Source organism: Ailuropoda melanoleuca, chromosome 1, assembly GCF_002007445.2.
Source record: "Ailuropoda melanoleuca isolate Jingjing chromosome 1, ASM200744v2, whole genome shotgun sequence".
Taxonomy (NCBI): domain Eukaryota; kingdom Metazoa; phylum Chordata; class Mammalia; order Carnivora; family Ursidae; genus Ailuropoda; species Ailuropoda melanoleuca.
In genome coordinates, this window is record NC_048218.1 from 3,733,381 (window position 1) to 3,804,168 (window position 70,788).

Genomic DNA, 70,788 nt, shown 5'->3' on the forward strand with positions numbered 1-70,788 from the left:
CTGCAGGAGCCCCCCCCCGCCGCAACGGGCGCTGAGGTGGGGGGTGACCAGCATCGCTCTGGACAAAGAATTATTCAGTTGTGGGAAGACAGGCTGACCCAGTCCAACCTGACTTTAGTTTAGCTGGGAAGCTTTCATTCTTTCACAACAAGGGCAAGATTTGTAATTAAATTCACAATCGAGAGGCGCCTGGGAGGCACAGCGGTTGGGCGTCTGCCTTCGGCTCAGGGCGTGATCCCGACGTTCTGGGATCGAGCCCCACATCAGGCTCCTCCGCTATGAGCCTGCTTCTTCCTTCTCCCACGCCCCCTGCTTGTGTTCCCTCTCTCGCTGGCTGTCTCTATCTCTGTCAAATAAATAAATAAAATCTTTAAAAAAAAAAATTCACAATCGAAGAGCCTGGCCAGAAACTTGCCTTTTAACACATGAGCAGAGTCCGAAACCAGATTCAGGAGTGGAGAATGGGGCGCCGCTGTCTGAATAAGAGACCAGGGCAGGCTGGGGTCAGGACCACGGCGTTTTGTAAGGGCAGACCCGAAAACAGGCTCTTGGAGCCCACCCCCCATCCCCACCCTGACGCCAGCCACAGGCCATCTGCCCAGGTCGGTTGGGTTTGGATTTTGTTTGCTGAGCGGTAGAAAGGAGCTGCGGATTCCAAGTCTGTAAATGTTCACGCCAGTGGTTGGGTCTGGTTTTATATTTCACTAAAGAAAGCGAAAAGTATGCCTTCCCTCCATATCACTGTGGTCGTGACAGCTGAATGCCGTGTTCCTGGAAAGGGTCCTGGACTACAAAACAAGGTGACCATAAAGGGCATTATTCTAGAAAGGACAAGAAAGTTCTGCTCATTTGAGGGGCTTTATTTTTGGACTCATCATCAGTGGCTGCATCTTCCCCCAAAAACGCGTCCTTCTGTTCCCCAAAGGAAGTAATTTCTGGACAAGTAATTATTTCACAGCTTTTCAAACCTTTCAGACCTTTGCGACGGAGGAGACACAGGCAAAGAGCCTCCCATATTCGTCCCGGGAAGAGAATTCGAGAGGACAGTGACAACAGACCGCACATCTGGCAGCCACTGATGCGCTAGGAAGGGTCGCAGCGAACCCGGCCCACGTTGTGTCCTCCTGTTCATGGGGCTCTCCGCCATCATTTGTATTTGAGCAAACGTACTGATGGTGGAAGTGCTAACTGGACCGTGTCAGAGAGACGCACTAAGCGTTAAGCACGTCCACCTGGTTTAGCTTTAAAAGGGGCATGAAATTCCAATATGGACAGTAGATTGGAGATGAGGTGGCAGTAATGTTAAGTCTCCTGATTTTGAATATATGATGGTGAATAAGAGAATGAGAACATAGAGATACACAGACAGACATATCACATGTTCAGGTGAAGATGTGTACATAGAGAGAGACACGCACAGACACATATGAAGGTCATGGAGATGGAGTGTCTTAGCCCATCCAGGCTGATATCATAGACAAGAGAACGGAACTCTCACCCTTCTGGAGGCTGTGAGTCCAGACCAAGGTGCCCATGCGTTGGATATCCGGTGAGAGTGGGCTTCCTGGTCCAGCGGCGCCGTCCCCTCACCGTGTCCTCACATGCGGCCAGGGAGCTCCGTGAGATCTCTTTCATTCGGGTGCTAATCCCACTCAGGGGGGCTCCATCCTGCTGACCTACTCACCTCCCAATGGCCCCCCTCCAAACCCCATTACGTGGGGCATTAGGTTTCAACATAGGAATTTGAGGAGGACAGAAACATTCAAGCCATAGCACAGAGGTCGTACTATACATATGAAAAGATATAAAGACATACTATTCTCTCTTTCTCTCTCTCTCTCTCTCTATGGATATATATTAGGGATTATACTGTAAATATATAATATATACATAGAAATACGTAGAAAGACAGTTTATATACATATCTAAGAAAAGGCTTATATGCATAGACGGAGATTATACCATATATATAAACACACACACACACGTGAAGAGATAAATAGAGGTTATTCCATATCTATAAGGTACAAAGATAGGTATTTTATGAAATATATACCAAAAAAATACATACATAGAGATTATGTATAGAGAGATTATGCCAGAGAGAAAAGGTGTTAGGCGAATGGGACAGAATTCTAACAATCGGTGAGGCATTTGAAGGGTACCAGAATTTCTTTGTGCTGTTCTTTGTACTTCTTCCTGAGGCTGAAATTAGATACCGCAATAAAACCTTCCCACATCCTCGTGGTGGTGCTAGGGTTTATGAAGTTTCCAGGGGACTCAGTGCCCTGGCTCCCCCGAGCAGCAGCTCAGACCGAGGATCTGGGGTCGCACACCCAGGCGGGGCCGGCCACCCGCTTCAGAGCCCGGTGCAGTCCACCCCCCAAAGCCATGCTAAGTCCCCTGGGTTCCACAGTGATAACCCCAGTGCCTGCACCAGGCCCCCACGATTGCTCCCCCAGAGAATCAGACTCTGAGCCCATTTTCCACGGTCCTTCTCCCCACCAGGCCTCCTACAGGTGCCCTGCTCGGGAGCAGAACTCCAGCATGAGGAAGCAGTCATGAGGCCCACCTGCATACACAGGCAGCCTCTCACCATCCAGGGTTCTGAGCTCCTGTCGTATTCCCACCCTGTTTCCACTCCATTCATTCAGGATGCCGTGACTGAGACCCTGCCTCGTGCCATCAGCCCCTGGGTCATACTCCCAGCTCAGATTGGGAGTCCCCAGGGTCCCCAAGGAAGGAGGGTCTTCTCTGTTTGGTGCTCCGGGGCTCAGCTTTGAGTTGGTCCAGGCCCCACTCAGCTCCCCAGGCATCCTTCCGCCTCCCCTTCCAAGCTGGACCCTGCTGTCCTCCACCTTCTGTGCTCAGAGCCCCTCACTCTGCCTCCTGCGTCTCAGTTCCCCTCCACGGCTTCTCTCCTCCGGATGCCTCAGTCTCCTATCCCGTCTTCCCAGCTGAGGGGTCAGTTGATCTTTCCTTCCCTTCTTGCAAATGGAACCTTGCTGTCCATCCATGTTTCCGCTGAGATAGGGAAGCTGAAAGACTCCATTACAAGTCTGCTTTTTGCTCTTTTTCCTGCTTCTGTTCTTGCGCGGACCTGCAGCCCCACTTTACACAGGCCTAATACAATGTATGTCCTTCTTGTAAGCGACGGAGAGCGACTGATCTCTTTAGAGTCTTCTCACACAGCAGACAGCTAGGGAAGGACCGGGGGAGAACAAGCAGACGAAGCCATCACAGGCTCATTCCAGATCACCGGCGCTATATGCCTCTATGCCAAGACCCCTGGCTCCAAGGAATAATTGACTTGTGAAGGATGCCTGGACCTTGTCCCTGTTCTACCCGGTTCCTGGATGTCCAAGAGGACACACACAGCAGACCCCAGCTGCAATAAAAACCCCAGACCCCAAAGGGGAGACTCTCTCCTTTTCCTTTCTGAGTTTCCCAGACCCTCTGTATCTACTCTCTCTCCATAGCTTCAATAGCCTCTGCCCTCATTCCCTCCCAGCTTCAGTTTGGCTGGTCCTGTGGGGACCCCTCTCGGCCCTCGGACCTGGCCTTCCTGCATCACTGCCGTTCCCTGGGCCAGAGTGTTGATGTCTATACGCTGACCTGTCGGAGTGTGGGAAGAGTTTCCCAGCACCCAGCGTGGGTGCAGCACAGGGCTACAGAGGAAACGGTCTCAGGAGCCTGTTCTAGAAGTCTCCTGCAGTCAAGGGAGGTGTAGGGCCTGGCTATGCAGAGTGTGTCCCCGGACCGACAGCAGCAGCCCCCAGAGATCTCAACAGTCGCTCAGACTCCTGGGCCTGCTGTGGTTTCAGAAGACCTCCAGGGCTCTCACATGCTCGGGAGTGTTAGAGAAGCAATGGTTTAGGGCATGCTTGCGACGGGGAGGCGAGGGAATGAGGGAATGCAAGTTATAATCAGGGATGCCGGCCTGGGAGCAAGGAGAAGGTCACACTCAAGTCTGAACGCCGAGGTTCCTACCCAAACTCCCACCGCTGCCCCTCGGACACGGGACATCCATCAAGCAGCCAGCAGGTGGGTGGGATGCCATCCAGCAAGTTGCCAGAGCAGCCCGACCCCCCAGTGTCACTGTGGGAGAAAGAAAGCAATGAGGCTGTTTTTCTGAGTGGCCTTTCTTCTCGAGTGGCCCTACCTGGCTGAGACTTTCACGGCTCCAACCCCCGGACCTCACCTGACTCCTCACAGCCCAGCACCTGGTGCACGGAGAGTATCGGCCTGAGATCAAGAAGCCGGGTAATGCAGCCGGTGACAGATCTGGATTATAAATCTGCCCCGGGCAGTGGCCGGCCAGTGACCTCACACCTGGCTCTCGTCTGGGCTTTGCGGTGGCGGTGGGAGCTGCCGCGAGCTGTCTCTGTCTCCAAGACGGAAAGCAAAGGCCAGTGCTGGTAAATTCAGAGGCTTAAAACACATTCTGTTCAACCACAGTAAATTTCCTCTAGTCTGGTAGTGCACCTCGATCCCTACCTCCTACATTCTAAGTTGCACAGTGGGTATCTTCCCTGGGGATGAAGAAATGGTGACCCTCGGCCCCCCTGCTGCAGGTCACACTGCATCTAGCCGGTGAGGTCACGCAGTCCCCGACAGACACCCACACCAATGGCTCCCCAACAGTTTGGACTAGAGATGCCTTAACCCAGCTTTGGTTTCCCAGAATTCTCCCTCCCCCAGCACAGCCCCTGCTAAACCAAATTGATTTTTTTTTTTCACCGAGACAGGTTTTAAAGAAATTCTGCATTAAAGATTCCACCACGCTTCAAAGAAACATGGAATGGTCAGCTGCCAATCCCCAAATCCAGCCTCATTGTTTGAAAAACAAATGTTCAAGACTGTGATTTCCACCCACCCCACCCCCAGCCCCGGCCTTTGCCCAGAGTCCGCCGAGATGGCCAGCCCTCTTCCTCTGCGCTTCAAGACCCAGAAAGAGGAAGAGTCATAGGTGATGATCTTTGTCCTAAAATGGGGCTAAAATCAAGGAAGCACGACTTCTTCCTGAGTCACCCATCCGGCCACCAGGGGGAAGAAGGGCTGGACGCTGGGCAGAGGTCCGCACTGGGTTCTAGGGGGACGAGCAGGGGACGAAGATAACGTCTCAGACTGGCTGGGCAGCCGGCCTCGTGTGGTGTCGGCAAAGGCGGATCTGGAGGCTACAGTCACAGATGAGAAGGCCCCCACGCCTCCCCAAGGTCACCTGCCGGGTCCGGTGACCTTGCAAATGGAGTCACCCGGAGCCCTCTGTGGAACTAGGGCAGTAACAGGGAATATTCCCTAAATACAATCAAGTTCTGCAGAGAAAGCAAACTTGGTATACCAATGCTACTTGGTACTTTTTAGCTCACTTATGTCCACCAGCTTCCCTACCTCCCTTGTGGGAAGGGCCACTTCTGATCCTTACGGGAACCAGCGGTTGTCCTATCTGCTCAACCATAACCCGTTGGTGGTAGCTCTCCCCGTCTGCTTCCGAGTCAGCTGGCTCTGCCCCGTGCCCCATGTCACGGGCTGAACTGACAACCTCCCCCCCTCCCTCTCCCTCGTTACGCCTCCGCCTTCTGACCGTGTCTTCCTGCGGGTGTCCTGGCAGCCAGACGGGCCCATCTCAGCCCAGGTCAGATGGAGTCAGCAACGTGGGGCCACTAGGGGGGAAAGGCTGCAGGCCAACAGACGGTTACCTCCCTGTGCTCTACTCTCTGCCATCAATTCCGATAACAGAGAAGAGCGGGCTAAATTTGAATTCCATTCTCAACGTCAACAAAGCTGACTTTGCGTTCCTAGCCATTCCACCTCTCCGGGCCTGGGTTCCTACCAGGCCCTAGGGCTCTTTTTGCTTCCTGGCAGATGGCCAGCTCTTGTGGGCAGATTCCAGGGACCACAGGGATTTCGAGGTTCTGAAGCAGACATGCGGGAAAGAGGGGTCTCCCGAGGTGGGCACAGGGGTCGGAGAGGGGAGAATGGTCAAGGCCAGGAGTCTTGGGATCTGTCAGTCTTGAAGTCTCGCGGTGGGAAAATGCATGGTATTGGCCCTGCCCATGCACACAGCATTTAAGGTGCTCTCCTTCTCGAGAAGCTGCAGGAGCTAAAAGTGGTGGGTGTGTATCTGGCGGGCCAGTCCCAGGGCCTGGAGGACTAAGGGGTCAGGACAGACACTCTGCCTCCTGGGTGTGTCCTTTACCCTGTGCATAGCCACCTCCCCCCGCCCCTGCCCAGCCAGCTCCCGAGGGCCTGTCTGCACCTGCAAATCTTAACACAGGCAGGAACAAGCCCTCAGAGGGCCCAGGGAAGCGTGGAGACTGCCCAAGGTGGACAACAGAGGGTCTCCGGTGGTCCCCAGCTGATGAGACAGAGACAGGAGCAGAGTGGAAACAGAGGCGGGGGTGGGGCCCTGAGCCAGCAAGGAGGTTCAAGAGGGCAGATGAGGACAGAGAGAGGCCAGGCCTGCGCGTGTTTGCATAAATTCCAGACCTTGTGGCCAAGAAAGAGCCCCTCCATATTCAGAAGAGGGAAATAGCACCATTTTATGCAGGGTTATCAACTGGTGAGGTCAATTTCTTTGTCCCCCCCACCCCCTGCCAAGTGGGGCCCCAGGATGAAAATATAAGCAGGTACTCTCTTAGTCTGTTCAGGCCACTCTAACAAAACACCGCAGACTGGAGAGCTTTTGTCTACACACGGGTATGTCTACGGTTCTGGAGCCTGGGCGTCCAAGATCCAGCCAGAGACGGCAGTTCGGTGTCCGTGAGACCCTGCTTCCTGGCTCCTCACAGAGGCCGCCTTCCCGCTGGGCCCCCAGGAGGTGGCCTTGAGAAACAACCACCTCCCAGAGGCCCCGCCTCCAAACACTACCCCAACAGGCACGGGATTGCAACATATGAGTCTGGGGGGGACACAAACATTCAGACGACCGTAGGTACATGGAATCTGTATGATGGCAGAATTTGGGAGGGCCAGCTTCTTCAGAACACCCCGATGCTGGGGAATGCCAGCTCCCAAGGAAACCTATTCCAGGGGTCAAAGCCACGGCACAAGTTCCCCTAGAGGGAGCCAAGGCTGCAAGAAGATGACCAGAAGACCCCCGAGCTGAGGCAGCTGCATAGGAAGGAGAATGAGATGGGACACACGGGCGGCTGGAGTCCCCTGCCGAAAGCAAGGAGGACACGGGGCTTCTGTGAGTCTTTAACGAAATGGCAAAGGGGTCCCCAGGCTCCACATCAGCCGCCCGACAAGGGCGGCCCAGTTCGCGGGGAGCGGACAAGAACTCGGGGCTGGAGCCGCAGGGCCAGCCCCCGTGCCTCCTGTCCCTTGCATGCAGGACAGTAGGGAGAGGAGCCCCTATCAATGCCCTGAGCCGGAGCCAGGCCTGGAGGCTCAGAGGGCCAACAGAGCCCAGCCTCATCGCTTACTATCGGGTTCGCTTCCAGGGGCGTCAGCCGCATTGCGGGCGAAACGAGGAGGCAGGATGATACCCGGCTGCTGCGCCATCCTCAGCGTCCAGTGGCCCGCGGCCGTGAGAAGACTTCATAAATGCATCGCTCTTACTGTGGTTGGCTATGCCGCTAATGGTGCAACTGGATACGTCGGTGCCAGCCCGTTGCCGGGAAATCAGAACAAGGATGAGCGGCCCGCAGGGACCCGCCCGCAGCCTGCCGGAGCCAGCCAGGCAAGCCAGAGCCCCTCAATACCTACGTGGGGCGATACAGTGAATTATGTCGTGTCCAGCTACCTATGGTTCCTTCTGCTTTGGGGCTACAGTTCGTCACAACCTGGAACATCAGCAGGAATGCAGGCTAAGAACAGAGCCTTTGCCCGTCCTTGGCTCAGCTGGGTCACAGCAAAACACCTGCCTTCTTGCTTCCTCACCGCTATGGGTTTAGAAATCTCGGAGGCCCGACATGCACCGACTGCCAGCCCCGGCTCTGGCGTAGAGGGTCCCGCGGGCACCTGCTTTCCCTCAGCAGCAGCTCCCTGCATGTCTTAACCAGTTTCGGATCTCTAACACCAGCGGGGTGTTACAGAGGGAAGGGTCATGCTCCTGCCCGAGATCAGAGCTGTTTCTGCTGCACACACAGCCGGCCGGCACCTCCCCGCCGTGATTCGAACGCGCCAGGAAGGTTAGATAGGTCGGGGCTGGGCTGATCCCTCCTCTCCCCACACTCCATCAGATTGGATGGCAATATGTGTTTGCATTCATTTCATGGGGAAATTAATTTAGAAACGAGTTTTTAAGCATCAGAAAAACCTAGCTCCAGATGTAGTATTGTCATCCAAAGACCACGACAAATAAACTGGACTCTTGATGACGGAATGAATGCATCACACGCGAGACTGCTGGGATAGCATCTTCTCATTCTAAAACATACCGTGCCCTCATTAATTTTTCAGTTAAAAGGACATAACACATATACTAATGTGCCCTTATCCATTTTCCCAGTGGACGTAACTGACCTTAGTACCCTGAGACGAGGTTCTGCGTGCTAACGGGTGGTTTGGGCAGCGGTCGCAGGAAGCCCAGGGGAGGAGTGAGGACAGGGACTTTAACGGGAGGTCAGTCCTCTCAGGCCCCACTGAGGGACCAAGCAGGACACAAGTCAGAACTGTCTCAACCAGACAAGAGGGAGCTGAGGCCTTTCTCCAACAACAACTGTCCCCAAAGTTTGGGGGTCACTCCCGGGGCTTCAGTTCACCGTCCTCAGCCTGTCCTGTGAGCAGGACAGACTCACGCCCCACACCAGAGAATGCGCTTGTGGGCAGACACACCCAAGCAGGACCCTGCTGGCGTGCACGGGAGCTCCCCCCGCCCTCCGACCAGCGGCAGCCAGGCACCTCTGGGGGAGGGACCTGGGATGTGACTGGGCACCGACAGCCTCCCAGGGAGGAACGTGCTCGGGTCTGCCCTCCGCAGACCTAGAACTTTCATTTGTGTGTAGGTTTAAGAACTTCACTGCTGCCAAACGATCCCATCAAGATTCTCCAGAGAGGCCTGTCTCCTCTCTGCTGCGTCCCCCCACCCCAGGCACTCTCATCCCCACTCTGGGGCCTGGCTCATGGACAGGTGTGTGTGTCCGAAGAGGAACCACAGCTGCCTCCCGCCCCCCCACCGACAACGTCCTCTCTGTGCCCACTGCTCTCCTTGGAGGACCCCGCCATGCACTGGTTGTTCATGGCGGGGACAGGGGTCACCACGACCCACCCCAGGCCCTCGCCCCTCATTTTCCATCAACCCCCAGTCCTGGGAATGTGGCCTCCCGAACCCTCTTCTGACCAGTCTCTGTTCTTCTTGCTGCCAGTCTGGCCCAAGCCACTGCCCTCCCTCCAGTCTGGACGTGAGCGGCCACTTGCCAGCGTTGCAGCCCCCATGGTCCCTGCCACACGCGGAGTTCCATGCACGCAACACTCCATCCTCTGGCCGGAGGTCTGGGCGCTCTGTACATAATTCCCAAGTGAATAAATGAATGCGTGAATGACTGCCATTCCTTTCAAACCCATCTGAGATCCACCATGCACACACTCCACGTGTGCGCCATGTGCGTGCACACGCTCCCACACACACAGCCCTTCACTGCCACTCGGCTTGGACGCCCAGCCTGAACGTCCTTACACAGATGCGTCCTCTGGCTCTGACACAGAGGAGATCTTGTCGACACGCCTGGACTCGTTCATCGTGGCCCCATCACAACGGAATTCACGATTTGTAGTTTCGTATGTGGCGAGCGTCTGTCTTCTCCGTGAGACCGGAAACTCCCTGCAGGCTGGAAGAGCCAGACTCCCCAGACTCTGGTACCCAGGAGTAGTCGACAAAGCCTGTGGTAAGCGGTCCGAGGACGGGTCGGACGGGATTTGCAGAGGTCAGGGCTGCCACCCCTCTGAGCTGGGAGCGCCCCGTCCGGCTCTCATCGGACTTGGGTGTTCACAGGAGGTGAGAACCCACAGCACCCGACAAGTGTGGAGCACAAACCCAGACACGTCGGCTCCGGGCAAGAGGGGACACGAGTCTGCGGGGGTGGCCGGACGGGCTTCCGGGCAGCTGGACACGGGAGCTTGGCTCCTGCTCTCTCTCCCGGGGGCCAGGGAGGGTGGTTTTGCCAAAACATCAGCTTAGGACAGACGACAGAGCTGAGCCTTGGCTAAGGAAATGGCCAGTCTCCTTCTGCAGCTGATAAGCAAACTCAAACAAACAGAAGCAGGCAGAGGAAGGGACATCTTGGAGGCCAGAGCCACAGGTCATGGCAGAGCAGCCTGAAACCAGCACAAGAGGAAAGGCAGGGGGCCAGGTGGGCCTCCGGCAGCCGGAGCCATGACGCCCTGGGAAGGCGTGGGGGGATCCCGGGGTCTCAGGACAGGGCTTGGGGGTCATGCTCCGGACAGGTCATGGCAAGTGTGAGAATTCCCCTCGGAGGAAGCCGTGAGGCGACTCCAGCTTGGGCCTCACTGCAGCCAACCCGGGGTCACCTGGCCCCAGCTCTGACCTGGGTGGGGTTTGGCAAGGCAGGCCCGTCAGCAGGAGTCAAGAACTCCTGGATGGGCTGTGGCACAGAGTCAGAGAAGAAGCCATGGGCAGCAAATCATGGCCTGCTGCTCCTGGGGAAGGCCAGCGTCCACTAGACCCATAACAGGATTTCTGACAGCAACCCCTCTTGCCCACTTCCTGCCGCAGCCTATGGCAAACCGGGTATCAGTTTCCGGTCACTTCTGCAACAATTATTCCAAACTTCATGGATTCAAACAGCACTGATTTATTACCTCGAAGTTCTGGAGGTCTGAAGTTTAAAATCAGAGTGTCGGTGGGGCTGCCTTCCTCCCAGAAGCTCCAGGGGACACCCTCTTTCCTCGCCCTCTCCAGCATCTGAAGGCGCCTGCCCTCCATGGCTCGTGGGCTTCCCTCTTTCAAGGCCCATGGTGCAGGACCTTTTCTCTTCTCTGACCTCTGTCATCACAGCTCCATCTCTGACCCCCCCTTCCTCCCTCTCTCCTTGCCCGGACCCTCGTGATCACCTGTAGGGCTCGCCTGGACAGTCCAGAATAGTCTTCTCCTCTGAAGATCCTTAGCTCAATCAAGTAATGCAAAGTCCCTTTCACCATGTAAGGGAACTTACTCACGGGCTCCGGGTATTAGGACCTCTCTGGGAGGACATGATTCTGTCTACCACAGCCCTTGAGCATGGAAAGGCGCTATGTCCCTGTTGTCAAGAGAGCGGAACGGAGAAAGCATCGAGAGCTTGCATCAGCTCCAATACAGGGGAGCTGAGAGCAGACTCGGCAGGCAAACCCAAGGGGACGCCAGTCATCGCGGCCGGAGCAGAGCCCCGAGGGAGGACGGCCTCAGACTGAAGGCACGGAAGGGGAAGCAGGCGGGAGCTCTGCAGAACTGAGAACTGGCTTGGGGTTTAGCCAGCAAGGAGCCTCTGTTTTCCAACCTTTCCAATTTGGGAAGCACATTCTGGAAGGTCGTCTCAAGCCACCGGGCCATGGTCTCTCCAAATGTCATTGTGAAAGGAGTAATATCCTGTTTGAGGAGGAGGTGTGAATCCTCCCAGCACTGAGAGCCGTCGTGCCTGTTTCCATTCTCCGAGATCCCAAATACGAGGCTCCAAACAGAAAGAATGCGACTCGTGCCAAGAGTTGCCATGATCCAGCAAAGCTGAACGTCAGTTCGGGATGAGCTCAGGGCCATGTGCATCCACTGTCCTGAGCAGCCATGATGCGGAGATATGGCTCCTGTCTATACTCCTGCTGCTCGACTGTTCCGTTGTGCAGTAGGCGAGGACAGGCAGACATTAGATCTGGCCCCCGTCATTCGGGGCCTCTCCTCCCATCACTTCCACCAAGGAGAACTGTTGCGATCGGGCGTCGCAACAGCTGCCCCAGGAGCAAAGCACAGCACAAGAACGTACCCAGTAGGGCCAACCTGTCTACAGTAGAACAGAGGCGGGGTGAGAAGGCCGTGCCGGCAGGTTCAGGAAGCAAGGGGGCTCCCAGCTCAGCCTTGGTGACACTCAGCCAGGCCACCTGAGCCAGCCCACTTTGGTCGTTGTTGCAATAGCTTTGCTGGGATATCACTCACATGCCATACGATTCACCCGTTTGAAGTGTGAAGTTCAATCCTTCCCGGTACACTCGCGGAGCTGGACAACCATCCCCACAGTCATACCTAGAACATTTTCATCAGCCCGCACCCCCCGCCATCTCCCCCATGCCCTCCAGCCCTGGGCCACGCGAATCCACTTTCTGTCTCTATGGATTTGTTTCTTCTGGACATTCCATATAAACGGAACCTCACAGCATGTGGCCTTTGTGTCTGGCTTCTTTGACTTAAGGGAGTTTTTCAAGGCTCTTCCGTGTTGTCGCAGGTACGTGTCATTCCTTCCACAGCTGAATGATATTCTGTGCGAGAGAGCACAGTGCGCCTCCCATCCATCTGGGGATGGCCACGCGGTGTCTCCTCCTCTCGGCTGTTGTGAAGAGTGCTACGGCCCCCACTTCTTGAGTTCTGCTTTCTCACCAAGGAATGGTGTTTGGTTGCGGCGGGGAAAGCATGTTTGCCTCACCTACAACCAGCTCCGGGGTGGTGCCATTGGGGATCCCTCCCCTGTCTCCCCCGGCAGGAGCTGCAGGGAGCACCCCAGTTCCCAGAGAAGCACCCCAAGGCTTGTGTCTCTTGGAAACCATCCATTCTTGCCCTCCTGGTGTATGGACAGAGGACACGCGGGCCTGTGCATCCGTCCAAATCCTGGGCACACCCGCTCTTCCCAGGGGGCTAACCCTGAACCCTATCTCGCTGGCCCAGAGGGCCCTCAGGTAAGTGCACCCAGCCCACCCCACCACCAGCTACCAGCCCAGGGCCCTGCAGGATGGAGTTTTTAGTGTCTGTAAACTCAAGAACTGGTTTTGTAAGCCCCGGTCAAAACATCATGGTTTATGCTGCTGGGTGCAATGCCCACACCAAACACTATCATTATCAAATCCTTGGAGTAAATCTCTCCCTCCCTTGGAGCAGAGTAATGTAAAATTCTCATTTGTACTTTCTTTCCTTGGACCAAATCCACTGAAATCAAGGTATTACTTTTTCTGTTCGCTTGCTGGGAAATCAGTGGGAGTCTGAACCCACGTCCGTGCCATAGCCAGCCCGCCGGGAACAGACGCTGGCAGGTGAAAGGGGAGAAGCGAGTCATGGTGTGCAAATTACAGACTGCAACACACATGTCCATACACGTATGCACACAGGCATGCACACGCACAGAAGTGCACACTCACACAGCACATACACAGGCACACACACACAGAGGCATGCACACACACACAGCATACACACACAGGCATGCACGCACACACAGGCACGCACACGCACACAAGTATGCATGCACAGGCATGCACACACAAGCACACACAGGCATGCATGCACACAGGCATGCAGAAGGCACATAGGCATGCACGTGCATGGCATGGACTTGTCTGTCTGGGCCCTCAAAGGTCCCCTGGTGTAATGACAGAAGGGAGGGATGATGGGCAGGGTGTCCTGAGGACCACTCCATGAAATGACACACCAGGTCAGGGCCACGATCATGTATCAGACCCATGGATGGAACCATGCAGGAAGAAAACCAAAGTCATGTGAGCCAGAGGTTTGGAAGTGGGGGAGGACAAGGTCTAGTGAGCAAAGAACAATCTAGAAGGAAACAGTGAGAAAGCAGGGATAATTAAATGAGCCAGCGGCTACAGCAGAACAGGGGCACAGACCAGGGAAAGGCTCTGCAAGGAAGCAGAAAATCCAAGTTCTCGAAATGTGAAAGGTCAGCGGGGAGAAAAGGCAGAGAAGGGGAAAGCTGGAGACACCTGCCACCACATATCGGGGGGCGCGCTGGGAGGCGACCATGCCTGCAGGGATGAGCACTGCCTTCGGAGACAGTGACCCGACAGAGGAAACAGTGCTGCCAGGAGCCAGGAAACCCACGGAAAGACCAGAAGATGGGGCCTGGAGGGGGCCTGGGGATCTTTGACCTCGAAGAGCAGCTGCTGTTCACCCAGAAGCCAGAGCTGACCGTACTGCAGAAGCGGGTCTGCATGTCCACAGGGGGTGCTCTCACCCACGGCCTTCACCGTAAGCCTTTGAGGAGCCCGTCCTATCCTCAGGGGGACAGGTGAGGACCCCAGCTCAGAACAAGGACTTGCCCAGGCTTGCTCATAAGTGGAGACCCCAGATTGGCCCGGCTCTCCCGGCTGCAGAGCCCGGCCCCACAGACTGGGCGGCTCAAAGTGGGGAAGAGGCTGGGAGCTGCCAGCAAGGCGGCTCCCCAACGCCCACCTGCCCCTGGCTGTGCCCTGTCCCTCTGTCCCAGCCCCGGGGTCGCCGGGAGCTGCAGCCCACAGTGAAGACTGGTCTCAGGTGAGGGCTGGCCTTCGGGTTTCCGGAAAGTTCCCTGGGCCATTCCGCCCTCTGCCAGGATGAGGCTAGGAACCGCTGTCTTCAGGGCACCACTCCCACGTTTGTAGGGCAGGGCGGGTTCTTTTTCAAATATTTGAACTCTGCAAACCCACTGGTCATCTATGGGACTCTGTGTTTTCAAAGGAGCTTTGAAACAGAAGGTGCAGGTGCTTGGTCTGAAGCTAGGTGGGTTAGCACATAGAAACAGGGTGGGGGGGGTGGGGAGGCCGGGGAGAGGCCCATGCCCATCACCCTGCGGAGACAAGGCAGGTCCGGGTGAGCCGCGCCCGCCTGTGAAGGCAGGGCACCTGCCTGTCAGGTTCTGCCGGTCCTAGGAATGCCCCAGAGCAGAGGGCCTCTCACCTGGGGCCGTGCTGGGCAGGCGGTGAGATCTCATTTGTTCTGGGCTGGATGGGCTGGCTGGACATGGAGCCAGCCCCCCAGTGTGGACCGCAACCAGGATGAGGATCCCCAGAGGAAAGCCTGAGGCCAGGGGCTCCCACTCTGGACCTCCCCTCTTCAATCCCCGCCCCTGGGGTCATGGCCAGACCAGAGCAGCCCCTGGAAACCCCCGGATGAACTCAGCCTCCATTTCCCTAGGATCTGTAAGAAGTTTAACCCCTCGGAGAGGGGGACGGAGAGCCTTTCTGAGGATGACAAGCCCAGCAGTGCCTGTCAGGTTGCTGTTTTGAAATACGTCATCCAGTTTGCCCACAAACACCATCAGTCAATCAACAGCACCACCCTGAGCGCTCACAGGGCTCCCGGCTCTGGCCCTGTCTTTATTTGTAGGCAAGAAGCCCCTCCTACTTGTAAGTGGGCCAGATTTCCTGTTTTTACCCTCAGGGAGTGGAACTGCCAACCCTCTGGATGCCCTTGGGGTCTCTCTGCCCCGCCCCTCACCCCAGGGCTTGCATGTGCCTGGGGGCAGGAGTCAGTCCTGAAGAGCCCAGCCCGGGACCACTCACAGGTCTGGTGTGAGCCCCTGCTCACCTCTCCTTCGTCCCACTTCTCCAAACTGCCAAGCCGCAACTGACTTCCAAAGTCTGTTATTTTACAGAGAAAACACATGGAAATGCCAGCCTGGATGAGGGTGGAGAGAAAGCCAAGAAAAGACAACGCAAAGAAAGGAAAAGTTGCTTGTCATGTCCCTGGAAACAGCAGTTCTCTTACTGCTTCAGGGGAATGCAGGGCTGCCTGGGACTCAAGGGACTTCTCTGCGTGGCAACTGGGGGTGCTCATTCAGGGCCTCCCTTCACATCAGGGACCGAGAAAAAGTCCAGTCATGAACGTGGAAGCCGGAAGGGCACCCCACTGATCCAAGTTCACGGGACCTGTATAATTCAGTGGTCCTCGGGTCCCACAGTGCTAGCAGAAGAGGAGAAGATATTTCTTTTTTTTTTTTTTTAAAGATTTTATTTATTTATTCGACAGAGATAGAGACAGCCAGCGAGAGAGGGAACACAAGCAGGGGGAGTGGGAAAGGAAGAAGCAGGCTCATACCGGAAGAGCCTGACGTGGGGCTCGATCCCATAATGCTGGGATCACGCCCTGAGCCGAAGGCAGACGCTTAACCGCTGTGCCACCCAGGCACCCCAAGGAGAAGATATTTCTAGTCACCAAATGTACACCCATGTACTCTTTGCAACCTCTGTATCAAGGTGCTTCATTTGATCTTGAACCACAGAAAATTTTAGGATTAGGTTCAGCTGAATCTAACAAAGATCTGACAACAGACAAGTTTAATTCTCGTGCCCGAAAGAAGTCTGAACGTGAACCTTCCAGGGCAGATATGGGCACTTCGTGAGGTCATCTGAACACCATGCTTCTGTTTTTCTGTTTGGCCACATGTGGCTTCTCTTCTCAGAGTCAACTCTTGGAGCATGATGGCTGCCAGGGCTCCAGCCCCAACATCTACATTCCAGGCAATGAAAAGAAAGAGGCAAGGGGACGTGAGAGAAGTGCCCCCTCCCTTCGATGGAGACTTCCCAGAATTCCAGAAACCTATTTCCATGGATATCCCTTGGCAGAGCACCACATGAGAGCCAGGAGAGTCAAGAGGCTGGAAAAGGCAGTCCTTTAACGGGGTACCCTGCCACCCCAGATAGAATCAGACTTCCGTTCCTCAGAAGGGAGGGAAGGGTGGAGGTTGGGTGGGTTCGAGCAGTCTCTCGCAGGCACTTACTGTCCTGTAGAAAAGAAAGTCCTTCTAGACGGTCCAGTGTGTTTCTCCTCTGCTTGCATAGCTATCCTAGGGGGAGAGTCCAGGGGCGTTAGTGGCGTTGGTGATGTTGGTGACATTGGTGACGACAGCACCATTTCTGAGGGAGGTGAGGGCATCGATAAGAGCAAGAGCAGGTGGGAAGGAGCCTTGAGAGCTGACTTGCCTTTCTGCTTCTCTGTCTCTGCATCCATGGCCCCGTCTGTTGACCAGTCAGTAGGGAGCCCGTATTTGGCGGTGCCTACTTGGGGCCTGCAGCCCTGGGCTCAAAGCTCACAGCACTGCCAGGACTTTTCATTGAAGTCAAATGTTCGGGGCCGGGTGGCCCCGAGACCAGTGTCTGCAGAGATATCCGGGGCAGGGGAAGGAAAAGCCAAGTTCAGGATGAGGTCAGCCCACGCCCTGAGACGGGGCATCGCAACCTCTCGTTCTGAATCACCTTCCTGCGAGAAGGCCCTGCTTCAAACCTGTCACAAACGGCCTCACGCAGGGCAGAGAGGGCTCTTCCCAGAAGACCAGAGGTGGGCAGCGCTCTCTCCCCACCCTTGGACCAGACAGTCTTGGAGGCAAAGGCCTGACAGCTGCTTCTCACGGCTGCCCCATCTGAAGTGTGAGCAAATTGCAATGGAAGGACACAAGCACTCCCCATCTCCAAAGTCCTATGGCTTTTCCCCCCAGATTTGCTAACCGGCCTTGCAGGGTGCAACTGCCTTCATCCCGGAGTCCCACAGCCGCCACGCTCCGCCCAGGGCTCTGTCCCCACCACAAGGGGCCGCCGCAGGAGGACACGCAGCTCAGGTCCTGACCCGAGCGGGGGCAGCACAGCGCCTCGTCTTTCTCAGCCCTCTGCAGACCGTTAGGTAGCGAAACGTGAGCTGCAGTGCGAGGGTGAGGGGAGGGCTCTCTTCTTTCCTCTTCTTAAAATGTGTATGAATACACACACTTAAAAAAAAAATCTTCATCTTGCTTGGGAAGAGGCTAAGACATACATGTGCCCTGCAGTTTCTGGTTGATTAAAGAACAGCTTGACCCGATCCATGGAAATTTTAAAGCACATACAGGGCCTGGAAAGAAATGCAGGAGCCAATTTGAGCGCAGAATAAAAATACGATCTGGGTTTCGGTGGCAATGAGTAACACCACTGACTCTTCTGAGCTCAGACAATTATGACATGAAAAAGGATTTTAAGTCTGCACAGTTAAAATGGTAAAAGATGTTTAACAATGAATAAGGAGACAAAAATAACCTAGGTAGTCATGTTCTCCACACCCTTGTGCACGGGGCACTTGTCGTGTCTGGAAACAGAGAGGGAGAAGAGAAGATGTCGCCAAGGACACCTTCAACCTGTAAAAGGATGAGCCCAGAGTTTACGGTCACCCCAGATGCCCAGCAAAGAGGTAAGGGCGGGGGTGGAGACGGGGAGGAAGTCCATGTTCTGCAAACTTCGGGCGCCTTCTCAAAATATTTAAATTCTCAACTCAAACCACCACGCATCTGCGGGGCACCCGCGTCTCTTGGACTCCGTGGCCCAGTCTTCTCAGAAGGCTGCCAGCTAAGGACAGCCCGAGTCCTCAGGGCGTCCCCCTCTGCCAGGTCTGGCACCTCACCTTCCCTCAACCCATACCTAGGCCAGCCCTGAAGAGCAAAGGTTTCTCTCCTCAACGCTAAAAGCCACATGCCGTGGCTGTCGGCCAAAGGAAAGATCGCCTGGCCACCGGCCACGCCACCGTCGTTAACGAGCGAGAGAGGGGGAGCGCTGGGGAGCGCCTCCGGATCTCTGCGGCGTGTAGGCAAGAAGGAGCCGCCCACGTTTCTGCTGCTGTGCTTGTAATATTAGTAGCTCATGTTAACGAGCCTTTACATGTGCCAAGCACGGTGCTAAGTGCTTTCCCGTGTGCTGTTGTTAAAATATTAAAAATAATCCCCCGGAGCACCTGGGTGGTTCAGTCGGTCAAGCGTCCGACTTTGGCTCAGGTCGTGATCTCAGAGTCCTGGAATTGAGTCCTGTGTTGGGCTCCCGCTGAGCAGGCAGTCTGCTTCTCCCTCTGCCTTGGCACCTCCCCCCTGCTTGTGATCAAGCTCTCCATCTCTCTCTTAAATAAATAAAATCTTTAAAAAATTAAATAGATAAAAGATGAAAATAAAAATAATCACCCAACAGTTAGACTCTTCCCCTGTGTAAAACCACAAAACCCTTGACCTTCAAATACCGTCTGGACACCGTCCTGCCTTCTCTGTTCACCAGCCACACACACCCCCCACATACACACACATGCCCTCTTGCTGTCCTACTTTCTTTCCTTGAATTCTTGAACCAATCTTGATGAGGCTGCCACCTCCATCACTGCCCCAAAACAAATCTTAAGATCACCAATGACAACCCCGAGATCAAGAGTCACGTACTCTACTGACTGAGCCAGCCAGGCGCCGCAGCTGGCCTCTTTCTGGACTCTGCAGCATGGGACACTGTGGGTCACTCCCACCTTCTGGAAAACTTGGTTACTGATCACTTCTGGCTTATAGGATGACTTACTGTGGATTAGGGAAACCCACCGCTCTGGGCAGAGGCAGCTCCATGAGCATCCAGCCGCAGAGCAGAGGGAGGCAGGCGCCTTCACCTGGAGCCTTTATGCAGTGCGCAGACCACACAACAGTACAGGGCTGTTCTGCAGGGCTAGAGGCTGAGGAACCACATGACCATGAGAATTCAGAGGCACAGAACAGGGAACTGCAGCAGACCCCAGAAAAGCTGGCTGGGAATGGGACAAGGTCCCTGGAGGAAAGGAGCCGAATGGAGGAGAGGGGTGTGCCCTGCCCTGGGGTAGAAGCTTTCCACTGATCTCTCACCGGGAATCTCACCCAGTGCTTACGGGAGAGCGTATGCTTAGTTTTAGGAAATACGCGCTGAGGTATTTTGGCCTCATGAGGCTCATGATGTACGCGAGTTACTCTCAAATGATTCAGATCCGTGTACATGTGTATACGTAGGCCAGGAGGGTGAGAGCACGGGGGGCAAGCCGGACGGCGGGTGGTCTGGGGTCTGAGCTACGCGGGTAGCATTGTCCTCTTCCTGTCACTTGCAAGTTTCCTCTTCAGTTCAAGTGATTTCCATCGAAAATGCTATTTTAAAGTGAAGCTAAAGGCAAAACCATGGAGACAGTAAAAAATCTGTGGTTGCTAGGATTTGGGGAGAAGGGAGGGAAGAACAGGAGGGTTTAGGGCAGTGAAGCTACCCTGTGATACCGTAGTGATGGCTGCATGACCTTGCACACTCAGCCAGACCCACAGAGTGAGTGACACCGAATGAATCCCACCGTCAGCCGTGGGCTCCGTGTGCCGATGGCCGTCAAGGCAGGTTCTCGCCCTGCAACAGGTGCACGGCTCCGGTGGGGGTGCTGACAGTGGGGGAGGCTGTGTGCGGGGGGGAGGGAGAAGCAAGGGTGTATGGGAGCTCTCTGAACATTCCCCTCAATTGTGCTGTGATCCTGAAACTGTCCTAAAAAATCATCTTTAAAATAAGAGAGCAGCTGCCGCTGAGCCGGTACGACATCCAGCTGACAATCTGAAAAGCCCATCCTCATGAAACCCGGGGCAGTGGTCCAGCACTTGCTCTCGCCCTCCCACACCAGCAGATCAGCTTCTCGGTGGCCCAGGTGCTCCCTGACAAACTGCACTGGGGGCCTCCCCCAGCGTGGGGGTCCCCAGGCTGGGGTTGTGTGGTGGGGAGACACTGTGATGGGCAGGAACGCCTAGGCAGGTGGGAGCTGTGTGCAGGGAGTCAAAGCCGGCTGTGCTGTGCCCACATCACATTGGGAAAGCTGCTGTTGCACACGGGGTGCTCCAGAAAAACCGGGTTCTGAGCCCCGACGGAGACCCCCACCCCCTCCCAGATCCAAACCTCGGACTTGCTTACTCTCAGGGAACTGCGGATCAAGCCGACCAGCCCCCAGGACAGCATCTCCTGACCTGAGCAAGGACAGCCTGGCTCCACCTCCCAAAGAAAGATCCAGAAGGTGGCAGGAGGGGTGTCTGGGCCAGGACAAGGGGCAAGCCCATGTCACGTGAGCTGTGCCCAGAGCAGGCTCAAGGCTCCCAGACTGCCCTTCAGAACCAGTGCCCTGCCCCCTGGTAGGCTGTGCTGGTGACCCCGATGGGCCGTTCTTCCCAGGTGTGGGGGGCCTGGGCAGTCTCGAGGCGCTCGGGCAAAGACACAAACCCACGGGGAAAAGCAACAGGTGCAGGACCCGCCCTGCCCCACACACAATCACAACCACCTCGCTTCCCTCCGCCCCCCAGTTCCGAGGGCTCCATGTTGAACAGGGACTCCCAAAGGATGTAGTTTTCCAACTAACATTTTATTTCAAGGTGTATAAATATCACGGCATTGGCCAAAGTTTGGACTCTGCGCTTCAAATATATTCACCGAAACGATCGCCTGATTTCACCATTCACATTTCTGCTTAGAGAAATATTCCAAAGAGAACAAGCCTCCATAAGCAATGCTTGCCAAAAAATATTGTTTCCTGATATCTTTGTTTATAGGAAAATAAAGTGTCCTGCACTATAGGCTCGGCACAGAGCCGGTGGAAGGATCTTTGCGCGAGAGATGGCCAGGCCCAGCAAGCTTTAGGGCCTCTTATTTTTACAGAGAGCACGTGAGTGATGCCCCAAGCCTAAACCCAGAAATGAAATATTCAGAAGGGATTGCTCTGAGGTTCTGTCCTCCTTCGGGCTTTCCCGGGAAGCACAGCAAGTTTTCAGAGACGTTAGGACTGTAAACCTGAGCTTTCAACCCTTTAGAAGGAGACCTTGTTTTGCATTGTCTGGTTTTCTCTTAAGATGGTTTATGAGAAACATGTACGTACGATGAAATTCACCCTCATCTGGCAACACCAACAACTATCAAATCATTGTTGTACACCTGAAATTAATACAACGTCCGGTGTCAATTACACCTCCAAAAATGTCATCCTTTTAGGTGTGCAGCCCCTGAGTGCTGGCAATGCAGGCAGCCCGTTACCAGCAGCACCCTTCTCCCCGAAAGCTCCCACGTGTCCCTGTGCTGCCGATCGCCTCCCCCGACCCTCGGAGCCCCTGACTTCTGTGCCTTTCGTTCCGCGTCCTCCAGAATGCCATCTGAGCAGTGTCACACAGTGCGGCGCGTTCAGCGTCTGGCTTCTCGCGCTTAGCCTAACGCTTTCGCGGTGAGCCACTGTTTATTTGCCGAGCAGTGTTCCATTGCACGGGTGTGTCACTCCTTCATCCACGCGCCCGCTGATGGCCATTTGGGTTGTGTCCAGTCTGGGCGACAAAGCTGCTAGACGTGTTCTTTCCTCTTGGGCGAATACTTAGCTGTGACACTTCGGGTGGCAGCAGAGTGGTCTGTCCTCCCTGTGGCTGCACCATCCCACAGCGGGGGCACAGGAGCCCCCGAGCTCCGCACCCCAGCCGGCGTTCGCTATGGTTGGTAGGTTGAGTGTCAGCCGTTGTAACAGGTGGGTGCCGGAATCTCACCACCGTTTTAATATCCGTCTCCCTAGTGACTAGCGGTGTTACGCACTGTTTCGTGTGTTTACTGGGGTCTGCGTCGCTCCTTTGGTGAAGGCTCTGTTCAGCCCATGTTTAGAAACGGGGGCGCTGCGTTTCCTTATCCCAGCTGCTACTGTGTGGCGGGTCAGGGCACGACAGACAGGGGAGGCATCTCAACGTATGGGTCTTGGCCATTTTCCTTCACGGGACCTCTCATGATGCCCTGGAGGGCCCTGCATTCTCAGGACACACACGGCGTCCTGAGAAGTCATCCTCAAGGACAAGATTCCCCGCACTCAGAACATGTGGGTGAGGTGGGAGGTAGGTGACATCTTCTCTTCGACACTGTGGGGAAGGTTTGGTACAGCCTCTCCGATTCTGTATTTGCAAGCTCTCCTGAGTGGACGAGAAGATGTGGTGACCGTGCACCCGACACATTTAGAATCTTCCAGAAGCTGAAGCCTGCCTGGTGCTGGGCCCTCGGGGTGGCCGGATTTTCGTTGGTCTTAACCAAGTTCTTACAGCCATGAAGGCAACTGGGGCCATGTGGCAAGGCCACCCTTAGGCACTGGGTGTGAGGGGCAGGGCTGGAGCCAGAATGGACTGTGGCAGGCCTCTGGAACCACCTATAGGCTCTCAGCATGAAAGCAAGCCACCTCACAGCTCCTGGGCTCCCATCCACATTCGCTGCACCTGCCACCCTCTGCCAAGAGGTCTTTTCTCCATGCCCAATCTGCATGATCTCCTAGCATCAGCCCGTCGCGACCCCCAAGTTCCTCCCACCCCCTACACTGTTCAACACCCTACAACACATGGGACAGCCCCCCACATCCAGGAAGGACCCGGCCCCCAGCATCAACAGCACGGGCACTTTCTGCTTCGGGTCCATTGGGCCCTCGGCTCGATGATGGACGTGTGACATTAACACGGTGGCATTTTAGGTCACAGCTGTGCTTAAAACTGCAATGTTATCATTAATTCCATTTTATTTTTATCCTCATCAAGGAAAAAATAAGGAAAAGGGCGAAGACAAATGGAGAAGGCATGAATAATGCATATGTGCCCAATAATTTGGACGTAAATAGAACTGAAGACGGGAGCACGCCTCCGACAGATTTACAACTCTTGCATTGAAGGCCGGAGAGCTCCTGTGGGGTGCACGGTTGCCCAGTCTTTTAATTTTTTTTTAAGATTTCATTTATTTATTTGAGAGAGAGGCAGAGATAGTGAGAGCGAGCATGAGTGGGGAGGAGAGGGAGAAGCAGGCTCCCTGCCTGCCATGGGGCTCCGTCCCAGGACTGGGACCGTGACCGGAGCTGAAAGCAGATGCTGAAGCAACTGAGCCAGCCAGCGCCCCTTGGTTGCCCAGTCTTAAAGCCTGTGAGATTCATGGCTAATTATCTTTAATGGTAAGGTCCCTTTATCCTCATTTTCACATTGTTTTAATAGGTGGGCTTAGAAAAGCTGTTTTATTTTTTAAAAAAAGAAAATTAAAAACTCAAGTAGCCATATGCGATAGCTAATTTTCCATGTGATGTGTCACATATAAATTTTGCATATGATGGTCATCTTGGCTAAGCTAGCTATGTATGGCCCCCAGCTTTTAGTCAAACGTTTTTCTAGATGTTTCTGTGAAGGCACCATTAACATTTAATCAGTGGACTTTGAAGGGAGCAGATTGCCCTCCATAATGTGGATGGGCCTCATTCAATCAGTTGAAAGCCTTAAAGACACAGACTGACTTCTCCCGAGGAAGAGGAAGAAAGACACTTCAGGTTCGAACAGCAGCTCTTTCCTGGGTCCCCTGTCTGCTGGCCCACCTTAAAGATGTTGGACTTGCCAGCCCCCATAATTGTATAAGGTAATTCCTTAAAACAAGTGCTTCTCCCCCCCCCCATAAACACATATGTTTATGTGTATAAGTGTATACACACACACACACACAGACACACATCCTGTTGGTTACGTTTCTCTGGATTCTCTGGAGAACCCTAATAGACTATATGTATAATTTTTCGTATAAAGTGGCATTCATTTGAGATTTTAAAATGACCAACACTTCATTACTCACATAACTTTGGCTATTTTTCCTTCACAAAGATTTTGAATTGCATGGATCCCTGGGCTCCCCCCCCCCGCCGGGCATGGGTAGCATGTGTAACCAGCGCTGGGGAGTGTGTCCAAAGAACACTGTTGAGAATGGCTGTCCTGTCCACCCAGAGCAGGGAATCAGTAACCACAGAGGCTCCGGCCAATTCCGCCGCTCATGAGAAATAAACAGAAGCTCAAATCACGTGGGTCTCCCTCCTGGGTACGGGGAGAAGGGTGCAATAAACCACCCTGATACGGAGCGAAAATGGGAAGTTTTGAGGAGAAAAAAGCTCAGGACAAGTTCAAGCCAGAGCTGGAGCTGGGCCGGCAGCTGGAAAGCGGGGCGAGGCACAGAGCAAACAGTACCCCATTGCTCCATGACACCAACAGTCTGAGGAGATGACGGTGGCGCGAGGACCGAGTCCTTATCCCCCACTGTACCTTTCATGGGTCCTCGAATGCAAAAGAACGCTGCAAGTATTTGTTGAATGAACACACGAATGAGTGAGCCCTGTAAAGTCAGAATAAAGCCAGTCCCACTGCTTTGACCCCTACAGGTCAAGAAGCCTCCCGTGGTGGCCGGCTCTCATGCTGGTTTGTGGAAGACAGGTTTTAAAAAGCTGTGATCCCAATCGTCTGAAATGAAAATACCTCCCCCGCGATTTTTACAAGTTTTCATAAGAGGCCTTGTCACAGCTTGATTGCCTCCCCCAAAAAGACATGTTGAGGTCCTAAGTCAGATGCCCGGGGAATGGGGCCCTCCTTGGGAACAGGGTCTTCGCAGACGTGATCTTGTTAAGATGTATTTGGGACTCCTAGCCTCGAGGCTGTGAGGGAACGAAGCTCTGTTGGTTAAGCCGTCCGCTCTGTGGTGCCACAGGTGTGAAACAGGAGACATAAGGACAAGAACACGTCTGTGCCCTGAGAGCACGCACTCACGCTGGACACAATGGAATCTTCTCTTCTGAAACATGCCACCTTCCACGCACAGTTAGTCGGCCCAGGGCGCTTCCACCATGCGGCTGCCCATCCTCGGTCTGATACAGCGACTCGTTGACTCCGCCCTTCAACGACCCAGGGGGGACCCCAGGCACAGAAAGGCTAAAAAAGTCACTCTGGGTCACACAGCTCATCCCTGACAGGGTCGAGATCTAACTCAGTTTGGACCCAGAACCTTCTTAAGCACTAAGCGGTACGGCCTGAATCAACTTCCAGGGGCTACTGTAAGGAATGACCACAAGCCAGGCAGCTTAGAACCACAGAGACGTAGTCTCTCACAGTCCTGGAGGCCAGAAGTCCAAAGTCGAGGGGCCAGCAGGACCGTGCTCCTTGGAAGACTCAAGGAAGAATCCTCTGCGTTTTTTTCAGCTTCCAGCGGCTGATGGTGATCTCTGGCTTTCCTGGGCTCGTGGCCACCCACTGCAGTCTCTGTCCCTGTCATCACGTGGCCCTCTCTCCCTGTGTGTCTGTGTTGTCCCCTCCCAGGGACACCAGTCACTGGATTGTGGGCCCACCCTACGCCAGCGTGACCCCATTGTAACTTGATCACATCTGCAAAGAGCCTGTTTGCAAATCAGGTCCCATTTACAGATTCAGAGGGTTAGGAAGTCAACCCCTTTTGGGGACACAATTCAACTCACTCCAGGGCTCAAACCTGTCCCTGGGAATGCTGTGTCCTCAGGGGTGCCAAGAGCGGTCCCCCTGGGAATGCTGTGTCCTCAGGGGTGCCAAGAGCGGTCCCCGAGGGCTCCCCCAGGGCCAAGCTGGGGCCTGCTGGCCCAGGACCTGAGAAAGCTGCCTGTGAGGACGTGCAATGGGAACAGAGATCTCTGGTGACCTGGGACCTCGGGGAAAAGGCCTCTGCACTGGCTGGGTGTGGCCTCTCTGCCCGCAGCTGAGCCTCTGTGTCTAGAAGCATCCTCGGCTGCTCCGGTGTCTGTAGCAGGCTCCAGGGTTACTCCTGATGAGGCTTTCTGCCGCCCAGCACAATGCGAGCACTAGAAAGTGAGCCGGCTCTGTCAGGGGAGACAGGGGTTCACTCACCTGACAGCTGCTGGGTGAGCACCTGCTGAGTGCCGGTCACTACGCAGGACCGTGCAATGACCGTACCGCTCAGCTCCCGGCCATTCCCTCCTCCCAGCCCAGCCTTCAACCCTGACAGCTTCCTGCCCAGAACAGTCCCACCCGCCCTCGGCTGCCCAGTACCTGTGTCCAGACCCCTGTCCTGCACCACGTCTCTGACCACGCAGCCCGCCCCTCCTGGCCCTGCCCACAGCCGCCGCAGCTTGTGCGGGTCTCCCAGGCAGAACGCAGACCCATGCCGCCCTGCCCATCTTCCTCTCCACCCCATGTCCCAATCCTCCTCCTGGTTCTTCCTCCCGCATCTGGCCACTCGGCCAGCATGGAGCCCCGCTGCGCCCAGGCACCTTGCTAACCCCTGGGGCTGCAGGCAGGAAGAGGCGTGAGACAGTGAGGGTACCTGTCATCGCATGAGTCTAAGGGCCGTCCCAGGAGTGCACGGGAATCCCAAAGGAACAGCAGGGAAAACCTCTGTAGCTCTGCCTGCGGAGATCAGGGAGGGCTCCCCAGAGGAGGTGATGCCCAGTCTGCCTTGAAGGAAGAGAAGGTGCTAGCTAAGCCTAAGTGGGAGAGGACGTTCCCGGTAGAACGAGGTGAGGAGAGGGGAGATGTGCGGGTTACCCAGCCGCAGTTAGCTCTACCTGGTGGCAACGGGCCTGCCTGGAGGCCTTGGGGGGAGCTGGAGACAGGCCTGAGCTGCAGCAGCCCTGCCCTGCATGTCCCACTGAGGCTGGAGTGACGCCAGGACACGGGGACGTTCCCAGCGCCCACCGCCCACATTCCACGCAGCCCCTGTAGGTTCTTCTCCAAGGCTTCTGGTTCGGGACTGTTAGTTCCCAGGCGCTCCTCTTCCCCCTCAGACAGTTCCTCTGTGGGGGTCCACCTCCAAAGTCCTCGTGGGGTCACCGCAGGTGGACCGTGAGCTCAGGCCATGGCGCCGTCCCGTGCAGGCTGGACCCCCGCAGCTCAAGCCTGTGCCAGCCGATCCCTCGTGGAGATGGGGAGGCAGGGGCACTGGGACAGGCTGCCTGGCAACACCAGGCCCTCCCCCACCCCAGCCGGACCTGGCGGTGCCCATTGTGACATAGCCTTTGCTCCCACCTCCGGCCGACAACTGCACTATGTTGTAATCCTGCACTGGCATGGGTCGCCTTTCCCCTGATGGCTGATGACCCTGGAAGGTCTCCATCCCTTGAGAGCCAGCCCTCAGTCCCAGGGTTCTGGACCCTGGCTCCTGCCTCCTTGGCTGCCTCACGCACGGCGCTAAGTCACATCCTCCTGGTCACCAGCCCGCACTGCGCTTCCCTTTTGCAGGCTTGGCTCGGCCATCTCGTTCTCTGACTGCATCTGGCCTCAAACCCGGGGGCTTCCCCAGATGCTGGTGCTTGCACACGCGTCCTTGACTTTCCAGAATGCTCAGGCCTTCACATGGCTGATAAACGTCACATTCCCCAAAGTGCCTCTCCCGGACTCCTGCTTGCAGGGAAGCTGCTACCCACCCCCCGACCTCGCGTGGCCGTGGCCGTGGCCGGGGACGAACAAGCCCTCCTTAGTGTGTGTGTAACATCACTGACTCCCCTCCCAGCCAAGACAAAGCTACCTATTGGCCGGAACGTGCCAGGCCCATTTGGGAGTGTTCCTTCCAGAGCTGCCTTGTGAGGCCAGAGCCGTGGTGGGGACAGAGGGGTGGGCCGTGTGGAGTGGAGAGAACAGCTCCCACCAGGGCAGGAGGAAGGGGAAGCGGCTGAAGGGCCTTCTCAGGCAGGGCCCCAGGTACACCTGCTGCCAGGCCCGAACAGGTCCCAGGCTCCTCCCTCCCTCTCCAACCCACAAAGGAAGGTGGACACAAAAGGACCTCCAAGGGAAAGGAGCCAGAGACCCAAGGAAAAGGCCAACCAATGAGTCCAGGTTGACAAGAAGTGGCTTATTAAGGGGACTCGCGGACAAGAAGTGTGTCTGGGTGGGTGGCACTAAAAGAGTAGGTCTCTGCCACCCCACCTCACTTGAGACCCTCCTCTGTGGCTTCAGTAGCCTACAGGCTGAGGATCGAGGAGACCTCGGGGAGTAGCTGCATTATGCCCCCAGAATGGATCGGGGTGTGGTTAGACAAAAGGCAAGGGGGGGGGTGCTCAAGAAGCCTTCAGGCCACAGTATTCATCACCATGGATCGTCCCAATCCAGTGAGTCCTTGTCCTAGAATCTCCCTGTGGATACCTGCATGACCCGCGCCCACCCCCACTACCACCGCTCTCATTGCTCACTGCAACTCTCCCCGCCTCTTCCCTCCACTCTGATCCCACAGTGCCCCCCCAGCTCAGTGTTTCCTCCACCAGCTCAGTGTCCCCCCAGCTCAGTGTCCTCTCCTCCAGCACAGTGTCCCCCCAGCTTGTCCCCCACAGTGCAGTGTCCCCCCCAGCACAGTGTCCCCTCCTCCAGCAGCAGTGTCCCCACAGCAGTGTCCCCCCCAGCAGTGTCCCCCACAGTACACAGCCACCCCAGTACAGGGTCCCCCCAGCAGTGTCCCACTCCACCAGCACAGTGTCCCCTCCTCCAGCAGTGTCCCCACAGCAGTTTCTCCCCAGCAGTGTCCCCCACAGTACACAGCCACCCCAGTACAGGGCCCACCCAGCACAGTGGCCCCCACAGTACACAGCCCCCCCGCAGCACAGTACTCCTTCCAGCACAGTGTCCATAGCACAGTTTCTGCAACCTGAGGCCCCCCCGGACAGTGGCCCCCGCAGCACAGTGCTGCCCAACACGGCACGTGTATGAGATATGCTCCTTGAACACCTGACAGAGCTATTGACCAAGCAGAAGGTGACAGATGTCACTTTTGCTCATAACCCTCCAGCTATAACTGGTCACGGGGTCCCAGCTAATTGTGGGGCCCTGGGGGTGGGGCAGGCAAGACCCGTAGTCTTTTGAGTGCGGGGCTGTGTAGGCGCCCAGCACAGGCAGCCCCAAGAGGCGCCCACTTTGGCCCGAAGATTATTTTTAGTTGAAAGCTATCAAAACCCAGCAGATTCAGGAAGAGCTCTTCACCTCCCCCTCAACTGCCTGGATTTACATTGAAAAGGAGAGCCTGTACCCGCAAGGGAGCTATTAACAGAGATTCCTCTTTGCCTAGGGAACTGATCTGCATAACAGGGCAACCTTTGTTTTCCAAATACCTCCCTTCACCAGCCTGCAAATAGCCTTCCTCCCCACTCTACCCCCAGACCCACCCTCTTCTGAGCTCAGGATGTCCTATAGATATAGGAAAGATGTTAGGGTTCGGTGCTGACCACCAAGGAAGAATTCTTGAGATGTCTTCAGTGCAAAAAGGTGATTTTATTAAAGCACAGGGACAGGACCTGTGGGCAGAAAGAGCTGCACCCGGGTCATGAGAAGTGGCCCATTATATACCCTCAAGTCGGGAGGGCGTCAGGGAGAGCGTGAGTCTCTAAGGAGTTTTGGAAGCAAGCTTTCCAGGACCTTAAGGGAGCTAGCTGCTGTTGGGAAAAGGTCATTTATTACTGTAATTAGTCATGAGACCCTTCAGATGTATATCGGTGGGTCATATGCTTGGGGGATGATTGCCAACACGTATCTTACAGGGTAGAGATAAAGGAAGTTTGCAAAGGAATTTTTATATGTTAGCGTAGACTTACAGGGTTCTGGGGGTTGGGCTAAGACTGCCTTTTGCCCTTTAGTAAAGTAATAACATCCCAGCAGCTGAGTTCTAGACAAAGGTCACTCTGCCTCTTTCAAGGACTTGTCACTGGACTTCAAGTAGTAAGGAGATGGCATTTTTTCTTTTGACTTTGTTTCTCACATCACTGTTGGCCTCCTGCTGCCCGACAGTCTTTGGAATGTCCATGTTTGCGTAGATTCCCCATATGCACCAAACTAAATTTGATTTTCTCCAGTTAATCTGTCTCATGTCGATTTGATTCTTAGTCCAGCTACAAGGACATTGAAGGGCAGAGTAAATTTCTTCCTCTTCAACAGGTGGAAGGGAAGGAGACTCAGAGGGGAAGCGCAGATCTGCTATTCTATAAAAGGAGAACCGCGCTCAATTCACAAACACCAGTGGAGCCCTGACCTGACCATGTACCCACCTGCCTGCTGTCTTGGAACTGAGAAATGAGGTCGGTGACAGAGACATGGGCTCTGCCCCTGTAGGGTGGAGACCGGTGTGTAGACCAACGCCCCCATCCAACCGTTCGGAGATGCATGTCCCAGGCCTCCAGGGGTTGCTGAGAAGCTGAAAGAGGGCTGGGCTGCCTCCGTTCTGACCTCAAACTCTCTAGATGGGTTCTACTTTCTGCGGGTCTCTGGGCTCAGGCGGAAGACCCTGAGGGCAAAGCATCCCCTGATGGGAACCGAAACTACCCCCTCAAGCGATAAGGACTGCCCTGAGCCAGGGAGACCCGCCTGTGATTGACCCCAAGACAATGATCGCTTTGACCTTCGCTGCCCACCTGCAAGGACCCACCCACCTTTGTCCCACTTTCCCTTCCATAAACCTGGAAGTATATTCAGAACTTTGGAGACGGGCTTTGAGACACCCGTCTACTGTCTTCCCAGCGTTGGCCTCACTGAAATAAATCCCTTTCTTTCTTTCGCTGCCACTCATTTCTCTGCCTTTGGGGTCTTGTCAGGGGCGAGTGGCCGAGCCTGGTCTGTTTGGGACCCTCGGACACAGGTGCTCATGCATCCCACGCCAGCTACGAAGCAACACCCAACCTGGCCTTTGAAAAATGAGGACTAGGGTCCTCCAGCTAGCCTCTCTGGGGTAAGTCGACGCTGCCCTCACAGAGCCTGACGGCCAGGCCCGCCTCAGGCACCGTGAGATCCTTCGCAGAGTTCTCATTCTTCTGCGTAAAAACATCTGGGTTGTTAGTATACTGCAAAAGTCTAGAAGGTAATTTAGAATTTCCTGGTTATCAGTAAGTCTGTATATTTCCCCCGCTCAGTTTCGTAATTGCTGTAATTCAGTAAGACGTTCGCTACAAACACAACGTGGAGATGTTCGGTGAGCCAGAGTCAGGGTGAGCTCAGGGAAGCGTGAGAGGAGCCTTTCCTGTGGCACCACTGCCCCGCTGCCCCTGCTGCTGAGTCTACACCAAGATGCCCCCTCGAGCCGGGCAGCCCGGCTCCATCCCGGCCGGCCCGTGCCACCAACCTCCCCTCCGACTCTGCAACGGGCTCCCTAACGCAGCTTTGCTCAGAACACGTTTTGGAACTTTCCATCTTGCCCAAATTTAGCATCTCCTTAATTAGCAACCTTTCCCAACATCCTATTTTTAAACTATTGTAGATGTGCGTGGAATTTCTTCACATCTTTCTGTTTGCACCAATGTTCACTTTCCCTGGCTCTCATACTGCCACAGTCATGTTCAGAAGTGACCAGGTGAGAGGTTGGATCAAGCAGAGGTCCTATCACATGAGGGATTGTCTGGATTTTATGACCTTTTCTGTTCATCCGCACGGTATTTTCAACGCATATGCAGTAACATCCCAGACACCATCTCTCCAGTGCTCGTGGTTTATTCTGTCCATCTCGCAGATTCCAGACCCGATTATTTGTTTCTCTGGTTATTTTTCTCTCTGATTATTTTTCAATTGCAAAGTGGTTATTGAAGCAAGGGGTAGAAATAACAACACTCTCCAGATCTGGTTGAACGCCTACTCTGCGTCCGGGAGTGCTAAGCACTTGGCCTTTACCTCGCTTGCGCCTCACGCAGGACCTGCACAGAGTGGGAATTCCCAAGGCGCTCATTACAGGCAAGGAGCCTGCTGGTTACGGAGATATGCAACTGGGCTGAGGTCACCCCGTCACTAAGTTGAAGAGCTGATGGCCGTTGAACCCAGGACAGACAACCCCCACCATCCTGCTCTCAGCATCGAATATTCTGCCTCCCGGTGCCCACCTTTACAAAACGCAAAAAATGAACGCCATCTGTATTTGTGTGTCTGTGTCTCAGCAGACCAGTCACGTGCAGCAAAACCACGACAGCTCACGTTCTCGTTCACTGCCACTCACGCACTTTCTTGGTTTATCCTTCTCAACTTCAGAATTCAACCATAGTTTCTCAGGCAAGGCGTTTCCATCTGGATTAACGTTCTCCAACAATAGCTCCACTTTGCTCTGTGACATTTCATTCTTATATTTGGTGACGAATCACTGGTATAATTTTTGCTTATTGTCTCTTTACGTTGTTGTCCGTATTCGGCCCCGTTTAAAACATTATCTGAGCAATGCTATCCTGAAGGTTCGTTCACACCTGCTAAAACATTTGGCTTTTACTAACACATTATCGTCTTGGTGGCCACTTAGATTTTTTTGCTGCCTGAGCCTAAGGTAGGCCACTCACCTACTGGCCAGTGAAAGCAGGGAGGGTCCCGGTGGACAGCAAGATGGAGTCTCTCCTGTCAAGCAGTCCGGGGGTCCTGCAGCTACAAGATATCACCAGGACCAGCACCAGAACTAACAAGCAGCAGGAACTGCAGGTCTGCAGGGAACCAAAACCCATTAAATCCCTTTGTAGAGGGGAGGATCTGGGGCACCCTGGGGGGCTCAGTCGGTTGACTGACTGACTCTTGATTTCGGCTCAGGTCAAGAGGTTGAGCGCCGAGTCAGACTCCGCACTGGGAGTGGAGCCCACTTATGCTTAAGACTCTCTCCTTCTCCCTCAGCCCGTTCCCTCTCTCCCCCTCTCTAAACAACAGGGAGGGGGAGGATTTGGGCAGCAAATGGTCAGGCTTCTCAGATACTGACCTTGCCTATCTGACCCCTTCAAACAGGCAGCGGCCGCCGGCAGCTCTGCCCGACTGATCTTCAAGAGGAACCGAGATCCCTCCCTGCTGGAACATAACAGCAGTAATGCCCCCAACGGACAGAGACCATATCTCGCGTGCCCACAGACTGACTTTGCCTTTGGTTCATTAACTTCCTACATCCTTCTGTTATCTCGTTTGTTGTGTGGTGTGTCTTCTGTCCTGCTCTGTGTGACGCGTAAGAAGCCAAGTTAATCACGTGGTGAATTGTTATTGAGTTCAGAAGCCTGAACCTGTTTCATAATTGTGACTAACTTTGCTTTCTGACTGAATAAAGCAGAACATTGTGGAAAGACACAACTCGTGTGTGTGCTTTCATAGCATGCTCGTGACAGTCCCTTTCCTGCTTCCTTTATTTTTTTAAGATTTTACTTTTGTTAATATTTTATGTATTTATTTGAGAAAGAGAGCATGAGCAAGAGAGCACAAGCAGGGAGAGCAGCAGAGGGAGAGGGAGAAGCAGGCTCCCCACTGAGTAGGGAGCCCGAACCAGGGCTCCATACCAGGACCCCGGGATCATGACCTGAGCTGAAGGCAGCTGCTTAACCGACTGAGCCACACAGGCGGCCCCCTTTCCTGCTTCCTTTTTTTTTTTTCTTTTAAAGATTTTATTTATTTATTCGACAGAGATAGAGACAGCCAGCGAGAGAGGGAAACACAAGCAGGGGGAGTGGGAGAGGAAAGCAGGCTCATAGCGGAGGAGCCCGATGTGGGGCTCGATCCCAGAACGCTGGGATCACGCCGAGCCGAAGGCAGATGCTTAACCGCTGTGCCACCCAGGTGCCCCCCTGCTTCCTTTTAATACAGAATTCTGATGCACTAACTTCCAGGAGAAAGAGCACAACGCTTAATTTTAGAATAATTGTTACCCTGCTGAGAATACCGTGGTACTGTCGTATTACCTTGATAGCCATGCCATCGTGATGAAACCAATCGCTCCAGCCCATTGATCGAATGCAAGGGAGGAACTGGAAAGGAAGTCAGATTTAACCATGGCCTCCCTATCCTATACTCCACACGTCTTACCTTCTAAATTTAGTTGATTTTTAGAAGTCAAAATCCTTGGGAATATTTTCAAGCAATATTTGAAAATTCTAGTCTTATTATAGACAATGATAAGTCAGATGGGTTAAATATGTGGACTTGGCAAGAGCTAAGATGACATCATGACGGTTCTTGGTCACTGGTCATGACCACCCATCAATTTTCAAAGTGTTAGAACCCTGATGATAATCTGCTTACCTTAGAAAGAAAGAACCCTTAAAAGGAACAGGGCATCTATTTCTAGAAGTAGCAACTTCACAGGTATCAGGGAGCCAGACAGTAGGCCAAATCAATTGAGTCACATTTAAGGCGGTGGGGAGGGGGGGAGGGGGGAGGCCGCTCTCTAATGGAGAAAACAGATTAAAACGCTTGACCCAGTTTTTATGAGAGTGCTTCACAAGCAAACTTCTAGTTCCATAATGTTTTTCCCAAATCTAGTTTTAAAATCGGTATTTTAACATAAATTTGGGGGGAAATATTTACTAAGATGTTTCAACGTGTCAGATTTCTGAAAGAGCAAAACATGCCAGCTATCCAAATGAATCTTGGAGATGATTTTAGTGCAATAAGTAATTTTCAAATCAAGTTTAAACGCACGTTCATATTTCTTTTTTCGGTAGAGTGATTCATGTTCTGGACCAGGGTCAACAAGGCTGACTCTTACCAAAAGAGAAGGAGTAAAGCTCTAAAGTCTCCAAGATTTAAAAAACACAAACAAACAAACGAACAGAAAACCCCAATCACATCTCTATTCTTTTCAAAAAGAGTTTCAGGGTGAGATTAATGGAGTCAGTGTCTTAACCATCTATCATGGTAGGCACAGAACCACAGTGAAGCTTCATGTCAAATTGGACAAACGTGCTCGGCTGTCTTGAAATGTCCTGGTAAGAAACGACGTCGTTTTGCTTGTAGATACCCCGAACCAGCTGCTGTTTGGAACGGGCTGCCCAGCCTCATGCCCTTTGGTGAGTTCATCGTTTCCTCTCACCACACAGTGTCCCCATCTAGAAATCCAGAATGACTGTCAGCTTCCTCGAGCCTGTCCCGGAACCAGCGCAGTCAATGTCCGGGGTAAAGCTGGGTCCTCCTGTGGTGTGGCCCTTGCATGGGAAGGGGGTTACTGCTTGATCCCAGGGCTCATCCCACGGCACCGGGAGGACAGAGGCTGGCATGGCCCCGGGAGAGGCAGAACCGCGTCCCCTCCCTGTCCTGAGTGTGCAAGAGGCCTGTAGCATTCACCACTTGGATTGAAGGTTCCTGTCCGTTTCCCCAGAGAGGATGCCAGTTCCTTGAGGGCGGGGAGTGTCCAGCATTCATCTTTGCAGTGCCAAAGCCTGGGCCATGACTGGCACATACATCATAATGCTGAAGGCAGGGCAGGAGACTAGGAGAGCTGGCTGAGATTTGGACCTCACCCACACCCCACACCCCCCCTCTTTACAAAGTACATAGCTCATCAAACACAAGCCACGGAGTATGAATCCCTCCGCTTTCTGCCACCTGCCAGCTTGTCCCCATCTGCACACACCTTCTCCCCATCTGCACACACCTTCTCCCCTCCCCCACCCAACAGAATCATCTAACAAAAGCCCCGGGCTCTGGATTCACCCCTTCCCCTTAGGAGATAAAGAGGATAAAGGGCTGACCAGCCAAGGAGCTCCACCCTAAACATCTGGAATGGTTTCAGAGCTGCTTATTTGAAAGGTCTTGGACTTCACTGTCAGACCCAGATCCAATCCCTTTCCTCCACCTCCTGGCCTTACGAGCCTCACTTTCCTGGGGTGGGGGGCTTTATCATTCCTAGAGAGTGGGGTGGCTGTGCAGGTCAGAGCACAGTGGAGGGCAGACATTAGTTCAAAAGAAGCTGTCATTCTTCGCCCCAGTGTGAGGCTTTGGGGATACAGACCCATCTTTATTTACCAAAAATTCCCATTGTGCAGATCGTAAAACATCTGTTTCCTCACCTTGTTTCATGATGGCAATTTGTGGAACAGCACATAAGAAATCTCATCTAAACCAGTTTTCTTATTGTACGCAGTTCACAGTCAAATGCCCAGAATGACTACTGGCGTTACACACGCATGCACACACACATACACACCCACAGTCCTCCTCCAATCTTGCTTAAGGCAAAGGGTTGCCAGAAACTGGTGGGAAGGGGTTGATGCAGTCCGGTTCCTATCAGTGACAGCCTCCTATCAGTGACAGCCGTCTGCTGGGTTGGAGGGGCTTGACGTGTCTTCGGTCTTCAAGGACCAGCGCGGTGAGGAGAGAGAGGACAAGGCAACCAGGCCCTTCTGGGAAAGGCAAGCAGGCAGCAGCCTGATGCTTCTGGTTGGGGGCGGAACTTCTCATTTCGTGCTAATGTTTAAAGACAAGGCTTCTCAACTGTGAGCACCCAGTGCGAGGGACACTAAACCCGGCCCAATTTCCACCCTGTTGACAAGACAGCTGCGGCCCACTCCAGTCCTGAGCCCCCTTGAGCCTTTGATGTGGTGTCAGCAGGCAAGGGGCTGTCATAAAGCAGTTACCCAGCCATCGGACACCTCACCACTTCCCAGTCCCATTCTCTTTGCTCTTCTTTCTCTGTCATGTGCTTTTCAGAGAGCTTCCCCTGTTGCCAACATGGATCTGGAATCCTCACCTGTAGTAGGCAGACTGAGGATCTCCAAAGGTCTCCTCCGAAGATACCAATTCAGGTCCAAATCCCTGGAACCTGTCATTCGAGCTTCTCTGGAAAAAGGGTCTTTGCAGATGTCATTAAGTTAAAGACGCTGAGATGGGGAGTTCGTTCTTGATTACTCGAGTGGGCCCTGCATGCCACTGCGAGTGTCCTCATAAGAGAGAGATGCGACACAAAGAGAAGACCATGTGACTGCAGAGGCAGCCGGTGGGGGCATGTGGCCACAGCCAAAGAATTTTCAGTAGCCACCAGAAGCTGGAAGAGGCACTCAGTTTCAGCCCAGTGGTACCGATTTGGGACTTGTGGCCCCCAGAACCATGTAACAATAAATGTCCACTGTTTTGAGCCACCAAGATTGTGGTAACTTGTTACAGCAGCAATAGCAAATGAATATATCACTCTCTACCCCAGCCTAATTTTTTAAAGGGACAGCTACTCAGCCTGCAGTTGGGGCAGAGCGGGACATCTAGATGCCGGCTCAAAATGAAACAATGGTTAAGACGGTCACAGCTGATTGAAACTTCCCGCTGCTAAACAGGTAGAACCTCATGGTTTAAGCCCGTACAGACCTCCCTCCCCCCGCTTATGAAAGGGCTGTGTTTATTTGGTACCGGAAATGCAAAGAAACCAAGTTATAGTCTTGCTGATTACTAATGCCACAGAAGCAGAAACCCCTGGAACACAGTTTCTGGCTATTGGGAGCAGATGGCCCGGGTCACAGCCCTAGCAACGGGCCCCAAACTCCAAGAACACACAGGTTCTTAGTCACAGTCTCTGCATCAGAGGAGCCCATGGGCTCGGGTGGAAGCTGGCCTGCAAGCAGCCACCGACAGGAGACTAGATGTGACAGCAGAGCAGCTGGGGCACAGAGGCAGCGGGCTGGCTCTTGGAGGAGAAATGGGATCTGTCGGCAGACAGAGCAGGGAAAAGGCATCCCCAGAAGTACCTGAACCAGCCGAGCGTGGCCGGGGCAGTTGGCCAAGCGGAGGAACAGAGAGAAGCCACCTCTGGAGGCCGTGCCTGCACTGGGGCTGTACCCACCAGCTCTGCATTTAGAGAGAGACATGGGACTAAAACGCACTGGCCTCGGAAGGGAGGGAGCAAATCTGGAGCAAGACACAGGTGCAGCAGCCACAGTGACTGTCCAGAGACCCTCAAGGGCAGGAGCAGGAGTGGGAGGGCCGGGGAGGACAGACTGAAGGAGCGTCCAAGAGCCCACTGGCAGGTCTGGGTGATGGCCAAATGCAGAAACTGAGACAGAAGGGTCTAAAACAACCCCCAAGCTTCTGGCAGCTTGGGTGGCAGGCCAGACTGCAGGACAAGGATAGGGAAGGGTGAACAGGCTTAAGGTAGGAGAGAAAGCCAATAAGAAGTTCGGCTATGAGCTTGCTGAGTGGCATGGCTGTGGGTTATCCAGATGGCGATGTCTGAGAAGCAGCTGGTTATACAGACGATGGGAACTCCGTACAAATAAACACACAGGCACGGGGCACTAGCAATCCTGTTGGGTTGCACCCATGCGTGGCTAGGCACCGTGCTAGGCTCTGGGCAAGCAGAGGTGGAGACCACTGGGGGCTGAGAGGGTCCTGGCAGGCAAACCCAAGACAATATGCCCAAGTGTTAGAACGAGCTACATGAGGTGCTGTGGGAGCACAGCAGGGAGCACCACACCCAGAATGAGGCTGAGAAGGTGAGGAGGAGATGGTGGAATCCCCCCCCCCCCCCCCCGGGGGGGGGGGGAGAGGGGGACCAGTAACATGAGCGGGCGAGGGCGGGGATGAAACAAAGTCAGAGGTACGTGATGGTGGTAGTGGTGTGGAAGGGGAGAGGACAACACTCAAGACAGAGGCAAGAGACAGAATGTGACTTGTTTCGGGGACAGGCTGGGGGCAGAGATGGGATTATAGGGGGGCTGGGTCATCAGTCTGCTGGGTCACATCACATACATGGAGTCTGAACGTTAGCCTTAGAGCAACTGGGAGCCATCAAAAACCTAAGCACGGGAGTGGCATGATACTTTAGCTTTTTAAAAAGATCACTTGGACTGCAAAGTAAGGGTGGATTAAAAGGGAAAAATCGGGAAGCTGGGAGAGCAGTCAGGAAGCTACTGGGGTAGAAAGTGGTTATGGTGTCAGAGAAACGTTCAGGAGGTAGAGAGACCAGATTTGGTGACAGGCTGCCCACTGGACCTGAGGAGGGAGCAGACACGGTGCCCAAGTTCTGGGCTCAGCCACCTGGGCTGATGTTCCCGGACAGATGGGACTGCAGGGAGTGAGTGTAACAACAGGGCCCAGTTCAGAGCCTCAGGAGACCCAAAGTGTGAGGCCGTACACGGGCAGAGGAGCTGGCAAAGGAGGCGATCAGAAGGTCAGATAAAAGGTAGAGAACCCGGGGGAACAAGGCATCAGTGAAACTAGCAGGTTTAGACCACAAACCCAAGAGGTCAACTGAAAGGCTGAGGTTTCTGCTGGATCTGTGGGTCAGGTACGGTTCAGTGACGTGGTGAGGTCAAAAGCCTAATGACATGGCCTAAAGTGGAGACACTAACATATGTCTTCCCGAGTCAGCTAGAAAAGGAAGGCAAGCTGGGAGAGATGGCTTTTGGCATTTGGTACAGAAGTTAACTGGAAAAACCTGGCTTCTAGCTCTGGCTCTTACCACACAGCTGGTACTGGCTCCCCACCTGCAAAATGGGGATAACAATGTGTGCTGGCCCAGACTAATCCCAAGGGACCCTAAAACTCACGGCCCTCTGAAAGACTTAAAATCATCTTTGTAGCCTCCCTTGAGTACAAAGCCACTTTTCTGCTCTACTACTACTCAGTTCAAAATAGAAAAACAGGGGCGCCTGGGTAGCGCAGTCGTTAAGCGTCTGCCTCCGGCTCAGGGCGTGATCCTGGAGTTCCGGGATCCAGTCCCGCATCGGCTCCTCCGCTGGGAGCCTGCTTCTTCCTCTCCCACTCCCCTGCTGTGTTCCCTCTCTCGCTGGCTGTCTCTCTGTCACATAAATAAATAAAATCTTTAAAAAAAAAACAAAAAAAACAAAATAGAAACACACACCTTAAAGTCAACAGCTGTAAGAGAACATTTTCAGGTGCAACGTTCTTCCTTTGAAATTAGGAGTCCTCTTAAAATTAGTGAAACTAAAACAATTGGCAATAAAACTGTTCTATCGAACAAGCTAATTTTTATCAACCTAATGTGAGATTGTTTGTTACACATGCTCCTCAAACATTTCATGAATTATTTTAACCAGGGTCATGTGCATAAACTCAAGTTTTAAAAAATTAAATGAGGGGTGCCTGGCAGGCTGAGTGGGTAGAGCCTGTGACTCTCGATCTCAGGGTTGTGAGTTCTAGCTCCAGGCTGGGTGTGGAGATTACTTAAAAATAATAAGTAAATAAAAACAAAGTTAAAAATTACACTGAAAAATTAACAGACATTTTAAAAGTTATTAACCACGACTTAAAACCTGACCTAAAATCATTGCTTTAGAAGGCAACCTGCTCCCCCTAGCAATCCCCTCCGCTCTGGCTCTGGGGGACATATCGAGATGTTATGTGTAGCTGGTCTTCACAGTCCGAGTTTACAGCCTGGCGTTTGTCCTAACACAGTTCTGGTCCTGAGCTTCCTAATCAGTGAGCTTGTATTCACTCCAAGAGCGCGAGCGGTCTGAGGGCTATCGGACAAGTGACATCGGAGAAAGTTAGGTGCCGCCGGTCACCGAAGGCGGACCGAAGGTGCAGGCTGCGTGCTGCCGCGCGGTGACCGGAGCCGCCACCCCGACCTGCCCACGCACACGACGGACCGCGAGCCCCGTCTCCCCTGCTCGCTCTCCGGTGTCCTTCCTGAGCGGCCCTTGCAGCGGGAAGACATGCGGGCGCGCGAGGTCAGTTCTGCAAGCCCCGCACCCCGTGCACCCTCGGCGCACGCCGGCGAGCGCCCCGAAGGGGACGCCCTGTGCCCACGTTCCCCGACGGAGGGACGGCCCCCGAGGGGCGTGCGGGGGCGCCGTCGGGTCGCGCGGGCCGGGAGCGGCGGACGACCGCGCAAAGCAGTCCCGCGCCACCCCCGCCGCCGCCTCACGGCCCCCGCCCCCCGGCGCCCGGGGCCCAATCACAGCGCCGCGCACGTGACGAGCGCTGCCTGCGATGACCTCATCCCTGGTGTGGGATGACGTCAAATTCAAGATGGATGGAATCACAGCGGCAGCGGCGGCTGCGGCGCGCGCGAGCCGAGTGTGAGCGGAAAGGGGCCCGGCGTCTGCCTCGGGGCTGGAGACCGGTGAGTAACTGTCACGCCCCTCGCCCTAGGAGAACTGCGGGGCCCTGTGGGAGGCCACAGCCTCCTCGCAAAACGCGGCCTTTCCTGACGTAACTCTGAGGTGATTTCTCTCCTCTTTTTTCTCTCCACCAGCGGGTTGCGGGCTCCGAGACCTTCTGCGCGTGCGCGGGGTCCGGGCTCTCACCGAGCATGCCCCAGGCTCCCACGTAGCCGATTGTGCTTTCACGCTGCGCATGCTCCTTGCCCGCACTTGGCCTCGCCCTCGCCAGTGCGCACGCTCCATCCCCGGCTGGTCTTCCCTCACCCGGCCAGGTGCCCCCTGGGCCGGACGCCCTGGCCTCGGCGCGCGTATGTGCGCCGAGCGGTTAGGACGCCTTCCGGCCTCGGGCGCGTGCTCCGGTCCGGTGCAGGCGTGGGGTCGCGCCGGGGACGGGGTGGGGTAGGCGGAAGCTGCGGGGTGGCACGGACCCCGCACCTGCCGCAGCCTGCGTCCCGTGGCCCCTCGGTCCCGCCCGGCAGCCGCCGGCGAAACCCCTGCGCAGCCCAAGTTGACTTTGCGGGCCCCGCCCCCGTTCGCCTCCCTGGCCGGCCCTCTGCGGGACGCGTGGCCTCGGAGCGCGCTCCTTTTCCTCCAGAACCCCCGGAGGACTCGGTTTTCGGACTCCCCGCCGCTGGCCGCAGGCCTCTGTGCGGGCCTGTGGACGGTTCCCCACTGGGAACCTGCGGCCGGAGGCGCTGGGGAAGGGGGTGGGTCGGGACCAGCGGCTCTGGGCACCCCCGCTCAGAGACCTCCGCCGGCGGGAGTTCCCGGCTTCTTTTCATGGGTTGTCTGACCGCCCAGACCGCTTATCTCGAGTTCAGTAGCGGCCTGTGAAGGATCGCAGCCTAGGGGAGCCTCTCGGCGCTAGTCCTGCACCCCGGTTGCTAATGCCCTGCAAACGCAGGGCTCGTGCTTCGGGAGAATGCCACTTGAGCAGCACGTGTGGGGGTGGGGTGGTTTCAGAGACCGGTTCTCCCTCGGGAATGCCAGACAGTGGTCCAGCGGGGCAAAGGTTCATCAGACCCCGCACTGTGTAGCATCCCGGGGTCTTTTAGTGCGGGAGCTACCAGCTCTGCCCACCTCTGGCATTAGAGGGCATCAGCGTATTACAGCATAGTCCAGTGATTGTTCATAATGATGACCCTGAGTCATCAACAAGGAGCCTGCATTGTGGTCTGTGCACCTTGTTCAAGGGGACAAAGTGGGCTAATCGATTTTGGATTTCTCATTGACAGTTATTCTTAAATCCTTTCTCCCCTCTGATGCTTGGAGTAAATCCTTCATCCACCTCTAATGTCCAATTGTCATTACTTCTAAATTTAAGTATTCCTAAATATTGTTGATAAAAAGAAAGTAGAAATTTGGGGTGTTGGTTTGCTTATTAATTCATGCAATACTATTGAACGTGGAGTGAAAAGGAGATAAGCCCAGTCTTAAGGAACCTAACAGTGTTTATGGTAAGGGATGCTGGGTGTGTGACCAGAGACTGGTTATTGGGAGTCTCTAGGTGAGCAGGAGATGACTGAAGGAACAATTCTAGTTGTCCCAGAGCCAATAAGGATGAGGAGAGCTGATTCTAGAGCTGTTTACAAGTGAAGTTTGCCAGGTTGTGCTGATGGGCTGGAGAGGAAAGAGGTTTCCGGTTTGGGAGAGCTGGTGGTTGGCAGCACACCTAACCAAATGAGGAACGTGTGAGGACAAGCAGATGTGGGGTAGGGGCGAGGGAAGTGGGCCCTAAGTGCTGCGCTGGGCATGTGAAGTTTGCTGTGATGGAAATGTTCAGGCACCTGCCATCCCAAGGAGAAGTCTAAGCAGAGATACACATCTGGGAGTCCTCCAGTAGACCTGTAAGCCACAAGAGCTCACACAGAGAGCAGAGCTGCCACATGCTAAGCTCTTAACAGATGCTGGAGCAGTAAAGGTGAGCAGGTGCGGGTCTTGAACCTTGAGCGTAATGGTTTCTGTCTTTACCCTAGCAGACACTTGCCAGGCCTGTGCTAAGCATTAGGGATACACAGACGAAAATAAGCGTTCTTCCTTTTGAGGGCTCTCACAAGGGAGGTAGATAGAAAAGCAGGTCACTCAAAATAGTTGTGCTGTTACTGCAGACAGGTGGATGGAATATTGTGGTAGTTCAGATAGGACTGAGCCATTGGCTGGGGGCACAGTAACCAGAGTTGCAGAGACGGTGACATCTGAGCAAGGGAAGGTAAGAAAGGTATGTCTGGTGGTGGACATTGATGTACAGCTTTGTAGGTAGATGGCAAGAAGCGTCCAGAGAGGGCAGAAAGATAAATTATGACCAGACTATGAAGAGGCTTGTATGCCAGTCTGTATGTAGAGTTTGGATTTTATCCAGGAAGTGATAGAAAAATCAATATACAATTCTAAAAGGCAGTGATGGGACCAGCTTTACTTTAGGAAAACAAACGAAAGGCATGATTTCTAGTCCTGCATATAATTGGATTATCAGGCTACAGAAAAATCAACAAATATTTATTGTTGTGCAAGATATCAGGTTGCACCTAAGATATTAAGTAGATTGTTAGTCCTCACACAGCTCACAGTTCTATTGGGGAGACAAACAATATCTGGCAGCAAATAAACAAACATGTGAACGGTGCCAGTCTGTCTCTGTGATACCAGAGTTGAAAGGTGCTTTCTCATTATAAACTGAAGGAATCAGGGAATGTCTGTAGGTTAGTTAGGGCTGCCAAAGCAAAGCAGCGCAGACTGGAGGGCTTACCAGAAATGTGTTTCCTCCTGGAGCCTAGAAGTCCAGGGTCAGGGTGTGGGCAGCGTTGGTTTCTCCTGAGGCCTGTCTCCTTGGCATGTAGAGGACCGTCTTTCCTGTCGTCATGTGCTCATCCCTCGGTGTGCTGGTGTCCTTATCTCCTCCTCTGACACCAGTCAGATTGGATTAGGGCCCACCTTAAAGTCTTCATTAAAACTTGATGATACCTTTAAAGATTCTGTCTAAATATGCTTGCATCCTTTTTTTTTTTTTAAGATTTTATTTATTTATTTGAGATGGAGAGAAAGAGTGCATGTGTGTGCACAAGTAGGGAGGAGGGGTAGAGGCAGAGGGAGAAGTGGGCTCCCTGCTGAGCAGTGTGGGGCTCCATCCCAGGACCCCGAACCCATGACCCCATCCAAAGGCAGACACTTAACCAACTAAGCCACCCAGGTGCCCCTAAATATGCTTGCATTCTGAGGTGCCGGGGCGGGGGTGGTTAGGGCTTCAGCATGTGATGGAACAGGGAGAGGGGGACACAGTCCAGCCGGTGGCAGAAGGCTTTATGGAGGGACTGGACTTGAGCTGAGAGCTTTGAAGGATGATGAGCATTCAGCTGAGTGGAGTCCTGGAGAAGGGTAGATGAGGTTTTGGACATTCAAGATCTTGTAGTGGGAGAAGCCGGACACTCGGGTTGTGTCTCAGACACAGCATCTGAAGCAGGAAGTCATCAAAAGGGAATAATGAAGGGAAAGAAAATTTAAAAAGTAGTTCGTGACCAGATTCACAGAGGTGTAGAGTCTGTGTTTTGAAATTTTGCATTTTAACCTAACAGAGAACCATGTTTTCATTATTATTTCTTTTCGGCCAGCTTTTAGCACTCAGCTAATATATCCCATTGAACCATTTCCTCAGCACTCTCTCCAAACCCCTAGTTTCTCCACCCGGTTATAGCACCCTATTTATTTCCATAGTACAGCCTGAAGCTACCTTTTTTATTTGTTTTCTTGTTTGTTATCTCATTTACCGCACCAGAATTTGGGGGCCTTGTCTGTTTTGTGCATCCCTGTATTTCAGGCATGTCTAACCATGCCTTACACATACTAAGAGCTCAATAAATAAGTTGAATTCATAATAGTATTCCCTAGTGTGTATGTCCAATGAATGCTTGAAGCTTGTCTTAGGAAGCTCTGTCTAGCAGCAGGATTGTAAAGGTTGGGCTTGGAGAGCATGGCAGGAAGAATGAGTAACACTTGGAAATGTAATCAGTTAGGGTCCTTTAATAACAAGAACAGAAACAGGCTAGCTTGAATAGAACAAGGAATTTATTGTAGAGACAGGGCTGCTCCCGAGGGTTAAGGAAAAGCTAGAGAATTGGGCCCGGAAGTACGGAAACCAAGGTAACTGGCAGGAATCAGTATAGTAGGCACCAGCCAACTGCATTTTTGGGCCCATCTTCTGGGGAGAGAGTTTGCGGTCTGCGTGGCTTTGGTTCTGTGCCTGCCCCTAAGCTAGCAGAGAGCGGCTCCGACCCTGGGACGGGGGTGGTTCTCCCAGAGCCAAACAAGAGCGGCCGCTCTGTGAAGGGTCCAAGCTGTGTTACAGCAGAGCACACCCCGAAACTAGAGTCAGCCCTCATCTGGAGAGACTGAAAATGGGGTGAGACTGGACCCAAAGGGGTGACACTCCTTCACTGGAGGGATCTGATTGAGGAAGGCTGGCTTTGAAATCTGAGAAGCCTTAGATGATTTCTGCATGTCTGCATTGTCACCAAGTGATGGATATAACCTACCTTAGAGCACTTTTTGTCTCCTTCGAATAATGAAATCAAGTGGAGTGTCAGGCCTTGATCCAGACGTGAAGGTTTGGGCTGAGTGGTATGTGTATGCTCCAAAGTCATACGTAGGTGCTTTGTTTTTCTGACGAGATTCTTGCTTTGTGACGTGTTCCTCCTTTTTATTGGTGTAATGATTGGGACTGTGTAAGCAGCCCCCAACATTCCAAAGGATCATGTGTGCAGAGTTCGGTTTTAGGTTAATGTTTTGGGTATAAGACGTTTTCCTATGGAAGTGGTACCAAGGGTTTTATGCGCCAATCTTGGATCAAGTTTGAATTGTAATGTGTACCTTAGCCCTGACACCAGCCGAGTTTTAGTCTCCAAAACTTGAAAGTCAGTGAGGTTATCTTGGTTTCTTCCCGTCTTCCTTTCTGGGCCCCTCATTCACCTATTGGTGCCTTTTTATCCCCAGTGCTTAGCTGTGCTTTGCTCTTTTCTGCACACATCTCCAGAATGCTCTGTATTCCAGAATTGTCTACCTTCCCTCCATCCCCTTAAAAATCTTAACTCCTTGATCTAATGTTGGTATAAAGAGGAAAGTATTTGCATTGAATTGATTTCTATTAAGACACGAATCCCTGCCTCTGTTGGCATGTAGTTCCTGAGGAATTTGAGACGTTGGTATAAAATAATTTTCTGCGGTTCAGTTGTGAAGGGCTTTGTGGCCGTGCTAGGGGATTGGAACTTGAGGCCAGTGCAAGCCTTTAGTAGGAGTTTTTAAGCCTGGCACAATCAGATGTGTACTTCTGAAAAGTTTCTGTAGTAGAAATGTGAAGAGTGGAATCTTTGCTATTACAATAGTGGAGTGAGCGGTGAGTCCCAAGTCTTCCCTGATGTCCCCACTGTGCACTCACCCACCCTGCCACCACTCGGCCAAATTAACTGCTGCCGGAAATCAGTATTCTCCTAGCATTGTCTGTATCTTTCATCCTATTTGATTTTTATGTGTCTCTGTCCTACCACGGGAATGTGTGCGGCTGGACAACAGGCAGCTGGCCAGCTCACTCCTCTCCCATCACCAGCATCTCTTATGATTTATAACATTTGGGGCCATAGCATTCAGGAGAGGAAGAGAGGAAGGACATAAAATGCATGCTTGCCATATAGGAAGTGCTACATACACGAGGAGCTGGTGAATGCCATGCGTCTTGTTCTTCATAAAAATCCTATGTGCTAAGTGGGGTTAGCCGCATCTAACAGGTGAAGGACACTACAACTCAGAAGGGTCGAGTGATCTTTACCAGCTTACATTCCTAGTAGGTGACAGAGCCGGGACTGGAGGCAAATATTGATTTGAAGGTCTTTTCCATGGAGCTGTGAGTTCCATGAATTGTTAACTGTAAAGATTCTCATTTTGAAATTTCAGGAAACAGCATGAAATAGGAACAATTCAGGCAGAGTTTGGGAAGATCTGTGTGTGCGAGGATCCAGGCGGTAGCACGCCAGCCCCATTTCAGAGTCTGGCTTTCCTGGGGGATTTCCGCTGAGCTCTTTCTGTCCATCGTAAACGGCTCTTCGGTCCACATTTCACCCACTTTCTTCTTCAGAGCGCCAAGACTTCTCACTATGACTACAGTGATAGCAGGAGCTCTGCCCCGATGAGTCAGGTGGAGATGAGCAATGGAAAAGGAGTGGGGGGCAGACCCGGGGGCAACACGCAGTTCCGTGTGAGAGCTTTTCAGTGTGTGATGCACAGTCTTCTGTAAGTCAGAGGTCCTGGTTAATTCATCATTAAAACGTAGATGAGAAGTCGGAGTTTGATGAGCCAGCGGATTTGTGGAGGAAGAGGTACATTTGGCAGCAAAGTCAGTCTTACCTGAGGGCTGGGGAGCAGGAAAAACAAAGGGGGTGGGCACTCAGTCCGCACATCCCGGCGCCCCCGGGGGTCCCACTGGGTTAGCTCATGAAATGCAGTGGTTGTGACTTCCACCCCCTTTCGGCCTACATCCTTAGTGGAGCATTCTATATTTTTAGTTAAGTCCTTAAGCTCAATAAATACACCTACTCTCCTTAAAACACAAAATTCCAAAATGTCAGTTGTTTGCAGCTAGACCAGGAAAGGGCCCGTGATGTTTGAGTTTCATAATGAAAAAGGTAAAAGCAAGGGCTTCAGGTGGAGGGTGGGTGAGGAGTCTGCATGCCCCGCGTTGCTTTCCTGTCACTCCAGACATCTCTGGATTTTGTCCCGGGCTGCCCGAGAGGCTAGAGGAGGTCCTTCTCCTCTTCGGGTCTTGGAGTGGCCTTAGCTTAGCCCTTGGGGCCCTCCTGCGTCCGTCCCCTCCACAGCCTCATTACCTGCCCCCCCCCCAGCCTGTGCTCCCTCCAGCCACTCCGCCTCGGCTCTGTGCCGTCCGATGCTGCTCCTGTCCTTGGAATGCCCTTCACCCTTCCTTCCTGACTCCTGCTCTTTCAGAAGCATCGTCTGTAGAGTGCCTCCCCTGACGTGCCTCTCAGCTGCCCCTGATGCCACCACCTGCACGCGCCCTGTCCGGGGCTCTGCTCGCTGTCACGTGCTGAGGGACTGACCTGTCCCATTCCCACTGCATGGGTCTCAAAGAGCTGTGAGACAGGCCCGTGCTTGTAGGGCTTCCATCCTCCGTGTCCCGCCAGACATCGGGCAGGCCGTGAGAAGTGTGGAAGGGGGTGGCTGAGTCCAGGCTCTGGGCCACGACTCCCAGGTCTCCCTGCTGCTGGCCGGTGGTGTGACCTTGGGCCCAGCGTGCACTCTCCCAGTGCCTCCATCTCCTCATTTGTAAAACAGGTGTGTGGACGATGCCCAGCTCCGATGTTTCTGTGCGGAATGAAGCAGGGAACTGGAGACAGCGTGGTGTGGGGGTTAGAGAGCGGCCCCTGCAGCCACGGCCCGTGGTGTGAGTCCTGCTCTTCCGCTTGCACTTGGTGGGACCTTGAGCAGGTCCTTGACCTCTGTGCCTGTGTGTCTCATCTCAGATAATCACGGTACCTGCCTGCTAGGGTTGCTGTACAACTCCGTGAGGGTGTGAAAGTGTGGGCAGTAGTACGTGGTAGAGGGAGCGCTCACAGGGCAGCTGTTGCTGCATGTGCAGTTGGCGCCAGAGCGGGTGGGCGGGCAGGACTGTGGCGTCGCCCGCACCCGCATATCCAGAATTTGACGTGCTTGGCCCCTTTCCAAGCAGTCAGTCTCACTGATGACTCTAAATGGAGGGGATCCCAAATGAATCGCTTTAAGCAGTTTTCAAGGACAGTGACTCTTTCTCATATAACCCACCTCTGAGTGACTTACCCTAATTCCAAAATGTCTTCATTCAAAAAGTATGGGAGCCTGTGGCTTAAGGGATTAGAAGTAGTGATTTAGAACAAAGGCAGGGTTCATGGTAAGTTGAAAAAAGCAAAAGAAGGAAACTTTTCTGAACCATGTTGGTTTTCGTATATGGCCTTAGAGTGCAGACGGTGTGTGCGGTTGCGTTTGTTTCGTGCCCAAGGACGTGGAAATTCTCACTTGGTTTAGTACTCATGCACTCCCTTAGCCCTCACCTGTGCTTTCAGGTGCCCTGGGTGTCTTCGTTTGGACCCCCCAGAGCAGACCCTGAGCCACAGATTCAGAGTAGGTGTTTATTTGGAAAGTGATCCCAGGAAGCACAGGAAAGGTTGTAGGAGAGTGAAGCAAGAAGGGGTGCCCGTGAACGGTACGTTAATGAATAGATGCCTGCTCACATTTAGAATATCGGACTGAATTCCTGAAAAATATCTGAACCAGTCTTTCCATTAAACTTCATTTCAAGTAAGGCCATCCTTCCAGCTGTTGTGGTACAATTCTTGGAACTCTCTTTAACTCCTCACCTTCTTATCCGCTATGGTCGGTCCATTAGAAATCCAAATAACTGCCTTTCCCTCCACTGCCACCTTGGGCCGGGCACCGTCGAGTCTCACGCGGATCATTGCCGTAGACTCTAGCTGGTCTGGGCCACAGTCCTGTCTCCACTGTCTCATTGCTGTAGGCTCCTAGCTGGTCTCCCAGCTTCCACCTTTCCTGCCTGTTATCATCCATTCTCAACAGCGGAGCCAGAGTGATCCTTTTGAAACATAATTCAAAGGATGACATAATTCAATGTCATCTTTCTGTCAGAATCTTCCAGCGAGTGCCCTTGTCACTTCCGGTGGAAAGCTCAGTTTTCCTGCCGTCTCTTCCGCAGCTCCCTGCTCCAGTCCTGCTGTGACTTGGGCTCTTCCCTCTGCTTGCAGAGCTCGTTGCTCATCAGTGATTCTTACGGCTCCCTGCCTTCAGACCTTCTCAAGTAGCATTTTGTTGAGTGAGCGAACGATGAGTGACGTGTGAAGTTCTGGCACAGTTCGTAGTGTGTCCTAGGTGCAGATACTGTGTTCTCATTTATGTCTCACAATAGCTTTGGGCGGTAGCTGCTGTTAGCCGTGTTCTGCAGTGGGGGAAACTGAGCCTCAGAGGTTGACTAGCCTACAGTGTTGACTTTCCAACCGTCTTGACCCCGGCTCACAGGACGGATGTGTTGTGTGTGCCCACATGTGTAGACATGCGCTTATGTAACTGAGACTGACGTTTCACAAGGTCTCTGCCTCCCTGTGTTTGAGGCATTCTGATGCAGGAAACTCTGCCTTAGTTTATGATTTTAATTGCTAGTTTCTAATCACTACATTGATTGTAAGAAACCCTTTTGAAAAATACTTGTCCATGCTTTTAATTTTACATCTGTTGCTTTTTCCTGTGGCAACATCCAAACTAGGTTTTTCAAAAATTATTAGCGTTAAAAATGGCATTGAGTACACAGCTGAGTTGTGGCATTACAAGTTATTTCTTTTTCTGCTGACCTTTGTGAAAGATGATACAGGGGTACATAAATAAATGCATGATTGTTGAGACATGATAGTAGGATTAAGGGAGAAATTAAAATGGCTAATGGAAAAGGAAGGGCAAAGGTCTCTATCAAGCAGTCGCAAATAGAGGAATTAAAATTTGCCACTGATATGAAATGACGGAAGGTAGGAATGAGCAGAAACTCCATACACTCTGACCACGGCATGTGTTTGGGGACATCATCCCTGGAAGCAGTCATGTCTCAGAACCCATTAGATTGAGTTGGCACCATAGTGGGGAATCAGTAATAGAGAAGTTTGTGTACCATGTTTGGTCATTCTAGGTTGGTGGCCTAGCAAAATCTTCTTCGTGGGCTCTTCTGAAGAGTCTGTGTGCTGGTTGACCGGCAAAGGCTGATCCTTTGAAACCAGAGGAGAACTTGCCAATGTCCTGTGCCGAGTTTAGTACATTTACAACCTGCCCTCTAGAGAAAGATAAAACTGTCACAGTCTTAGTTACTTGGACTCCATTCAAAAATAAATGTCATAAGACATCCATTAAAAAATAAGTGTCGTAACTATTTTTATTTTATTGGTTTTTTAGAGGGGTGAGAAGCTGAGGGGTAGAGAGAATCTCAGGCAGGTTGTGGAGTCTGACACAGGGCTTGATCCCACAACCCCGAGATCATGACCTAAGCCAAAATCAAGAATTGGACGCGTCATCGATTGAGCCACCCAGGTGCCCCTAAATGTCGTAGCTATTTTAAGGGAGACACTACAGAGATGAGGTGTTGCAGTAACAGGAGCCCAAGTGAAGGGTCAGCTTTGGATAGTCCAGCATCGTTTCTGTGCTAAGTGGCTTTCCCTTTGTTGAGAGCATGAGTGGCATTAATATGGACCTTTTCCTTTGACTGAATTAAATGTTTGCCTTATAAGAGATGCTGGCTCATCCAGCGTTTGCAACAACCCTAAAGGAGGACACAGTTGTCCACCCATTTCACGGGAGGGACCTGGTACTCAGCCAGGAAGGGGGCAGCCTCTCACCCCAGCGCCTCTGCCAGAGCCTGCACCCAGCTCCCAGGCCTTCACATCTCACCTTTAGATTGGGAGAGAATTGCAGTGTGATCTCATTTCAAACCCCTTCATTTACAATTAGGAATAATTACGTTTGGATCAGGCAGCAGTTTCCTTTGCTATCATTGAAAATGTGATTTGGTAAGAAAATAGTATTCAGGAGATTGCAAGGTGGTTCGCGTAAGAAAGAAACCAAGCTCTTCTGTTGTTCAACATTCTAACCTTTGCTGAACACTGTGATACAGTAGTAATCAGTAAGTGAAATTTTTCTTTCTTTTTCCAGATTTTTCCCTATTTATAAAGGTCTGGTGAGACCCCCCCCCCCTTTGCAACCCACTGTTCGCAGTTCACATGGTGGATAAGTACATCCAGTGATAAGACTGACTTCCTTTCAGAATCGTAGACTCTGGAGCTTCGATTCTTCATGCTTACACTCTGAACTAAAAGGGATAGAACCAAGCATCGAATGGATAAGAACCCTAACTGACAAACCTTTCATTTCAGACAGTGCTTCTCTGCATTGCTGCCGAGGCCCCGCAGCCGTCTGCTGGATTGAGAATACCCAAGCTGAGTCTTCAGCCCTCGCACCGCTCAGTGATAGTGACTGATACGCTCCACGAGCCCCGAGACCCACCGGCTGCTGTTTCCCATGTTGTTGAAATAAGGTCGTTCATGCACACCTTTTGTCTGCCTACAGTCTGCTCAGTACTGGTGCCTGTGAAAACACAGCTAGGGCTCCTGGCCCTTGAGGAGCGTTTCGTCCCATGGAGAGCTTTTCACCACATTTTTCACAATCATTGTATACTTTGTCTTTCAGATAAGCACCCGCGATGGAGGGACTGCTGCATTACATCAACCCGGCACATGCCATCTCTCTGCTGAGCGCGCTCAACGAGGAGCGCCTCAAAGGACAGCTGTGTGACGTGCTCCTGATTGTCGGAGACCAGAAATTTCGAGCGCATAAAAATGTCTTGGCCGCCAGCAGTGAATACTTCCAGAGTTTATTCACCAACAAGGAGAATGAGTCACAGACTGTCTTTCAGCTTGACTTTTGTGAACCAGATGCTTTTGATAACGTTTTGAACTACATTTATTCTTCATCTTTATTTGTTGAGAAAAGCAGTCTTGCGGCTGTGCAAGAACTAGGCTATAGCCTTGGGATTTCCTTTCTGACCAACATCGTCTCTAAAACACCTCAGGCCCCGTTTCCAACATGTCCCAGCAGGAAAAAAATATTCATAGAAGATGATGAAAGCATTTCTCAGAAGAGAAGCGTCATCGTTTGTCAAAGTAGAAACGAAGCACAGGGAAAAACCGTGAGTCAGAATCAAGGCAACCTAAGCCATACGTCCCGGCCCTCCCCTAGCACTGCAGTCAAGACCAGCACCAGTAAGCCCCACGTTCCCAAACCAGCCGAGCCGCTCCATGGCTTGCCACTAGCCGAAAAGAGTTGGCCGAAAGATGGTTCTGCGGGCTACGCAAAGTCTCTGGAGCACTCTGGGCCCCTGGATGACCCCAGCAGAAGCAGTTTGGTGAAAAGGAATGTACCGCTGCCTTCCAAGCCTCTGCAGGACAGAGAGGCGACGGATGATAAAGCCGGTCTGAGTGGCCACCTTCCCAAAGGCAAAGCCATAGAGCTGGCTTTGAAGAGACCACGGCCCCCGGTGTTGACTCTCGGAAGCTCATCGGAGACCCCCTATGTGCTGAAGGAAACTCACAAAGGAGGTGGTCCAGGCGAAGACAGAAACCTGCTGTACTATTCCAAGCTGGGGCTGGTGGTCCCGTCCGGCAGCTCTGGCTCCGGAAAGCCAGGCATCGACAGAAGCGGCCCGCTCGTCAAGAGTCTGCTCAGACGGTCGCTGTCCATGGACAGCCAGGTGCCCGTCTACTCACCCTCCATAGATTTGAAGTCTTCCCAGGGGCCCTCTTCAGTGGCCGGCGACTTGCCGGGGGGTGTGTTCTGTGCTCTGTCTCAGAAGTCATCTCTGAAGGAGTGCGGGGAGAAGGCGGCCCTCGATGAGCGGAGCCCCGCGCCCCAGCCCCACCGACTCAGGTCCTTCAGCGCCTCCCAGTCCACGGAGAGGGAGGGAGAGCCTGCCGTGACTGAGGTCCGCATCAAGACGGAGCCCTGCAGCCCGCTGTCGGACCCCTCCGACATCATCCGTGTCACCGTGGGAGACACGGCCGCCGCGTCGGCCGCCACCAGAGACCTTTCCCTGAAAACCGAAGACGACCAAAAAGACATGAGCAGGCTCCCGGCAAAAAGGAGGTTCCAGGCGGACCGAAGGCTGCCGTTGAAGAAGGTGAAGGAGGACGAGCACGGGTCTCCGGTGTCCGAAGAGAACTTCGAGGAGGGCTCAAGCCCTCCTCTCCCCGATGCAGAGTTTCGAGATTCTGACTTGAATAAAGATGAATTTGGTGAGTTGGAGGGAACAAGACCAAACAAAAAATTTAAATGCAAACATTGCCTTAAGATCTTTAGATCGACTGCAGGTCTTCACCGCCATATTAACATGTACCATAACCCAGAGAAGCCCTACGCTTGCGACATCTGTCACAAGCGGTTTCACACAAACTTCAAAGTGTGGACGCACTGTCAGACCCAGCACGGCATAGTGAAGAACCCGTCACCAGCCTCTAGTTCACATGCCGTGTTGGATGAGAAATTCCAAAGAAAGCTGATTGACATAGTGCGAGAGAGAGAGATTAAGAAGGCCCTGATCATTAAGCTGAGGCGCAGCAAGCCTGGGTTCCAGGGGCCGAGTAGCTCCCAGGCCCAGGCCATCAAGAGGAACTTGCGGTCGCGAGCCAAAGGAGCGTACATTTGTACTTACTGTGGAAAAGCCTACCGCTTTCTCTCGCAGTTCAAGCAGCACATAAAAATGCACCCGGGAGAAAAGCCCGTTGGCGTCAGTAGAGCTGCTAAGCCCAAAGAGCATGTTTCTCTCGAGAGTCCAGTAGAGAACAAGGAGGTTTACCAGTGCCGCCTCTGTAATGCTAAGCTCTCTTCTCTTCTAGAGCAAGGAAACCACGAGCGATTATGCAGAAACGCAACCGTTTGCCCCTACTGCAGCCTTAGGTTTTTCTCGCCGGAACTAAAGCAGGAGCACGAGAGCAAGTGTGAGTACAAGAAGCTGACGTGTCTCGAGTGCATGCGCACCTTCAAGTCCTCCTTCAGCATCTGGCGGCACCAGGTGGAAGTCCATAATCAGAACACCATGGCGCCGGCCGAAAACCTCTCCTTACCCATTCTGGACCACAACGGCGACGTGGCCACTGCTGCCAGGCCCCTGGCCCAGCCCGAGCCTCATAAAGCCAACCACGCGGTCGCCGCCAAAGACGACAACGCGTTCAGTGATTGTTCGGAGCAAGTGAACTTCGATTCGGAAGACTCCTCCTGTCTCCCCGAAGACCTCAGCCTTTCGAAGCAACTGAAGATCCACGTCAAAGAGGAGCCCGCGGAGGAGGCCGAGGAAGAGGCGCCCGAGGCCCGCGCCGCCCCCAAGGACGCCAGCTCCAGCAAGGACACCAGCCTGTGGCCCTGCGAGAAGTGTGGCAAGACGTTCACGGCGCACAAGCAGCTGGAGCGGCACCAGGAGCTCCTGTGCTCCGTGAAACCCTTTATCTGCCACGTGTGCAACAAAGCTTTCCGCACCAACTTCCGGCTCTGGAGTCACTTCCAGTCGCACATGTCTCAGGCTACGGAGGACTCGGCGCACAAAGACTCGGAAGCGTGCCCCGTGCCCACAAACTCTCCGTCCCCGCCCCCACTGCCGCCGCCGCCGCCACTGCCCAAGATCCAGCCTCTGGAGCCCGACAGCCCCACGGGCTTGGCTGAAAACCCCGCTCCCGCCACGGAGAAACTGTTTGTGCCCCAGGAGTCCGACACGCTTTTTTACCATGCCCCCCCCCTTTCGGCAATCACCTTTAAAAGACAGTTCATGTGTAAACTGTGCCATAGGACATTCAAGACTGCTTTTAGTCTTTGGAGTCACGAGCAAAGCCACAACTGAGAGGCCGTCCCTTCTCACCTGTCACGGAAGGGGCCGTGGTCTGCAGAGTTCAACCTACATTGTGAAACGTGCATAAGAAACAAAATATTTTTTAAGAGAGAATAATAAAGGTTGGAAATTGTTATGCTTGAATAGAAGTTTGAGGTAAATTGATACTAATTAGTAATGTTCTCACTCAACTTAGGAAAACTGAAACCTGCTGTGCTTTGGACCTTACAGTCACGGGAGGGTTTGACTTCATTCATGTTGAAATTTGATCTTGGTTGTTTGCATGGCTCCTCATTCCACGGTGTCAGTATAATCTTTTCCCAGAGGTGGTTTTGGTGTTTTACTGATTTGAAGTCAGTAAAATACTATTCAAGTATTTCTTTGGATTCTGTCAGACCCCTAAGTTCTAGTTCAATCTCAGCCACATTCTGAAGTCCACAATGTATCAGGAGGAAGTGAGTAGTTTGCAGCGTTGACTTAGATCTTAGGATACTTTAGCAATAAAACAATGATAAGCCTCAACTTTAATAAGTTATCCTGACACTTGATAACAATAAATATTTGGTATTTTGTGGTCATGTAGAAATTTTTTTGTATGAAAATTGTGAGAAATTTAAATCAGCAATAGTAATACTTAGATTTTTATAAAATAGCAAAAGCTTCTCTTGGGTCATTTACTATAACTAATGATAGAAGATTTGGGAAATGAAAATGTGAGGGTTTCTGGAAGGCCTCCAAGCCCGTTTACAAAAGCTTCCATGGCGATAGGCATTGTGATCAAAACTGCTGGGCCGTGCGCGGGCCCCAGGTCTCGGCTCTGACCAGCATTGGAGGGACTGGACGTGTTTTGTCTCCTCCGATTCATGCTGCCACCAGTGGGAAATCTGAGTGTGTTTGGGACAGAAAACAAAGGTAGCATAAGGCACTTGGCGTTTTGAATTTAACAGCATTAGTGGAACAATTAAGGTTGGAACATACACTTAGGTACCTCGGTCCCACACCCCCCGGTCAGGACAGCTGCTGTAAGTCCCAAGTTAGCATTGACTTCCCAAGGTGGGACACGGGAAAACACGCCGCAGTCCCCACGTGCTCTCAAGAACAGTATTCCCAGCGTACCATTTCCTGCCTCTGTTTCTGTTAGAATTTGTTGGAGTTTATTGTGGTAAGATGTCCTCAGTGCAGTCATTCTGCTTTCACGTTTGATAAATCTGTATTAAGGCACTATCAAGGGTCCAGAATTAGTTTTTGCTAGCTATTTTGGCCCACAGGGTTTGGGCTGCTTTTTTTTTTTTTTTTTTTTTTTTTTTTTGTATTTTGTATAAGTTGTCATTAAACGGCTTTTGTAGGTGTTACCCGAAGCTCAGCGGGTGTTTCTAAAGGGAGAACTTCTATTTCACTCGTATAAGCAAGGGGTTAGGTATGGACAAGTGGAAATATTGCTGAAACTACAAAATCCTTTTAAGGTAGTGCTATGGATGAAGCCTCCCAAGTGTAATAATTTTTTTTTTTTTACAAGGTATTCTCTCAAAAAAAAATTACTGTGACTAAGAAATAATTTGCTGAGTACTTCAGCATGCACCACTGTAGCAGAGAAGAGCTCGGGACTCATCGGGCTTGTCACCACGTTCCGTACCAGCGGTAGGAAAGACATTCTTAACTTGTTATCGAAACACAAGCATTTTCATAAAATACCAGTTGGCTTTGTAGATTGGAGAGATGGCATATGAAATTTTGCCTTTTATTTCTTCATTTGAAAACTGTCACAAGTCCCAAAATACTCGAGTGGTCCCTTCCTAATTTTGTTCTTAAATTTGGGGGAGAAAGGAAAATAAAATGAGGTTTCAGTGACTGCTTATTGCCATCTTTATATTTTCTTGAAGACGTCTATGCATTTTAAAGATAAAACTAAAGCAGATGGTGTTCCATGAAACATCAGGGTGGGTTATTGTTCATTGAACTAATTCCCTGCATAATGTGCTGTTTCTTACTCCGAACACCTTGGCAGCTGTCACTTGTTCGAACGACAGTCTCCCTCAGAGGAATCCTTGCTTCTGGCAGTGAGAGCGTGTGCGGCAATTTCCCGGCACACGTGATCTTGGCATTGTAAATTCAGTATCCCAGGACTTGAACTTTATGCTACGTTTTTGAAGATTTTTTAATAATGTTAATCAGTAAAAAATATTTTTGATCTAAATATAGGCTTAGCGTATCTGTTAGATTTTGAAAATTGCCAGTGTTTTGTCTCGTTCGTTCACATTTTTGTCTAGGCCAGGAACGTTAAGATTTCAAAAATTTTGAACCAAAAACATTTATAATGCAGTTCCAGTTTTTCTATTACCTTTTATACTCTGCCTTCAAAGTGTCAGGCCGAAAGAGTTTATTTTGGTGGTCAAAAAATAAAATATGCTTCCACTCATGTAACTTTTAAATGTCAGGAAGTAAAATAATGAAAGACATACGAATCGCTCCATTTAAGAATGTTGGTCTCGGACCGTGGACAGACACTCGGTCTGTGAGACAGGTTGGTCTTTCATTGTTAAGACTCCAGCTTGTAAAGGTATTCTCGAAAATGTTTTTTCTGATTAGCACTCATTTTTGAAAATGTAGAAAGCTCAGTATTCCTTGTAAGTATTCAGGATGCCTTTTTTTTTTTTATGCAGTTGTGGAAAGAATGTAAGATGTTTTAATATATTCTTTGTTAATCTGAGAACTTTCTGTTGAATCATTTTCTTCACGTGGGAGAGGGAAGAGAGACACCCTAAAATGTCTTTTTATCAAAGTCAGCAATGGAGGTTACAAGTAATGTGCATTTTTTATAGTAATATTTCCATGTAACAGAATATTCACCTTTAAAACTAGTTATGGCTAGTGTGCATTTATTGTTCTAGCAGAGTCTATAAGAGTTCAACCATGATGTCACTTTTGCATTTGCAGGGGGGGCATGTATGTATGTGGTTCTTGGTTTTGTTTTGGAGTGGATCGTTAACAGCCTTTTAAAAAATAGGCGGCAGCTCCTGTCCGTCAGCGGTAGTCGTCTCCGCACACAGCGCCCGTTGGCGCTGACCGGGGGAGAGGCTGCGCGGCAAGCGTAGAGCGTGCCCTTCGTGGTGGCCGGGGGAGTCTTCCTCTGCAGGCCAGCGGCCCGTCTGGGGGAGGGAGACACAAGAATCCACTGAGTGTGTGTGTGTGTGTGTGTGTGTACACAGCCAGAATCTGGAACCTTCGGAATTAAAGACATCTAAGTTTTCTTACCACAAAAGTAATTAGATGTCATGCCAGCCGCTTTCTTTAGAAATTGCACTAAATTCACATTGGAATATTACAAGTCCGTTTTGTCAATTTCTGATTTCTCATGGATGTGTTTTGTAATAATTGTGGGAAGTGATATTATTTAAATAATGCTAATACATTTAATAAGTTCTTTAACACTGGCTTTTTTTTTTTTTTTAAGTTTAAAACATAGGGTTTTCTTTTGTGGCTTTAGCACTTTAAGAAGTTTTATGTTTCCATCCTTGTTAGTGTGCTCGTTCGGCGCTTCTCTGCGCGGTCTCTTCCACGCGGCGGGGGAGACTGGACGGTCGTGTTTACGTTCCGGAGGGGGAGGACGTGGGTTAGCGTCAGGTTTTTAAGGAATTCCTTTCAGAGACTGTTGTTTGGGAACCAAAGTATTTTACTGTAAATCTTGAAAATAATTGAATTGAGTGCTCTCTAGTCATTCATTAGTGCTGTTCTCAAATTTTCCACAAAGTTATACTTGGTTAATGTTAATTTTCAAAAGGGGTAATTTCGTATTGACATTAATCCAATACTTTAAAAGTTTTCACTGAATAAATCTTACTATTAAACAAATGTGGTTATAAACAACTTGTGTATATTTTGTTGTCAAATGCCTTAGCAGACTAAATCATTGTTCAATTTTATTTAGGAATGAGCTTTTTGGAACTGAAAACTCATGGTAAAATAGGATTTCTGTCTAATGTCAATCCATTGCTTATCTGTATCCAATTCTGTTGTCTGTTTCCTTTGCTTAAATCTTGACTAAGAATGATTGGAGTCAATAAATTTGTACTGTATTTTGTTTTGAGTCGTGGTCTCATTGGTATGTTCTGGACGTTGATGACAACGGTTAGTAGCGTATCCATTTCTCAAAGTAGAGATGAAGCCGCTCTGGCGAGTCACGGGAGAAGCAGCCGGAGAGCTGGGCGAGGTGGTGTTTCCCCAGCGTCCAGCTCACTTGGAGAATGAGGTTTCAGTGAAGTGTCGGTTACCGGGGCGCCACAAATACGTGACCACTAAAACCTTATAAAAGCACCAATCTTTGCCTACCCACCTCTTTTTTTACTCTTCTCAGTTTTTAAAATGATTGCGGGGGTAAATGCGTACACAAACGTTTAATTACCCCACACTGACATCTGCATAGCAGTTGGTAATCGAGTTTTATGGCATGATTTTCACGGCTTCCAGGTCATCCTAACCAGGTCCTGTGATCGGTTGCCTTTTATGTTGCTAGCTTTCCCTGTGAGGGAGGGCCGAGCCGCGGGCATCCCCGATGACCACCACCAGGCCGACCAGGCAGAGAAGGAGCTTGTCTCAGGCTCTCCTGCTCTCTGGGTCCCCTAGACCCACCTCAGGGGCGTCTGGCTAACGGTTTTGTGATCACACGGCACCTGAACCAACAGTACGTAAGCTTGTTCTCCGCGTTAGCTCTGCTACCCAGTGGGCCACCAAATACTGTTTTGTTTACAGTATTTCCTGTGCCCTTTTCTTTGTAGTAATTACAGCCTTTGCGGTCTGGGACTGTTGCGGTCCTATGGCGTCCTCCCCAGTCTTAGGCACACACTCAGGACAGTAAATGCCTGTGGTGGCCAAACCACGTCGCCAACGTGTAATGTTGCCCCCGGCCAGAGACCCGATCTTGGCTCTGCTGAGCACGTGAGCTCTATGAGCCCTGACGGTTGAGCGGCAGGAATTGCTCATACAAGGCGTATGTCTGGAGAGCGAGCCTCCCCGAGCTGTCAGGGGAGCACTTCAAAGCCCAGGGCAGCCCTGCTATAGCATGAATTAGGATGTCCTGTGATGACGTCCTCCAAGGTTGGGTCCCTTGGTCAGTGCATTGTCGCCACACAGACACCTGCATTTTGCCCAGCAGAATGTCTTAGCTCCCTTTTACTGGGGTTGGATCATTTCCAGGACACACTTCCTGACCTCTTTGCACCCGCTCCTCACCCCAGCTCAAAGCAGGACCCAAGTGTTCCCACAAAACCCTGAAGAGCCCTGTCATCTCCTTGCCACCTTCTGGTTTACCCATATGTATTCTAGGGCAGGGCTGTTCTCAGGTTTGTGTTTCCAAGGCTGGGCAGAGGGAAGGTGCATGTGAAGGCTCTGATAAGTCCAGCGAGGGCATCTTGTCAGACACTGCAGACAGCCAGCCCCTTCATTCTTAGCTAATATTAGGAGAATCTTGCTCAGTCTCTCTGCATATATCCCCCAGATTCTGATTCAGCTGCTCAAAGACCCAGAGCATATTTTAATTTTTATACAGTTCCCAGTAAGCCCGAGGAAGAACGGGAACGCTCAGGTGGCTGTCCTCTGACGAGTTCCTTGCTCTTCGTAAATGACACACACTCTTGTGCTGCCATAATTTTTTTTGGGTGTGTGGCAGGCCGTGTGTGTCGCTGGCCCTGCCGCAGTGCCCACTAGGTCACCCTGGTGTGGTGGGTTGTCCGGATAAACTCATCTGTCCATCTAAGAACAGGAATAGCTAATGACTAGCCACTCCTGGTCAGTGATAGCAAGTACCCTGCGTACTGATCGCACGAGTGAATGCAGGTATTTGTAAATCGGGGGCAGGCTTGTTTTCCTCTCACACTGTGTCTCACCGTCCCCTGTGCTCAGATAGACCAGTCCCCTCTCCTCCCTCAGTTTGGAATATTTCTCAGTGTTCCTTGGACGTTCATAGCCTTGACCGTTTTTGAGGACTGTGGACCAGTCATCTTGCAGAGTATCCCTTAACTGGAGTTTGGTGTTTCCTCCCAATCAGACCCCAGTTATGCATTTTTGCACCAGAACATGGCGGGGGTGGTGACGGTTCCATCTGAACCTGTGCATGGGGGCATGCACTGCCCATGGGCCGTCACTGGGGGCGCTCTTTCTGTCATTTGTGCAGGTTTCCCCACCATGTCTTCTCTCCCCTCTGCAGTTAATAAATTTTCTGTGAGGACACATTTTCAGTCTATTTAGAATCCCGTTTTTCATCTCCATTTTTACCCGCTGGTTTTAGGATCTGTTGATGGGTTTTGCCTGAATTCCTTATTTTTATAGTCGTTGCCAAATGGAAATTTTCTGATACCTTCATACCTTCTTCATTTATCCACGTGCTCTCTACTGCAAGAAAAAAAATCTATTATTCCCATTAATTTGTTCATTGTTTCTGTGTTGTGGATGCAGGGATTCCTACTCTATTCAAGGGGTTGTAATCAATCACTGTTGTTTTTAAAATTTCGATGCTTAGATACCCCAGATTTAGGCAGTGGGACTTCGGACTGGCTTCTCTGACCTCTGACATGTCGCCTTCGGTCTTGGAGTATTTTCCTGCTTTCTCACTTAATGAGGTGTTCCAGACTCACCCTGTCCTCTTCCGGCCAGGCATTTCTCTAAGGATGCTGGTTCCTTTTAATTGAGAATATTGTTTGGAGACCAGGATCTGGGCATTAGGTGTGCTCACTGATGCAAGGTGTGGATGTGCCAGGTCCATCAGTGGAGGGCTTATAGGGAAAATACACACACACACATGTGCACACACACAGCGACATCTGGATTTATCTCTGAATCTTCTAGACCTATCTGGATATGTGCAATTATATGAGTTCACACCAATAGCTTCAATTCCAACCCAATGCCAGATCATTCATTCTATGGCTCCCCTTTTCCGTAATTATACCTTCCCCCTCTGATGGTGACAGATGAGGCTCCCATGGCCTCAGTTGCCTTGTGTGTAGCCAACCTCCAGCCCCCTTGCACCTGCCTTCCACACACGGATTGACTGCCAGCTTCATGCGGATCTACCTAATGGCTTTTTAACAAAGGGAGAAAGGAAAGAAGACAGGGAGGGAGGAAGGGCTGTCTATTTGTCTCTTTTTTCCTCTCAGTTCTACCAATTTTTGCTTCATGTAGTCTAAACACTCTGATGATAACTGCAGACATGTATAGGATTGATTAACTGACCCCATTATTTTTTAAATGAGCTTCTTTATCTACCGTGAAACCTACTTTGTTTTTATTACTAGAACTACTTCAGCTCTCTCTTGACAAGTTTTAGCATGGTACATTTTTTCCATTCTTTCACCTGTTTGTGTCGTTACATCTACTGTGTGTCTTGCAGGCAGCGTATATTTGGGTACTGATGTAGTCCAGTCTGACATCCTCTGTCTCTTAGTCAAGGTATTTAGGCCATTTACATTTAATATCTTATTATTCATTTTCTACTTATCCTGTCCATTCTGTGGTTGCTGTTTTCTCTTTCTCTTCCTTCTTTTGGATTAACTGAGTTTTGTTTTTCTTTCTTTTTTTTCCTAAAGATTTATTTATATTAGAGAGAGAATGCAGGCGAGTTGGGGGAGAGGCAGAGGGAGAGAGAGAATCCTCAAGCAGACTCCCTGCTGAATGCAGAGGCTGACACAGGGCTTGATTTCATGACCCTGAGATCATGACCTGAGCTGAAATCAAGAGTCAACCACTTAACTAACTGAGCCACCCAGGCACCCCTTGTTTTCCTTCTTTATGATTCCTTTTCTCTCTTTTGTTGGCTTATTAGCTATAACTTTATTATTTTAGTAGCTATGTTACAGTTTATACTATACTTTTTTGCCTTACAGTATACCCTCAAGGAATATCAGACCACCTTATGTGTGATGCAAGCATGGATGGCATATGTGTCCTTTTCTCCCCTCCTAGTCTCTGTGCTATAATTGCCAGACACTCACTCCTGTGAATGGATAAGCCCTACAATACATTGTTATTGTTTTCACTTTAAATAGTCAACTAAATTTTATTTTATTTTATTTTATGTTTTTAAAGATTTTATTTATTTATTTGACAGAGATAGAGACAGCCAGCGAGAGCGGGAACACAAGCAGGGGGAGTGGGAGAGGAAGAAGCAGGCTCATAGCGGAGGAGCCCGATGTGGGGCTCGATCCCATAACGCCGGGATCACGCCCTGAGCCGAAGGCAGATGCTTAACCGCTGTGCCACCCAGGCACCCCGTCAACTAAATTTTAAAGAAATCCAATTAATGAGAAACAAAGTGTTTATATTTATCCATTTAAATTTCCATTTCTTGTGCTCTTCCTTTCACCTGCAGATCCACGTTTCCGTATGGTATCATTGTCCTCCGCCTGAAGGATGTGAACATCAGTACTTCCTATAGTGTAGGGCTGCTGGTGCTGAGTTCTTTCAGCCTGTGTGTGCTATAAAATATTTATTTCGCCAATCTTGAAAGATAGTTTTGCTGGGTATAGAATTCTAGAGGAATAGTTTTTTTTTTCTTTCAGTACTTTAACGATGTTGCTTCACTGTTTTAGCTTGAATTGTTTCCAGCGAGAAATCTGCAGTTCTCATCTTTGTTCTCCTATACAAAGGGTATCATTTTTACTCTGGCTGTGTTAAATTTTTCTCCTTATTACCAGTTTTATACAACCTGATTATGATGTACCATGGTGTAATTTTTATGGGTACGGGTGTGTGTCCATACACACTTGGGTTCATTTAATTTCTCAGATGTTCGAATTTGTAGCTTTTATCAGATTTGGAATTTTTCAGCCATTATTTCTTCAATTTTTTTTTCGTTCCTGCCCTCTCTTTCCTCTCCTTCGTGGACTCCAATTGCACATTTATTAGGCCATTTGAAACTGTCCCATCAGTCACTGTTGCTCTACAGAATTTTTCCCCCCTCTGTGTTTCATTTTGGATATTTTCTCTTGCTATGCTTCTAATTCACTAACCTTTTTTCCTGCAAAGTCTAATCTGCAGTTAACCAGCTGATGTAGTTTTCATCTCTAGAAGTTTGATTTGGATCTTATTTATATCTTCTATGTCTATACTTAACATGTTCCATCTTTCCTCAAACTTCTTGAACATATGGAATACAGTTATAACAACTTTTTTTAATGTCCTTATATACTAATTCTATCATCTGTTCTATTTCTTGTTTGACTTCAATTTTTTTTCTCTTCCTTCTGATTCTGGGTAACATTTTCTCGCTTCTTGACATATCTGGTCATTTTTTGTTGGATGGCAGGCATTGTGAATTTTAACTTGTTGGGTGCTGGGTATTTTTGTATTCCTACAAATGTTCTGGAGCTTTGTTTAGGGGACATAATTAACTTACTTGGAAACAGTTCTATCCTATAAGGTTTTGGTTTTAAACTGTGTTAAGTTGGATCAGAGCAGCATTTAATATAGGGCTAAGTTTGCTTCACCACTGAGGCAAACACATTCCTTTTACCTAGTGTCCCATGTGTTATTTCAAGCACTGTGTGAGCTTCGATTGTCCCCTGTAATCCTTTCAGGTGGTCCTTTTCTCAGCCTCAGGAAGTTCCTTCACATGCACGTGTTGAGCACTACTTGACTGAGTCGTCGAGAGGCCTCTCTCCAGGCAGCTCTCTCCTCTCTGGTACTCTAGTCTCAGAGCCTTGGCCACTGTCTTCCCTGGACTCCCAGCTCCACCTCCTCAATGGGAAGACTGCTGGATTGCCTTATTTCTTTCTCATCTCTCAGTGGTCCCTGTTCTCTGTTGTCTGACATGCAATGTTTTCAAAATCATTCTTTCATGTATTCTGTCTGGGGCTCAGTTGTTCATGTAGGATAGTAAATCTAGCCACCATTACCCCATCTTGGTCAGAAGTGGAACTGAAGTTTATTATTTTATCAAAAACAGGTTTGCTAACATGTCCTAAAGCATCTAGCCCTGGATATCCGTGGATATGATACCAAAAACTCACCTGTGGGAAATTTTTCCAAATTCCAAGCCTGAAAGAATGCAATAGAGATTTTCTCAAACTTGACCAAAAAAATCACATACAGATCTCACTCAATGAAAACTAAGTGTATCCCCTCCTCAGTTCAGCCTTAGTCAGGTCCTAAAAGCCCAGGTTCACCTCAATACCAACCATTGTAAAAGAAATAATGGTGGCGGGGATGTCAGAACGGAGAGAAATAGACCTCGCTCTCTCCTGTTCAGTAGATGTGTAGTCACGTTTTTATAAAATTCATCATAGTAAGATATCACAGCACAGAAGTAGCCTGTAAAGTGAGGGGCCCTGGGACCTGAGATTTGTTAGCTTCATGGCAAACCTCCCTCTGTCTGTTTTGTTCACTTATGCTGAGAAACCTCGGCCACAATCCATGATGTGAATGTTAAAATCTGATCTTGAGTCACAGCCTTCTATGAGACAACCCTTTGCTTTGCCCAGGTCTCCTGATGGCCTGGGTGACAAGGATGTACTCCTTAGGAAGATGCTGGAATGGCCTCTGACTTGCCAGTGGAAGGAAGAGCCATCTCTTTTCATTCGCAGTGTTTTTGGTGGCAAACATGATACATAGTTAAAATGGCAGACGCCATTTGACCTACTTCTCTCTGTCATGTGTAAAAGACATCGGGAAAATCAGGAAGAAACCTTAATTTGTACCACTAGAAATGGAAATTTTGTGTGCAGGAAAGCAGAGACTTGGTCCTAATGATCTCAGTGATGAAAAGGAGATTTTCACAGGCATTAAAGGCGGATCTCCAATTTGAGGTCATAGAGCTTGTTAAGAACCAGTTTCTGTTCACAAAAGCAAAGACCACAGATGGATTATTGAATAGCATGTAGTGTTTGATGTTCATTTTGTCTGATTTCTCAGAAAAGAAAAGGACAAAGTACCAAATGCCCTACTAGCCCTTTCACTTAAAATTATTTATATTAAGTGCTGTTGGGTCTCTCAGAAGGGCTGGGCTCTGCTTCCTGTCCCCTGTCCACCCCCATAACTCTAGAAATATCCATGAACATTTCCCGATTTGTCAGTTTGAATAATTGATGATGACTGTAGCCTTCCTCTAAGGAAAGGCTTTCCACAATGCAGGGACTGAGGGTCTTTGCCAAGAAAGGATTGGAAATTTCCCTGGAAATTTTGATCGATCCAGAGTTGCAGCTGAAGGTTACCAGAGCTCAGGAATGGTCTTATAATTCATAGAAGTTGGAAACCTTTTTCTTTTTGTGGTCCCTAAAAAAACATTTTTGTATTCCCTGAAAGTCCCTCAAGCCCAAAACACTGTGCCTAACAGACAAGTCAGCCCTGGTTGAAGGAACAGCTGAGACCAGCAATCGGGCAGGCAAGCTGAGAGAAGCAGGTCTCCAGGTAGCGAAATGGAGACAGGTTTCCAGGGTTTCTGTGGGAATGTTATGCAGTGGATGACAACCTCCCAACAGTTAGGTTTATTTTTAGCCTGATAACCGAACTTAGGAATTCCTATTGGAATTTTTAAAAATTATTTTTAAAATAAATACAAAGTATTTTTATTTCTGACATATGATGAATTAGGTGCTCTGAGGAGTTTCCCACTTGGGAGGCTTTGGATTCTCGAAAAGACACACTTTCTGACGAATTACCAGACCCACGAGGAGTCAGGGGTATTTTCCAAGTTGCCTTCGCAGCTCATCTCCGAGAAGGAGGCAAGCCTCGAGAGCAGGGTGAGAGTTGGGTTGTCTGAAGGTGGACGCTCCTGGCGTCACTGTCCAGGAGCACTAAACCCTGGGGCAGCGACAATTTGGGGCGTGGGGCTGATGGAGTGTGCAGAAAAGTGTTCTCATAAGAAGACTGCGTCCTTAGAAAGTTTGCAAGGTTGGCCCTTGGCGGGCGTCCGGGAACGTGGACCTGGGGAGAGTTTTCACTATTCCCTGATAAGAGTGGCTCCCCGCGCCCAAGTTGTGTGTACAGACAGTGGGGTTTGCACTGAACACCTGCCCTTCTTCTGGGAGTCTGGAATTTGGATGCATGCCAGGCAGCAGGTGCTCCCATGAGCCCCCCCCAGTAAAAACACCAGCACCAAGTCTCTGGTAGACAGTAGTGCGCATGTGTTGTCAGAACTTGCTGCTGAAGGGACTTCGCCCACCCTGTGTGACTCTGCTGGGGGGACTCCTGGAAGCTTCATCCTGGCCTCCTCCAGACTTCACTTCATGCACCTTCTCTCCTGAATGACTTTGCTTTGTGTCCTTCTACCCCAGTGAATCATACCCATGCGAAGGACTCTGTCCCAAGTCCTGCGAGTCCCAGCAAGTCACCAAACATGGGGTGGCCTTGGAGGTGCCGACAGGTGATTTCTAGTCCATGTCACTTTTGGCTCACAACTGAATCAGACAACAGCCCTCTCTGTACGAAAGCACCCCACATCTAGGCATTCACGATTCCAGCAGAGCAAGCCAAAAGGTCACAGCCGACACGCGAAGGGGCAGGCATGATGCGTGAGCGTGGCAGAGACAACCAGCAACAGAGTGAGCCCCCCGAAGGCTTCAGGTGTCACAGCCGCTGCATGCCGGCTACATGGTAGACATTTACGACGCAGTGAAAGAAATAAAAAGTGGAATGAAATAAGATGAGGAGTAACTTGGCATTACCAGGAGTGCACAGGCAGGTTTGAGAAAGAAACAATCGGAAGTCCTGGAAAAGAAGCAGAAATGATTTGAAATAAACTCACTGCATGGTGGGCGCCGGGGGCTGAGTGCCTGTGTCCTCCCCAAATCCCCATGTTGAGATCGAATCCCTGCCGTGATGTGTTTGGAGGTGGGGACTTTGGAAGGTGAGTAGGTCAGGAGTGGGGTCCCTCAGGAATGGGGTCAGGGACCGTACGGAAGAGGCCCCGGCCGTCTGTGAGCCTGGCAGTGGGTCCCCCCAGACGCAGCCTCTGCGGACGCCGTGATCTTGGACTCACCGCCTCCAGCAGGGCAAGGAGTAAGCATCTGCTGTGTGTGAGCCGCCCAGACTGTGGTATTTGTTACAGCCTCCCGAACAGACCCAGATAGTGGTCAAAGAACAGAGCTCGTGTGACCAAAGAGAATTAACACACTAGCAGGAACGTCAGAAAGAAATTACCCAGAATCAGCACAAAAGAGACAAGGAGATCGAAAATACAAAGGAAAAATTCAAAGATACGGAGGTTTCCACTCCAGCCAAGGTGGTGTAATAGGGGCTGTGTTGGCCTTCCCCCCAAAACATCAGAAAAAACGTATGAGCCAACGGTCCTCAAGACACCAGATCCCAGGCGATGAAGTGACAATTCTTATAATTTAATGTTATGAAAACACTGTTTAATACTATTTAATATTAATATTTGATAACAATGATATTTAATGGTAATGCGAGAGTTGCCCTGTGGAGTAATTTCCCTTGATCGGGTGACAATTTTAGATAATGTCATGAAAATATTTGACATTTAATGTTATTTAATACTGAAGATAATACTTCATATTAATTTAAAATCATTTGAGATCATCACTTGGTCAAGAGAAATTGTCAGACGCAGCCGTTATCTGAACTGACAATAAGATAAGCAAAGACGTAGATCTTGAAAGTACCGATGATGCGTCCGTTTCCATTAAAGCCAGGGAAGCAAATGGTAACAAATGCTGTTTATAGTGTTAGTAAAAATTTAAATTTAAAATAATACTATGAGTTTTATATACTTACTTTGCCATTCTGTAATATTTTTTCAATTAATGTCCTGGAAAAAACCCAAACCATTAAAGAAATACATAAGAACATGTATATAAGGGCTCACTATTTTGGGGGGATTTGGGGTTTTTTGTTATTATTGTTCGTGGTCCAATATAGTTTAGCTTACACGGGTCTTTATTTAAAATGTTGATGTTTTGCGGCGCCTGGGTAGTGCAGTCGTTAAGCATCTGCCTTCGGCTCAGGGCGTGATCCCGGCGTTCTGGGATCGAGCCCCACATCAGGCTCCTCCGCTGGGAGCCTGCTTCTTCCTCTCCCACTCCCCCTGCTTGTGTTCCCTCTCTTGCTGGCTGTCTCTGTCAAATAAATACAATCTTTTAAAAATAAATAAATAAATAATAAATAAATAAATAAAATGTTGATGTTTTGTTCATCAAGGATTTTTTGCATTGATTTAAATCTTTAAAATATTGCATTAAAATTGTATTTGTCTTGATTACTGAGTATTTGGTGTCCTCTTAAATTTTGGACCCCAGACAAGCGACTCCCTCCTCTCACTCCCGTCCTTAGCGGTGGGGCCCAGCCTCCATTCTGCACTGTCTACCCGTGAGCAGGAGGTCCCATTGCAGCCTTACTGGCCAGATGCTTGAAGACAGGTGGGTGTCCGGCCACATAATTGTTCTTCAAAGCATTTGACTGAAAGAAAATAAGGTTGGACTTCAAAGTATATCACAGCTCCTGCTGTCCTGGAAGAACACAGAGGCTTCTAGAAATGGCCACTTGTCATCCTTAGGCAGCTGGACACTAAGGTTAAAAAAGGACAGCTGCCAGCCACGACTCAGTGGGCTCTGAAGACGTTGCTGATGGGAACGGGGCAGGCTGTGTCACTGCAAAGGCATGGGCTCCTCCCCAACAGGTGCATCTCGGGGCCAGGAGGGGACAAAGCATCACACGGATCAGTGGCTCTCAGACCGGCTCTACGTTAAAATCACGGGAACCATGAAGAAACACGGGGGCTCTATTTGTAATCGTCCCAAACTGGAAGAAACCCAATGCCCGTGAGCAGCAGAGAGGAGAGCTGCCGTGTTTGCACAGAGGACTTGCGCGAACAGAGCCGTGCGAACAGGGCAGCCCCGACTGCATACACTACCCCGTCGACAGAAGAGGGCCCGGGAGGAGAGCAGACCGTGTGACCCGCTTGCATCAAGAAGCCTCACAAAGCTACGCCGCCAGAAGTCAGGACCCGGCTGACTTTGGAGGGGGCCGGGGGGAGTGACCCCAAGGTAGTCACCTCTTGATTCTTGATCTGGGTTCCCTGGGTGTGGCCCACTGCTGGAACTCACTGAACACGTGATACACGCACGTTTCTCTGTATTATACTTAGCGAACCTTCAAA

At 51.3% G+C, this 70,788-nt stretch overlaps 1 protein-coding gene across 5 annotated transcripts; it reads left to right on the forward strand.

Moving 5' to 3' along the window:
* Positions 1 to 41,064: 41,064 nt before the first annotated feature.
* Positions 41,065 to 59,765, forward strand: ZBTB21 (zinc finger and BTB domain containing 21). Of its 5 annotated transcripts, none has more exons than XM_019803013.2 (3): positions 41,065 to 41,196; positions 52,505 to 54,105; positions 54,706 to 59,765. In XM_019803013.2, exons 2-3 carry the CDS (start codon positions 52,518 to 52,520, stop codon positions 55,698 to 55,700), a joined length of 2,583 nt encoding a protein of 860 aa, XP_019658572.2. In that variant the 5' UTR covers positions 41,065 to 41,196; positions 52,505 to 52,517; the 3' UTR covers positions 55,701 to 59,765. The 5 variants fall into 5 exon arrangements, with proteins under 5 accessions (XP_019658572.2, XP_034511256.1, XP_034511268.1 ...); XM_034655377.1 differs by adding an exon at positions 52,192 to 52,352 and having other exon boundaries at positions 41,091 to 41,196; positions 52,505 to 59,765; XM_034655371.1 differs by lacking the exon at positions 41,065 to 41,196 and adding exons at positions 41,233 to 43,157; positions 52,192 to 52,352 and having other exon boundaries at positions 52,505 to 59,765.
* The last annotated feature ends 11,023 nt before the right edge of the window (positions 59,766 to 70,788 follow it).

Bases quoted from the DNA above. Each gene is read 5' to 3' on its own strand.
- ZBTB21 (XM_034655365.1), top strand. From the start codon at position 52,518: ATGGAGGGACTGCTGCATTACATCAACCCGGCACATGCCATCTCTCTG.